General features: G+C 46.6%; 6 protein-coding genes and 2 long non-coding RNA genes across 11 annotated transcripts; 6 read left to right on the top strand and 2 right to left on the bottom strand.

Annotated features, from left to right (window-relative positions):
* Nucleotides 1-26114: 26114 nt before the first annotated feature.
* LOC100833423 (putative F-box/FBD/LRR-repeat protein At5g56810) lies at nucleotides 26115-30840 on the top strand. The gene is made up of 3 exons (XM_003576239.1): nucleotides 26115-27215; nucleotides 30157-30300; nucleotides 30433-30840. Exons 1-3 carry the CDS (start codon nucleotides 26115-26117, stop codon nucleotides 30838-30840), a joined length of 1653 nt encoding a protein of 550 aa, XP_003576287.1.
* A 2104-nt stretch (nucleotides 30841-32944) lies between these two features.
* LOC112272336 lies at nucleotides 32945-36493 on the bottom strand. Its single transcript, XR_002965994.1, has 3 exons — nucleotides 36357-36493; nucleotides 35335-35420; nucleotides 32945-33045 (listed from the first exon to the last, which is right to left on the bottom strand). It is a non-coding gene; the product is annotated as an uncharacterized LOC112272336 (long non-coding RNA).
* A 2240-nt stretch (nucleotides 36494-38733) lies between these two features.
* Nucleotides 38734-40265, top strand: LOC104584638 (proline-rich protein HaeIII subfamily 1). The gene has a single exon (XM_010239617.3). It carries the CDS (start codon nucleotides 39099-39101, stop codon nucleotides 39975-39977), a length of 879 nt encoding a protein of 292 aa, XP_010237919.1. The 5' UTR covers nucleotides 38734-39098; the 3' UTR covers nucleotides 39978-40265.
* Nucleotides 40266-41735: 1470 nt separating this feature from the next.
* On the top strand, nucleotides 41736-46629 carry LOC100841983 (transcription factor VIP1). The gene is made up of 4 exons (XM_003577756.4): nucleotides 41736-42427; nucleotides 42636-42768; nucleotides 45864-45948; nucleotides 46100-46629. Exons 1-4 carry the CDS (start codon nucleotides 41898-41900, stop codon nucleotides 46372-46374), a joined length of 1023 nt encoding a protein of 340 aa, XP_003577804.1. The 5' UTR covers nucleotides 41736-41897; the 3' UTR covers nucleotides 46375-46629.
* Nucleotides 46630-55601: 8972 nt separating this feature from the next.
* On the top strand, nucleotides 55602-57090 carry LOC104585060 (disease resistance protein RGA2-like). Its single transcript, XM_024454613.1, has 2 exons — nucleotides 55602-56204; nucleotides 56290-57090. Exons 1-2 carry the CDS (start codon nucleotides 55602-55604, stop codon nucleotides 57088-57090), a joined length of 1404 nt encoding a protein of 467 aa, XP_024310381.1.
* A 708-nt stretch (nucleotides 57091-57798) lies between these two features.
* LOC100846149 (macrophage migration inhibitory factor homolog) lies at nucleotides 57799-58650 on the top strand. The gene is made up of 3 exons (XM_003577769.4): nucleotides 57799-57989; nucleotides 58109-58309; nucleotides 58428-58650. The coding sequence occupies exons 1-3, from the start codon at nucleotides 57879-57881 to the stop codon at nucleotides 58461-58463; spliced, it is 348 nt and encodes a 115-aa protein (XP_003577817.1). The 5' UTR covers nucleotides 57799-57878; the 3' UTR covers nucleotides 58464-58650.
* Nucleotides 58651-58960: 310 nt separating this feature from the next.
* On the bottom strand, nucleotides 58961-69439 carry LOC100833110 (mitogen-activated protein kinase 4). Of its 4 annotated transcripts, XM_003576238.4 has the most exons (12): nucleotides 69028-69439; nucleotides 68091-68929; nucleotides 64972-67035; nucleotides 64651-64706; nucleotides 64137-64297; nucleotides 63759-64011; nucleotides 63307-63526; nucleotides 63089-63218; nucleotides 62055-62282; nucleotides 61869-61934; nucleotides 60166-60594; nucleotides 58961-60009 (listed from the first exon to the last, which is right to left on the bottom strand). In XM_003576238.4, exons 2-12 carry the CDS (start codon nucleotides 68921-68923, stop codon nucleotides 59323-59325), a joined length of 5127 nt encoding a protein of 1708 aa, XP_003576286.1. In that variant the 5' UTR covers nucleotides 68924-68929; nucleotides 69028-69439; the 3' UTR covers nucleotides 58961-59322. The 4 variants fall into 4 exon arrangements, with proteins under 4 accessions (XP_003576286.1, XP_014758256.1, XP_014758257.1 ...); XM_014902770.2 differs by having other exon boundaries at nucleotides 68091-69439; XM_014902771.1 differs by lacking the exons at nucleotides 64651-64706; nucleotides 64972-67035; nucleotides 68091-68929; nucleotides 69028-69439 and having other exon boundaries at nucleotides 64156-64297.
* On the top strand, nucleotides 60559-61211 carry LOC112272347. Its single transcript, XR_002966013.1, has 2 exons — nucleotides 60559-60701; nucleotides 60792-61211. It is a non-coding gene; the product is annotated as an uncharacterized LOC112272347 (long non-coding RNA).
* Nucleotides 69440-69899: the final 460 nt, after the last annotated feature.

Below are 69899 nucleotides of genomic sequence, written 5' to 3'. Positions count from 1 at the left end.
TGTTGAATTGGTTCAATTAGATCAATTTGCTGATGTTTAGTGGTAAAATATGGTTCAATTTGATTAATTTGCTGCTAAATGGGTTCAATTTGATGAAATTGCTGCTGCTTAGTGTCAAATTATGGTTTAATTTGATTAATTTGCTGCTAGTTATGGATTTATTTGATGAAATATGATTGAATTTGATCCTGACCATCGTGTCGGTTGATATGAGGAATGTGCACCCGGCCATCGTGCCGGGTCGTTGAGAAGGGTCCGGCCATCGTGCCGAGGGGGTATATGTTGGTGGGAGTTTTTTTTATGCAGGTATAAAATTCGGGTAGACTCATTTGTTGTTTTATAGCAATGGTCATGCCAAAATTTTCTTGTTTTACAGCATAGGTCATACCGAATTTTTCCGTTTTTTTAAATTACTTTTATAAGTGTTGGATAGGAACCTCAGGCTCGCGTTGAAGAGGTGCCTGAGCAGCCACCGGTTGTGGAGGGAGAAGTCGAAGAAGAAGCGGGAGCATCTTCCTCGGGCTCGGTAATTGCCATGAGCGAAGGAGCCGAGGAGCAGCTATTCCTTGAAGGAGCCGAGGAGCAGCTGCTCCTTGAAGGAGCAGCTGACGAGGAAGAAGCCCAGGGTGCGACGTCTCAGGTTACGAGGCGGCATGGAAGCGGTTCATGCCTGCCAATGATGAGATCAGGAGACGGTTGGAGTGGCGGGTGCACCAAGTCATGAGGAAGGGCCAGAGCACGTGGCACCAAGTCATCGGCAAAGACTAGAAGACAGAGGTTAACAAGCACTGGAAGGGGATCTCAGAGGAGGACTGGGAGAGGTTCAAGGTGTGGGTCAGGTCAGATGAATTCAAGGCCAGCCAAAAATGGTACAAGGAGCTTCGTGAGAAAAGGCCCTTCGACCACCACCTCGGCAGTCGTGGACGCCCCGGAAAAGAGAATGTGTGGGCGAAGGAGGACGCCGCATTGGACCAAGCCGGTATACAGCCGAGGGTCCCAACTTTGCTTCGCAGTGAGCACTCCAGCAAATGGCTGCGATCGTCCATGACCGCAAATCAGTGGGCGGGCCTGGAGCCTATGTCAGAGAAGCAAGAGGCTGCACTCGTAAGGCCTCGTCCTGACATCTTCTTGTATCGGTTGGGATTCTTATACTCACATATAAGATTAACACCGAGCATGTTGTTTTTTGTATACAGGGTGCAATGGCAGAGTGGGAGTCGGATGGCTCCCACTCGTCTATCAACCAACAGTGGGATGATGCCATCAGCTACGCTCTGCAACGAAATGAGCACGGGGGCCATATGCGAGGTGTCGGTTCCGGGCCCTTTCGCAGGCAGATGGCGAAAGAGCAAGGTTCCTGCAAACGCAGAAGGGCGTCCAGCAAAGAATATAGCTCAGAGGAATTAGATGAGAAGATCCAGGTGTTGGCGAGGGAGGAGCTCAGGAAGCTCATGCAGCATGCAAGGGACCAGCGTGACGTCGACAACTTCATTGATCATGGTATTTTCCCGCCGGTGCCCATCCAACCAACCCCAACCACACCGGATCCGTCCCCGCTACCCAATAAGAGCACCTCATGCTCCGGCACCGAGTGCCAGCTTGACCCGCTTGGGCCACCCGACGAGAACCTCACGGTAAGCGTCTTCCCGCGCTACGAAAAATAGTGAAATACACTATCATGCTCCAATCTACTAATGATGTTCCCATGTTTGTCATGCGCAGAAGGGCGTCAAATGCCGGCTACACATGCCGACGGTGGGGATTCCTCTAGGCACGTGCGAGTTGCTGATGCCGCGTATGGCCGTGATGCACCACGTGACCCTGCGAGACGACATGGTCAGGGTGCAGGTGGACTCCGTGCTCAAGGGCTTCGAGGACGAACCGGTCCCTTATCCTCCACACGAAGAGGCGACAACCCTAAGGGATTGCGTCAACTCCTGCCTCATCTTGCCTACGAGGTTGGTGGTCCTCGCTACGGAGCCGGCTCCATCTCCGTCGCCCTGCCTCGGTCCGTCTCCACCCGCCCGGCGCCTGACGTCTCCGTCGCCGCTTGGCGCCTCACCCGGTCCTTTGGACTATGAGCCCGCAGAACGAGACTTCTCACCTGCGGCGGAGTGCAGCAACGACAATGCAGGCCAAAATCCTCCGTCGCTGCCCAAACCCGAAGCCCCGAAGCCATCCGCACCAAGACCCGTCCCTCGGAGAGCCGCAGCACAATCAGCCCCGTTGGAGCGCCGTCCATGTGCCCCTGCTGGGATGCAGGTCCCCTAGAAACCGGACAGTTCTGATTTCCTGGGACGCAGGAAAAACATAAGGGGGACAGGTGGCAAGGCAAGCAAGGGCTCCTCCAAGGAGGGGAAATAGTCGTCTTTTACGGGAAGAAAACCAAAGACCGCGCCGCAGATATAAGGGATTTGGGAAGAGCGACCAGACATTTTGAAGATGCCCACCCACCCCCGTGTTGGAGATAGATTGCCTGATGGGTCTTATTTCGTGGACAGGCGATTCTCCCAATTTTTGTTGTTCCACCCCGGACAACCGATGGTGTCCCAGGATGACCGGTATCGCCTGCCACGGGAGATGCAAGAGCTCCATGAAAAATACATGAATGTGGCATCATCAGGCGCAGACCTAACAAATCTAGAAATTAAGGTTCGTGTGCCAAAGCATTATGGCTTCTTCGACTCCAATATGGGGGAGATCCAGAAGGAAAATGACGTTACCTTCGGCATTGACTTCCTCGACTTATTTCATCCCTTCAACTGCAAGTGCCTTGACAACGCCATATTAAGACTGTGGTGTGTACACTACACGAGGGTGAAGAAATATGGGATGGCCGTCACCGACCCCCTTCTCTTCAATGCCAGTTTGCTTGGTCCAGACCCATTGTTGGCCGAAAGTAGAAGGTTGGTGATTGAATACCTCACTTAATTCATGTTGAAGCACAACCGCCGTTTTGTATTGATATTGTACCATCTACACTAAGTTGTCTTCAATTCGCGTGAATACATAAATCTTTTTCCGTCGGAAGACTTTCTTGTTATATTATTTGGCTAATACAATGTGCGTCCTTTTGTGAAACAACGGCCATTGGGTGACAATCGCCATCTGCCTCGATATGGGAGGGGTCACATATTTTGATCCACTGCGACGCAAGGGGAATGAACCACAACGCGACTTTGAGCCAATCAAATATGTCATCGACGCAGCCTATCGTGACGCGGTGAAATGGTACGGGATGACTGGCTTCAGCCACAATCCTAACGCTCCCCCCAGTCACACTTTCAACTTCCCCTGCGAGCAACAGCCTGAAGGATCCGTCTACTGTGGTTACTACTGCGTGCACACTATTCAGCAGATGATCAACGACTTCCAGCCGAAGGGGAAGAAGACCTTCGAAGAAGTGAGGAATTGGTTTCTGGCCAACGCCAAGTTAGGGCACAACTCAGAAATTATCGTGTACGAGATCCAGAAGGACATCGGCGAAATCCTCAACAAGGAGGTCCTCAAATCGAGCGGGGATTACTACGGCGGCAGGATTGTCGCCAAAAGTGGCTAAATTGTGTGGAACACTTCTATTTGTGGCTCATTCTTTCAAACACTTTGTATACATGCATGTGACTTGAATGTTTAACGTTGTGTGGAACTTTGTAATATATTTGCTGCTATTCTGTTTCTTTGGTGTTGTATACTGTGCTGCCGTATTCCTGCTATTTCTGTGCTACAGGAATATTTATTTTTATAAATAATTCATTTTTTTGGGGAAAAAACAATACTAGTGACGGTTATACACCATCGCCACTGGAAAAGGTTCCAGTGGCAGTGGAAAAAGACCGCCACTGGAAATGTCCAGTGGCGGGTAATTTGCCCGCCACTGATGTACTCCACGCATTTTTCGGGTGGTGCCGGAGGGATTTACAGTGGCGGTTTGTAGGTCTTCGGTGGCGGGTATTTTACCCGCCATTGGTGATATCGGTGCAGCAGTGGCGGGTATTTTACCCGCCACCAGTGCTAAAACCTCCAGTGACGCAGAGTTGGTGGCGGGCGTGATCACCGCCACCAACCCCATTTTTTGACCGCCACTGGAGGGGTTTTCTGGAGTAGTGGGAACAAGAAGCTGAAACCTCTTGTTGTTGTTCTCGACAACAGTTAGAGTAGGGGGTGCCAATGATCGATGGCACAAGTGCGGGTATAAAAGTAGGGCGTGTATGCCGGCCTTATAGCGAAGGTCACCGTACACTTGGACAAGTTGACACGTCGATATTTTTTGAATAGGTTCGGTCGACCCTGCGGGTGCGACTTAGTCCTATGTTAGGAAAGGCTTCGAGGGGGTTGTTAGCCTAGGGCTTGGACCGAGCGGATCTTCCCAAGACACCTTTCGGCGAGAGGTTCGTCGGGGCCACCTTGTACTTGGACCGAACGCGTCTTTCCAAGTATCGAGGTTAAGCTACCCTCGGAACTCTAACCCAACCCCTCCTCCTTCGAGTCCGGGCCGAACGCGTCTTCCCGGATCTCGAAACTAGAGCTCTTTGCAAGAGGCTCTAGCCCTCTCCCCTTGAGTTTATTCAAGTGAGAGTGAATGATACATGCCCCCATGGGGGGTATTTATAGCCTAGGGGTCTATGACAAATGACCATGGCTACCCTTGAGGGAGAGAGAAAAGTGGGGGCAAAATGGTAAAAGTAGCTCCTTTGGTCCATAACTTTTGTGTGCACCATGTGAGAAAAGTAGGGCTTGGTCCATGGTCCACCATGGACTAAGGGCTCCCTCCTCTCACCTTTCTTGCCCCCACTCTAGCTCATTTGACCCTTTGACCATGGCATGAGAAGTTTGACTCGTTGACTAGTCTTCCTCTGCCACGTAGGATTGACCGTGCCACGTAGGCGTCTTGACTTCTGCTTGCGATATGTTGACTTGGTCGTCGCCACGTAGGATTTATGGCCCGGCCCATATAAGGGTTTTATTTTACTACAACACCTCTGTTTGCTAGAAGATGGGCCAATAAAGACCGTTCACTGGTGCCCGTCGAGAGTGCAGTTAAAGACAACAGGTTTTTGCTGAACATTGAAAGTGCGTTTGAGTTTTCTTCAAATGACCCTTTTGTGAGGCATCCTTCTCTTGGATTGGAAAACAGGAGGTTACGTAACTTGGAAGGAATCTAATTTTCTTAGGAGGCCCCCTAGAGCTTTTGATTTCATCAGGGCAGCTTAATTTCATCGAGTAAGCATAATTGCTATGGAAACCGTTGTTCTCTTTTGTGTTATGTACCTGGAATGCACTCTCTTGGGATCGCTGGCTCGCGTTATTATGGACAGAGTTTGGTTGTTTTAGCATGAAAACTTTGGGACGTTGATCCTCAGTTAAATCATGTTAAGTGTGTGTTCTGATGCTGGTACGAAACAGAACGGAGATACTTGAGATATTTCATGCTTTGCTTCCTATCTTGAAAATTATCTTCAGCATATTTCATGAAATATGATCTTGCATGTCTACAAAGTCAAATTGTCAATAGAGTCTACAGCTATCATGTGTGGTCTTTGCGGTTAATTATTGCGAACTGCAAATCCTTAATTTGTATCATATGCAAAAGAGTAGGACAAGAATTAATTCCACATGACACATTTTAGTAAGATCTGAATCCTGCCTATTCACGATGGGAAACAAGATTTGCCGTGTGCCCACGTGAGCCTTTGCCGTGACCTTCCCATTGGGCACACAACAAAGAGCTCCCTTTGTCGTGGATCAAAGGATAAGCTCACGGCAAAGAAAAAGCCTACTGAAAATTGGTAGAAGGACCAGGACAAAGTTACGAGAAGGCCCATGCATATTCTTCCCAAGACAAATTCCTAGTGTGGCCATACTCCTCTCAAGCTGCAATTCCCTAGATTGTTTGAGATATCCAATGATGAAGGCTGCAGTGTCTATTAGCTGGCCAATCAAACATTTTGCATGACGTGCATAGCATTGCCAGATGGCCGCGGAGGCAAAAATCTGAAACTCCTCCAAAATAAGATATTTCAGTTTCAAGTTACAGCTACAGAAGCTTCTAGTTTTCAGTTTCAGATTCAAAGTTACAGATACAAGTGATAGTCCAAATGGAGATACTATGTGGTACTTCAGCTTTTCCTTCCAAGTTCTGCTTATCGTTGAGAGCTCGAGATAAAGAACTAGTTAAGTCATTGGAAGATTATTTCTAACTCTTTGCATACTAATACCTCTCGACTTTCTTTTTTTCAACCCAGGATCTCTCCCCTTTCCATTAATTTTCATATAGCAGAACTAGAAGTGTCACGGTACCGAACAGAGCAGCAAAATATCGAGGTAAAAAAGGGGGAGAGACAACCAGGGAACACTACGGAGGGCATGAAATCCACTTACCAGATCCTGTAGTCAAGACCTGACTATGGAACAACCTGCCCCTAAATCCACTGACCAGATCCTGCAGTCAAGACCTGACTATGGAACAACCTGCCCCTAAATCCACTGACCAGATCCTGCAGTCAAGACCTGACTATGGAACAACCTGCCCCTAACCTACCCCTAACAGCAAAGCACAATAACAAGACATTACAGTTCCACAAAGTTTCACAGCCAGCACATCCTAGCGAGTTTCAGCACCAAAGCAGAACGAACATGAGACAGAGTAAGCATTCATACACTTGGCAGGCGAACATGGTCCAGCGGAATGGTGGTGACAGGAACCGTGCCCTCGCCCATGCGCCGCATCATGTCTTGAGCAGTGGCAACCAGAGACCTGTCACCTTCCTTCAGTAGTTCCACATCAGCTGGCTTCTGGAGACCTGCCCAGGAGAGAAGAAAAGCGCAGCTAGCAAATATGATTTCGGAAGGGGACCGCAGGATATTATCCGACCATCCACAACAATAAGCAGTAACGAACATATATATATTTTGGTTACCAAACTGCTAATTTCCATCTTCTAGTTATTATCTGATCATTCTAGCTAGTTCTGGATCGATCTTGATCTGACAAACATTATTGTGTGTTATATATGTAAACTACCGAAGATTATCTCCCCTGGATTCTAGGCACTGTTGCTTATCCTAGATACACTTAGCATATCCGGCAACAGGAGTTTGTTGTGTTTGTTGTAATCCTAACCTCTTGTAAATCCCTAACTTGTTGAGTATAAATACAAGCACCGGCTGGGCTGTGTTCCCCACGCCAAACCATATTTCTATCTTGGTATCAGAGCCACGATCCATCTACACCATGACGTCCTCTGCGTCCTCCGGATCCGAGCTCGTCGGATCAACATCTTCCACCATCGGTGCCACCGTATCCGTGGCATCTCTCGGCAGCCTCATCAGCGTCAAGCTGAACCGCGACAATTTCCTCCTGTGGCGTGCGCAGGTCGAACCTGCCCTCAGCGGCCAGAGCCTGTTAAGCTACCTCGACGGCTCCATCCGCGCCCCTGCTGACATGATCACTGAGGGGACCGACGACAACGCACGACGCGTCGTCAATCCAGCGTACCTACGCTGGTTCCAGCAGGACAAGACCGTCCTCAGCATCTTGCTCTCCTCCATGACGGAGGGGATCCTCACGCAGGTCGCTCAGATCAAGACATCGGCAGGTGTCTGGTCTTCTCTTCTCGCCATGTTCTCCTCGCAGAACAGGGCCCGTTTCGCCCAGATACGATACCAACTATCTAATCTGAAGAAGAAGGGCATGTCGGCGACCGAATTCTTCCACAAGATGAAGGCACATGCTGATGCTATGGCATCCATCGGCAAGGTGCTGGACGACGAGGAGATCGTCGGATACATGCTCGCTGGCCTCGGGCCCGAGTATGAATCCCTGGTCACGTCTATGACCACGCGTGTCGAACCCGTGTCGCTCAATGACTTTTACTCTTTTCTTTTGAGTCATGAAACCTGTCTTGAGCAGATCAATCTGACCTCAGATTTCCAGTCCTCCGGCAACAGCGTGACCAGGCAAGGTGGCGGCGGCAACAACAGCTACAATCGCTCCCGCTCCTCCAACCGTGGTGACCGCGGCGAGGCGAACCCCGGCAACCAGCAGCAGAACCGGGCTCTGCAAAACTACGGTGGAGGCAATGGCAATGGACGTCCAAAGTCCACATGGCAGATCTGCCACAAGTACGGGCCTGATGCACCGTGCTGCCACAACCTCTTCAACCTCGCCTATTCCGTGGAGAGCTCTCGCGCCAGCAACAACTCATCTTCACCAACCGGCTACCACGTCGACACCAATTGGTATGCGGACACCGGAGCGACCGATCATCTCACCAGCGACCTCGATCGACTGACCATGCATGAGTGCTACACCAGCAAAGATCAAGTTCAGGTCGCTAACGGACCAGGTTTGAAAATTTCGCATATAGGTCATTGTGCTTTGCCCGGCTCATCCTCTTCCTTGCACCTTCGTAATGTCCTACGCGTACCTCATATCCACAAGAATCTTCTTTCTATTTACAAACTTGTCACGGATAATGATGTCTTTGCTGAATTCCACTCTAAATTTTTCTGTGTCAAGGACAAGGTCACGAATAAGGTGCTTCTTCTCGGTAGGAGCAAGGGCGGCCTCTACCCAATCCTGTTGCATCGTAGCTCCTCCTCCTCCTTTGATCGGCAAGGCCTCTCCAGTGTCACCGCTCGTCAATGGCACCAGCGGCTTGGACATCCTTCGTCGTCCGTAGCCGAGTCCATTCTTAGGTCAAATAAAATTTTGTGTGCTTTAGATTCATCCGTGTGTGATGCTTGTCAACAGGCAAAGAGTCATAAATTACCTTTCCCAGATTCTATCATGTGTCTACTTTTCCACTCGAACTTGTGCACTCCGATGTGTGAGGGCCTGCTATTACATCTGTTGGTGGTTTTAAATACTATGTCAGTTTTGTGGATGATTTTAGTCGTTTCACCTGGATCTATCTACTTAAACGTAAATCTGATGTTGAAGCTGCTTTTCATCACTTTCAAGCTCTTGCAGAAAACACTCTCAACTCCAAAATCCGGGCGTTCCAATCTGACTGGGGCGGCAAGTACCACCGTCTTCATCGCCACTTTGAGGAACTTGGCATTGCCCACCGCGTCTCCTGCCCACACACATCTGAACAAAATGGCATCGCCGAGCGTAAGCACCGTCACATTGTCGAGACAGGGCTAGCCCTTCTTGCCCATGCTTCTCTCCCTCTCTGTTTTTGGGATGAGGCCTTTCTCACCGCCTGTTATTTGATAAATCGCATGCCCACTAAAGTCTTGAGCAACGATAGCCCAATCTCCCATTTACTTAACATCACACCCGATTATTCCTTTCTTTGCATTTTTGTCTGTGCTTGTTGGCCCTATCTTCGTCCTTATAACAACCGAAAATTGGAGTTTCGTTCCCGGCAATGTGTTTTCCTAGGTTGCAGCAGCATGCACAAGGGCTACAAGTGTCTGGATCGCACCACCGGTCGCATCTACATCTCTCGTCATGTGGTGTTTGATGAGCATGTGTTTCCTTTTGCCTCTTCTACACCTAGCTCTTCCTCATCAAATCCTAATGCTTTTCCTGTGTCCGAGCCGGTCATTCACTTTGATTTTATGCGATCTTATCATGCCTTGGAAACAAACCCTGATGCAGATCGGACTCCGCCTCCGGGCTCCTCGATGCCCCCAGCACCTGGCTCGGAAGCTCCTCGCTCGCCAGGTGCCCCTACTCCTTCCGCGGCAGCCGCCCCTGCCGCGACTCCTGCCGCGGCAGCCGCCCCTGCCGCGACCCCTGCCGCGACTTCTGCCGCGGCAGCCGCTCCTGCCGCGACCCCTGCCGCGACTTCTGCCGCGACCCCTGCCGCGACTCCTGCCGCGGCAGACTTGTTCAGCGACCCGTCACCCCCAGCCTCGCCACTGGCCGTGACGCCTCCGTCACCACCACGCCCCACGGTGGTCACCCGGCTTCGCAACAACATCCGCAATCCTCTCAAGCCCACTGATGGGACGATCCAGATCCATCACGCCGGGCATTCTTTGCGGTGCCGTCGTCTCACCGCAGTGCACTCGCTGAGCCGGGTTGGCGCGCGGCTATGGAGGCCCAATTCTCTGCTCTTCAGCAGAATGGCACGTGGAGCCTCATGCCTCGCCCCCCCGGGCAGCACGTTGTTAGCTGCAAATGGATCTTCAAGGTCAAGGAGCGCCCTGACGGCTCCGTCGACAAATACAAGGCGCGGCTTGTTGCCCGTGGCTTCACGCAGCGACCCGGCATCGACTACCTCAACACCTTCAGCCCGGTTGTCAAGCCAGCCACAGTACGCCTCGTGCTGTCCATCGCCATCTCCAAGCGGTGGCATCTTCGGCAGATCGATGTCAACAATGCCTTCCTTCATGGCGTGCTCACAGAGGAAGTCTATATGCAGCAGCCACCTAGTTTCGAGGAACCCTCGGCACCTCATCATGTATGTCGGCTCCACAAGTCTCTCTATGGGCTGAAGCAATCTCCTCGCGCGTGGCATGCCCGCTTGAGTGACCCCGCCTGCAGCAGCTTGGCTTCGCCCCCTCCAAAGCTGACATGTCCCTGTTCATCTTTGCCCACGGAGGTGTGACCATCTACATGCTCGTCTACGTCGATGATATCGTTATTGCCAGCTCGTGTTCTCGGGTTGCTGATCATCTTCTACAGCAGCTCCAATCGTCCTTCCCGACCAAGGATCTCGGTTCACTCCGGTATTTTCTTGGCATTGAGGCTACTTCTACTTCAGGGGGAATGCACTTGTGTCAGCAGAAGTATGCTTTGGATCTTCTTCATCGTGCGCACATGGATAATTGTCGGCCCGTGTCCACTCCAATGGCAGTGCAGGAGCCCCTTGCTCGTGACATTGGCACTCCTCTTAATGAATACAACGCATTCCGCTACAGGAGCATGGTGGGCGGCCTCCAATATCTGACCATGACTCGTCCCGACATCTCGTTCGTGGTAAATAAAGTCTGTCAGTATCTTGCTGCTCCAATCGAAGCACATTGGGATGCTGTGAAACGGATCCTCCGTTATGTCAAGGGAACCGTGGCGACCGGCGTCCATATTCGACGCTCAGGTTCCGATCTTCTCAGTGTGTTCACCGATGCGGATTGGGCAGGCTGCGTTGATGACCGCCGCTCTACAGGTGGTTTCACAGTGTTCTTTGGTCCAATCTAATTTCATGGAGTGCTCGCAAGCAGCCGACTGTTTCACGGTCAAGTACAGAGGCGGAATATAAAGCTCTAGCGAATGGTGCAGCTGAAGTTTCCTGGGTTCAATCCTTGCTTCGTGAGTTGCACATTCCACAGCCTCGGCCTCCCATTCCTTGGTGTGATAATCTTGGTGCAACATACTTAACTGCTAATCCGGTGTTTCATGCCCGCACCAAGCACATCGAAGTGGACTTCCATTTTGTGCGAGAGAAGGTGGCTCTCGGGTGCCTGGAAGTCCGGTTCGTTTCATCCGAAGATCAAGTTGCTGATGCCTTCACAAAGCCAGCTACGAAGCTAATGATAGAAAGGATGAAGCGCAATCTTAACCTCGGTGCCTCCGGTTAAGATTGAGGGGGAATGTAAACTACCGAAGATTATCTCCCCTAGATTCTAGGCACTGTTGCTTATCCTAGATACACTGTAGCATATCCGGCAACAAGAGTTTGTTGTGTTTGTTGTAATCCTAACCTCTTGTAAATCCCTAACTTGTTGAGTATAAATGCAAGCACCGGCTGGGCTGTGTTCCCCATGCCAAACCATATTTCTATCTATATATAGTCCTTACAGTTATTCGTGCAAGAATCCCTCTACATTAATCTGATTACAAACTTAATTTCGTTTAGTTTCCGTTTTAATGAATTTTCTCTTAGCTCACAGTTTAACTCAGACTGAAACTGCGTCGGCGACAACAGATTCTCTCGTCCCAAAGCAGAATTAGATAATCTAGAAGTAAGAGAATAAGAAGGCTGTCTGACAGATGGGCCTTCCAGCAAAGCACCGAAAAACTAGGGCCCAAATCCCAAACCCCAAAGCAATCATCAGCCTGTGTCACGCGTTAACTTTTTATGTTACTCGATCGCCGAGCCACCGCGCGCGTGTTAACTATTGTAGAAAAAAGATAGCTCTGCCCTCTGCTGCAGCCCTGGTCTAGGTCTTCTCATTTCTTCTCCCCTTACCTCACTTCCGCGCCGCTGACAGGAGAGGATTCGTGCCTCAACGAGATGGTACGCTCCAATCTCTCTCTCTCTCTCGGCAATTTTTGGAATAAAAATACAAAATAAGTTCAGCACTACACAACACAACTAAATTTACACAATGTTTCACGTGCACACTGATCCAACAGTAATTATCGTCTCTAACATCTATTCATAAAGGTATTTTTCAGCGATTACCATATGTTCTCATAAATGTATTTTTCTATTATATTCATGTATCATGCATAATGATGTCTAGGGTTAAGTGCTATCGCCTACTAGTAATTATATATCAAAATGAGATTTATCTTTTACATAACATGTTTTGTGGTTCTGTAGATATTGCTTTAATAAGGTGATTTTTGATCCCGTGCGAGAGTGGTTGTGCAATGCCTGCCAGCCACGCATTCCGATACTCCTGGAACTGCCTTTTCTCACGCCTGCTTCTGGACCCCAGGAGAACACCGTGACGCCAGAGGCCCAGCCCGTGCTGGAGGAGAGGCCCAAGCAGATCCACAAGCCTAGTACCCGCTTGGACCCCAAGACTTGGTAGCTGTGATCGAGCGCCTGCGGCGGCTAGCTACTTGAAGGGAAGAGTTAGCAACATAGCATGATTCTCAGTTGTCAGTGATTTATTTTTAAATTCTGGAACTTCTTGAACCTCCATGCTTCTTCCCCTATATGTCGAGTGATTAGCTCGATCTCCCTTGTTTGCCGCCAATTCTAGATATTGAAACATTCAATTCCGATGTCGGGGCGTATAACACATTGCCCCCTTGTTTCCCTCCGTGTCTTCTCCTATTGGGTTTCTCCTGTTACTAGGTTTTTGGAGGGAAACAGGGTTCTTGTAATAAACATATATATGATACTCATGCACTGGGAAGGTGTTACGATCTCTTTTTGGAGGGAAAATATGTTCTAATTTTGTCATAAGTCAAACTTTTAAAGTTTGATCAAATTTATAGAAAGAATTATCAACATGCATGCATCTACAACTGTAATTTAGTTTTATTAAAATTGTCATGATATATATCTTCGTACTATATATGCTAATTTGATACCGTAGAAATTGATATATTTTTCTAACTATGGTCAGACTTCTAAAAAATTGGCTAGCAACAGAACTAAAACTTCTTATAAAAAGGAATGAAGGGAGTACACGTCCCATTCCCTCTGAGAATACGTGCAAACTCATTGGCTTTGATGGAAACGACTAATTTCCTGCTTTAAAATAGGGGGCTCTTTGTGTCCGTATGGTCTCTAACCGCACAAATCTCAATAGAGACAATTTTCCAAATTGGATTCTAAAATCAAAGTCAGCATTTCGTACATTCGTGTGATTCAGTTTGAGCAACAGAACGCATGGAATCACACCCAATATTGCACACGTTTTTTGTTCAAGTTCAAATTTCAGGACGTGCAATTCACTCAACTTTGAAACAAATAATTAATGAAACTGGTATTAATTAGATGATTCATCTAAATTCCTAATGTGGAATTATTCTCCTTTCTCTCTTGCATATGATGCAAACGAATTTGACTTTCCAAACATGCATAATCAACCAGGTGCAAGATCAGATTTCATGGAATATATACGATTGCAAGGAAATTTGCAAGATATAGCAACAAAGCATGAAATGGACGGTCCTAATTAATTTCGGGGTACTGTAGAAAAGCTCTTATAGTTAGGTTTTATGTATTCATACTGCTAGGTTATCTAAGTTTTTCATGCTTTCTTGGCAATTTTTGGAATCAAAGTATAAAATAAGTTCAGCACTACACAACATAACTAGATTTACACAATGTTTCACACTGATCCAACATTAATTATGGTCTCTAACATCTGTTCATAAAGGTATTTTTCAGCTACTAACATATGTTCTCATAAATGTATTTTCTGTTATATGCATGTAGCATAACGATGTCTAGGGTTAAGTGCTATCGCCTACTAATAATATTATATATCAAGATGAGATTTATCTTTTACTTAACACGTTTTGTGGTTTTGTAGATATTGCTTTGATAAGGTGATTTTTGATCCTGTGCGAGAGTGGTTGTGCAATGCCTGCCAGCCACGCATTCTGATACTCCTGGAACTGCCTTTTGTCACGCCTGCTTCTGGACCCCAGGAGAACACCGTGATGCCAGAGGCCCAGCCCGTGCTGGAGGAGAGGCCCAAGCGGATCCGCAAGCCTAGTATCCGCTTGGACCCCAAGACTTGGGAGCTGTGATCGAGCGCGTGCGGCGGCTACTTAAAGGGAAGAGTTAGCAACATAGCATGATTCAGTTGTCAGTGATTTGTTTTTAAATTCTGGAACTTCTTGAACCTCCATGCTTCTTCCCCTATCTGTCGAGTGATTAGCTCGATCTCCCTTGTTTGCCGCCAATTCTAGACATTGAAACATTCCATTCTGATGTCGGGGCGTATAGCACTTTGCCCCCCTTGTTTCCCTCCGTGTCTTCTCCTATTGGGTTTCTCCTGTTACTAGGTTTTTCGAGGGAAACAGGGTTCTTGTAATACACATATGATACTAATGCACTGGGCAGGTGTTACAATCTCTTTTTGGAGGGAAAATATGTTCTATTTGTCATAAGTCAAACTTTTAAAGTTTGATCAAATTTATAGAAAGAATTATCAACACACATGCATCTACAACTGTAATTTAGTTTTATTAAATTTGTCATGATATATATCTTTGTACTATATATGCTAATTTGATACCGTAGAAATTGGTATATTTTTCTACAAAACTATGGTCAGACTTCTAAAAAATTGGCTAGCAACAAAACTAAAACTTCTTATAAAAAGGAACGAAGGGAGTACGTCCCATTCCCTCAGAGAATGTGTGTAAAGTCATTGGCATATCCCGCGTTATTCAAACCCCGAGAATGGCTTGTATGGAAACGACTAATTTCCTGCTTTAAAATAGGGGACTCTTTGTGTCCGTGTGGTCTCTAACCGCACAAATCTGATCAGTAGAGACCATTTTCCAAATTGGATTCTAAAATCAAAGTCAGCATTTGGTACATTCGCGTGATTCAGTTTGAGCAACAGAACGCATGGAATCACACCCAATATTGCACACGTTTTTTGTTCAAGTTCAAATTTCAGGACGTGCAATTCACTCAACTTTGAAACAACTAAATTAATGAAACCGGTATTAATTAGATGATTCATCTAAATTCCTAATGTGGAATTATTCTCCTTCTCTCTTGCATATGATGCAAACGAATTTGACTTCCTAGACAAGCATAATCAACCAGGTGCAAGATCAGATTTCATGAAATATATACGATTGCAAGGAAATTTGCAAGATATAGCAAGCAAAGCCTGAAACAGCTCAAGCATCTCTGTTTTCTAGCAGCATTAGAGCACACGTTTACATGATCAAAGTCAGGCCAAAGCTACATAAATAGACCATATGGAAACCGCATTGGACCCGCGCTTTTCCTTTGAATCAACATCTGAAAGGTTTCGAAAGGTTTCATGCTAATCTAATGAAACCACATAAACTCTGCCCAAATTAGAAAAAAACAAACAATGATCAGAGACAGTGCTTTGAAAGCTAGACAATGCAACAGAGCATTAATAATTTATGTAGAAATTATGTTTGCCCAATAGAATTAACAGGGGCACTCGTATAGGAAAATCAGATCCGGCAATTTTACTTATTTACACATGAATTCTCTTATATCATATGCCGGTACTTCTAGCCTGTTGATCTTCTTTGCAGGAAAAGCGAGAACTAGTAACCAGAAACACTATGATATGTTGCCACTCACCCCCTTCACATGGACAGGAATTTGCATAAAGATCTCCAATATGCGGGATTCAGAATTTCAGATCTTACTAAAATGTGTCATGTAGAATCCTAGACCTACCCTTTTGCAGTGCACAATGACCACAAATTAGCACACAAGACAGCTCTAGTGATAATTTGAATATATGTAGACATGCAAGACCATATTTCATGGAATACGCGCTGAAGATAATTTTCAAGATAGCAAGCAAAGCATGAAATATCTCAAGTATCTACGTTATGTTTCCTACCGGCATCAGAACACACATTTAACAGTCATAAAGAGAGGATCAACGTCTCAAAGTTGTCATGCTTGAAATCAAAAGCTCTAGGGGACTCCAAGGAAAATCAGACCGCTTCCAAGTTCAGTGACCTCCTGATTTCCAATCCAAAAGCAGGATGCCTCACAAAAGGATCCTTTATAGAAAAATCAGACCCGCTTCCAGAGTTCAGCCAAAACCTGTCGTCTCCTTCTTCAACTGCATGCTCGACGTGTACCAGTGAACAGTCTTGATTGGCCCATTTTCCAGCAAACAAAGGTTTAATTTTTTTGTTCGCCTTGGCCTTTGAAGTGAAACTTCCCTTGCGGAACACAACAACCAGCTTTCAGCATCCGTGCACTCTCCAGGATGTACTGGAGGAAGGAAACCTCGTTGGGTGCCCCTTGGAAGCCACAGAAGATCATCACCTCCATGTGTGACTACACACATTCGATGGCACCACCTTCTTGCCAGAAATTGACGCTGAGCTTGCAACTCGGCTCAACGGTTTTATGATCCGACTGTAAAATGGTTAAATCAGTTGACACTTCAGTTCTAGATGGAGGCATCACCCAGATATATGGACAAATATATACGCAAGAGTGCAAAGTTGGGAATTTATGCCAACTTAAAGCGAGGCAGGTGTCACCTCCAGATGCAGCCTCTTGACGTTTGGGAAGCATCTCAGGAAGCTCGATAGCGTCTTAGCATTGCTGTGGAATCCAAAGTTCACTCTTAAAGCAAGGATGTTTACACTTGGGACCATGGTGCTCCGACTCACCCTTGTCCCATCCTGCAGTCGCACCCAATTTTGTGAGACAATCACATTCACTGACAAATCACATTACCGAATCTATATACACTAAAAGCATATGACGCTGTTAACCAGAAAAATATAGACTGCAAGAAAACCGTAAAAAATACCTAACATCTGATCATTCATATGGTGGGCCAGTTTTTACTTAGAAGTCGTGACCGATGAACCTTCATTACTGCACCTAATTGTGGACCTTTTTTAAATAATGAATAACAGCTGATGATGTTTTTTCAAATCACCGCACGTAAATATACTTATTAATGTATTTTTTTTGGTCCATGGTAGTTTTTCTCTTTGGTAACAAAAGTAATGGTGCATTAGTAATAATTCACATTATATTCTACTGTGCTAAGAAGATCGCCTACCACAAATGAAATTACTCGGCTGGACTGAAGACAACTATAGGTGAATCTAAGTTGGAATTTGATTGCTTCCGTGTCGCAGGAAACCTGGGGATTTAATTGGAAATTACTACAGTACCCTCCATACTATCATTTACTGGTGAACGAATGTACTTGCAAGGCTAGAAAATTAACCCGTCAGGAATACGGTGATCCTTTATTATTATTGTAGTAGTAATTTATTACACTTTCTATATAAACAACACCCGACCAGTTTGCCGGACCTTCATTATTAATAAACACAACCGGTCGTTTTTATATATATTTACATGTGTACATGTACATTAGCCAGGAACATATTTGGTGGACTCAATTATTAAATGACCCACAATTGACAGCATCTAGGAGGAACATCATGATCTAGCTCACAATCCATACCTATCTGGTGAGGACAATAAAGCATTAATAGTGATAATAGCTTGAATTAATATTCCAATTTGAGTTAGCCACTACTAACAGTCGGCACGTATAATATTTCCATTCCTATTATTATTTTCATACGACATTGCGCGATATGAAATATCTATGAAATATTTCAAAATTCATATTAAAAGCATCATAATATCATTGATAGGTGATCTAAATCTTAAATCCACGTGCAGATCCAATAGCAACATATATAAAAATTGATTTAGTTTTAGAATATAAAATGTAAAAAGACACATGACATATTAAATGAAAACATGGTGTTAATTAGGAAATGTAGTATAATATATAAGATATACTCCCTAAGATGGAAACCATAGGGAGTATGTGGTGTGACTGACAGAAACCATCAATCAATATATTGTGACCATATGTACCATAGATGTATATCTGCTAGATAGAGATCAACCACGTCAAGGGATCATTGAGGGCAAATATCATTTTATATATCGCATTATCCAATATGATCGCGTAAATATACTTACTAATTAATGTCAAAGAAAAGTTGTCATGGAAGTTTTTCTCTTTGCTAATAAAAGTAAACAGTGTATTTATTCACATTGTACTATGAGAACAAGATCGCCTACCACAATTCAGATTGCTCAGATTTAAGACAAAACCACATCGACGGCCTATCGCAAATCAGATTACTCAAATTTAAGACAACCACATAGATCGCCTACCACAAATCAGATTACTCAGATTTAAGACAACCACACCCGAATCTAAGATGGAATCTGATTGCTTCCGTGTCGCAGGAAACCTGGTTTTATTAATTGGAAACTACTACAATACAATTTATACATACTACCAATTACCATTCGCTAGAAAATTAACTGTTCAGGAATCCAGTGATACTTTATTATTATTGGACTAGTAAATTATGACACTTTCTATATAAACAACACCCAACCAATTTTCAAGGCCTTCATTATTAATAAAGGCAAACAGTCGTTTTTTTACAAGTGTACATGTACATTAGCCAGGAACCAATTTGGTGGACTCAATTATTATACATCATCTAGATCACAATACATACTCCCTCCGATCCATAAAGGTTGCGGGACCAAACAAGACCACTCTAGAACGCGAAATTATGCGAAAAGGACAGTGTGGCCTAATTAGGCTCAAAATCGTCAATTTGGACTAAAATGAACCCACGTGCCATGTTTAAGGGGCCGTCTTTCAAAGAGTAAATTGCACAGAACCACAGGTTTTGAGGCAGCTTCTCAACAAGCACTGATAGATGCTAATTTGTCCGCAAAACCACACGTTTTGTGTCCAACTGTGTCACTCCACCCAAAACACTAGTTTAAGCGCATTTGACGGTATTTCTTATAGGTGGGGCCCGCATGGCAGGCGTCACGTCCTTTCATTGAGCCCCTCACCTTTTTCTTTTTTTCCTCGTCCCTCTTCTTCTTCTAGGAAGTCCAAGACCACCCACGGCACGCACCCCACCCGCCTCGATCTGCCCGACCACCGCGCTGATGCTGAGTGGACCCAACGCAACCATCTCTTCCGTGGCCTTCCCGCCGGCCGCGCCGCTCTCAGCCCGCATGCCCCTGCTATAATTATCATTTCTCTAGATCGATAACTTCCTCATTCTTTTTCACGATGTCGTCCAGACTCCGCACTTCCTTCTCCACGACGGCAGAACAAGTACTCACCAGCTATCATTTTCCTCCGGAAGACCGGAAGGGGAAGCATGACTTCCCGAGCCGGCAGCAGACACCCTCGCGACCACCTCCCAGCTTCTGCCCTGCCGGCTGCGTGCCGTGCGCTCGCCCGTGCCGCCCGCTGCCCTGCTGCCCCGCCGGCCGCGTGCGCCCTCCCGCGCCGCCTCCACCACTGGTCTCCTCCTCCTCAGTCCTCACCCGTGGCTCCGCCTCTGGTTCTCCGCCGCCGGCCGCATCATGTTTTCTACCTAATCGGCTTCTCCAGGGAGCTCCTTTGCCCGCTCGGCCGTCATCCCCTGCTCGGGGAGTTCCAAGGTATAGCTTCTCACCTCTACCTCTCGTCCTCCTCTCCCTCTCATTCTCTGATAGTTAGCCAACACATGTGCCGACTCTTTGACTCCGTGCCCTCCATGCTCTGTCTGTTTTATCGGATTATTAATCCATTTCTAGCTTTTCACGTTTACTGATTGCTAGCTCTTTTGATCCGTTGCTGCAAGTTGCAAATTAACTCAAAGTCAGTTTCGAGCCCTTCCCTATCTTGCTCGCACGGATAGACGCCCAGATTCGGGCCGAGCTTCGTGAGCAGGACGGCCGGCTGGCTCCGGAACCAGGTAGAAAGATGAGGGGATGAGAAAAAAACGAAAAAGACAAGGGGTGTAATGAAAAAGACGTGGCACCTGACATGCGGGCCCCATCTGTAAGAAATACCGTCAACAACGCTTAAACCAGTGTTTTGGGTGGAGTGAGACAGTTGGACATAAAATGTGTGGTTTTGCGGACAAATTAGCATCTATCAGTGCTTCTTGAGAAGCCTGCTTCAAAACCTGTGGTGCTGTGAAATTTACTCTTTTTCAAATTCGCGAGTTTATGGACGAAAGCTAGTGAACACTGATGCCAAGTTTAAGGATCCCCATGCAATTTCCTCCAATTTGATCCAGCTACTACTAACAGTCAGCACGTATAATATTTGCACTCCTCTTATTTTTTCCGACATTGCGTGATATGAAATATCTATGTGAGATATTTCAAAATAGCTTCAGCACATTAAAAGCACCGTAATATCATTGATAGGTGATCTAAACCTTAACTCCACGTGCAGATCCAATAGCAACATAAAAATTGATTTATTTCTAGAAGATAAAATTTAAAAATACACATGACATATTAAATGAAAACATGGTTAGCAAAAATAGTATAAAATACAAGAAATACATATTAAGACAACTAAATGAAAAGTTGAGAGCAATGCATATCTATATGCTCACCTTGATGAGGGTTTTGCCGACCTCCAACGCGTGCAGTGCCGGCTCCAGATAGCCAAGCACAATCAGCGCGGGGGCACAGCCAATCTTAATGACCTTCCTCTGGGAGCCGTTCCGGACCAACGTTGACCACATGATGAGCCTCTCCAGCCTCGGGGCGTCTTCCATGAGCACATCCAGCTCGGTGCCCCCAATGATGTGCAGGCACCGAAGGCTGCGGCTGACAATACTAAGGCGCGTCATCAAGAAGTTCATCTGGATACAAAGCGTCTTCAGCACCGGGGTCCTGGCCAGGACGAACTCCATGTCCCTGTTCTGAATGTACACGCACAGGAGGCCTAGCTCCTCCAGGTGCGGGAACTGTACGGCGGGCGGGAGCGCCGCCGTGTCGGGGAAGGCGAATGCGCCGAGGTACAGCCGGGTCACCGTGGCGATGCCGAAGAAGCCCACGGGGAGGATCATGTTGAGCGGCCATGGCCTGTTCACGAGGAACAGCTCCCTGACGCCGTTGATGGCGAGCAGATGCAGCCAGCGAGCGAGCAGCCCGGGGATTAGCTGCTTGATGCAGCAGGACACGATGTGCGCGCAGCGGATTGGGCCCTGGTGGGCCGCGAGGATGCGCGTCACGGCGTCGGCGACGGCCCTGGATTCCGCGGGGGTGACCTCGAGCATGGTGCGGCAGGGCCTGCCGGCGGCGGCGGCGGGGAGCAGGTCGGAGTCGGCGAGGACCAGCGGCGCGGCGCGCCAGACCCCGCGCCAGCGGCGGGAGAGCGCGGCGGTGCGCGGGCCGTCCTTGATTGGGAGGAGAGAGACGACGCGCCTGAGGAAGGAGTCGGGCAGGCCTGAGATGCGGTCGACAGCGCCTTGGGGTTGTTGGGGCGGCGGCGGAGGAACATCGGGAAGCGCGGCAGGGGCGGCGGTGGCGCCGGGGCTGGAGAGGAAGGACGGAGGGCTGGGGAGGACGTAGTAGTAGAGGCAGGTGAAGGCGCGGATGAGGTGGAGCTGGAGGCTCTGGAGGTCCACGCCGCGGCTCCCGTAGAAGGCCTTCGTCTCGGCGTCCATGGGGAAGGTCTCCTGCGAGTGGGATTGGGAGCCGATGTGGTTGTCCATGGCGATGGGGAGCAGAGAAGCCGCCGGAATGGGAGGAGGAAGACGGCTAGGGTTTCGGGATTTGGGAAATGGGTAGGCGGTTGTGTAATGTACTGTCTGTGCTCTGTGGAGGCTTTGGGTTTGGGGATTCGGGCCCATGCATGTTTTCCGTGGGTTTGCTGGAAAGAAGGCCCATCTGTCAGAAAAAGGACCTTTTTAATTATTCTCTTATTCGCTTTCATCTCGTCCGGCCGCCGTGCATCATCTCAAGCACGAGCACGTAATGACGTGCAGTGCATTGGGGATCGATATCATTCTCAAGCATTTTATCCAGTCGAGCTGGTGCTCGTGCAGTCTGTTCTCACGGCTATGGCGGTATATCACATGCTTAATTGCCTTGCATCGGACCTCCCGGTCCTTCAGAGCAGCGACAAACTACGTCGTGGGTTTCTGCGGTCTGGTTTTGCTGCCGTCCGCAACCTCTTCCTCCTCAACTCTGATAATAGTATGCACTTGTGGCCATGATTTTGTGCGCTGGTTGTTAGCATAAATCCCAGCCTTGCCGCATTAGCTGTTTTACTGCTCAAATAATGGGCACGTTCTCATGCATGTATGGGCCGTGCCCTAGTTAGCGTTGAGGTGGGCTTCACCTGCCGCGTCTTAGTCGCGCTGCATGCGTATTGGCCTAATCCTCAGCTTCGTACGTGGGTTGCTTCCGGGCATATGAGATGGCATGCGCTGTTAACGGATCGCTGCATGTAACGGCCGAGGCCGATGAATAAAAGGAATGAAAAACGGAAAAGCCGTAAGACTTTTACACGGCGCAAGATACTTGGTCTCTCTAGCCTGCCTAACTCACACGAGAGGACGAGAGCAGAGAGAATGAGAGTGAGAGATTTGCTATCACTGGTCTGGTTCGAATTGAAGCAAAATGCTGACAATTTTTTTAATTAAATAAATGTCCAAATAGGCACAAAATTACTGACCGAAACAACCATCCCAAGCAAAAAAAAAACGTCATGAGCAGCCCAAAAAGCTAACTTTCCGTTTTTGGACCGGCGGTGTGTTTCAGCAAATGGCAAGATGTCTGACATGAATTCAACGGGCCAATCGCTCCTCGGCCACACCTTTTAAGGCTAGTCGCCTGAGAAAACCTGATTCGTATGCAGTGGATTCTATACACCACCTTTTCTCTTCGTAATGGTCTACGAGCACTTTATGGACCTAGAAGTCGTAAGACACTCGTTTTTAATTTCAAGGGTGTAAGTGCAAAAAAGATTCAACTAACACGTGGTCAAGTTTTTAACTTCATCTTCAGGCTGAAGTGTTTACCTTAGAAACGTGGGGCCCGCCATCTTCTTCCTCCTCCGGCCTCGCGCTGCTCCTCCCGCGCACGTGCTCGCCCCTCGCTGCCTCCTCGTGCAGGCACTCGCCCACGCGCCGCTGACCGCCTGGACCCGCGCGCCCTGCTGGCCCGTGCACGGGAGCCGCAGCGCACGACGTTGCCGATGCTCCCAGCAATTCGGTTGTCGTAGTTGGGCGCGAACGCGCGCGAGGCAGCCATCGAGCAGGACCTCCGGAGTCCGGACGAGTGGTGCTCTACGGGGGCGCTCGGTCCTTGGAATACCAGCGTGATCTTGGGCAGTTTGAGGCGCGCGGCGACCCAGGTGCATGCCTCCAAGGACAGGGAAATGTTGGTCCATACTTCATTGCTAGCTCGCTGCTCTCTCGTAGTCGTACCCTCCATCCACTATGTTGCACATGCAAGTTCCAGCACGCATAGTCACTCTTTCGAGCTCACCGAGAACAACGTCCTCGGCGTTGGGTTTTGTTGGGTTTTCCTAAAGATCAATCACATGAAGACGTACACGCACAAACGATAACACGATTATTTGGCCAATGGCGCGTATCGTGCCTTCTATTTTTCTCTTCATTTTTTTCTCAAAACCCACACACGACCTTGACTCCTAATCCTACTTGGACTAGCACTTTCAAACTCACCTAATCCTAGTAGAACTCAAACTCAAGATTAATTTTAACAATCTTCCCCTACTCTTGAAGTTGCCGTCTTCCACGCTCCTCCTACTCTTGGCTCTCTTTAGCTTCACGACTCGTCGACTCAACCCGACGCATGATCCGGACTACCAGCCCACGGACACATCTCGCGTGCTACGTGCAGATTAGACACACCATTAATCTCACACAAGAACTCAACTAAACTGGTCATGGTCCGACTACACGCCAAGCTTGATCTTTTCGTCGAGACAGTAGATGACCACATGTCACCTTGTCTGCACGCACATCGATCTCTTGCTCTGAGACACACCATACCGGACAACCCTCGACCGTGACGCACTTTCGTTGCAATATAGCCTCACACCGACGAGCACTTGGACATAACCACGACTCACAGACGCTGACCTGGACACACATAACTTCTCAACGAGCTTGCCGACGACAGTTTTCCCTGATGCCGAGTACTTTTCGGCGATCAGTACTATGATCTCCCGTTGCTAGAAGATCAGCCCACCGTGATGACAAATCGATCCAAATCCGCCACACGCTACTCCGCAACCGCCACCGTTTGCTTGCTTATCTGCGGATGCCGCTCCGCCGCCGTTGCCCGCCCTTATTCACGAACACCGCTCCACGTCGTTGCCCGCCCTGAGGCGCTAGCACATCGCCTCCCCCGGACAAACGCGTTTCCAAATCTTCGACCTCGCTCTGATATCAAATGTTGGGTTTGCCCAAAGATCAATCACATGAAGACGCATGCACACAAACGATCACACGATTATTTGGCCAATGGCGCGTGCCGTGCCCTCTATTTTTCTCTTGCACCCACATCGTCGTCGAGGCTTGCCGCCGCGCCGACCCGGGCGTCGTCCGCCGCTTCGTCCAAGTCAGCATCGACGAGGTCTACGTTGAGATGGACAAGAACGCCGCCGTGGGGAACCACGAGGCCTCGCAGCTGCTCCCCTCCAACCCGTACTCCGCCAGCAAGGACTCCGCCGTGATGCTCGTCATGGCGTACACGCACTCGCACGGCCTCCCGGCCATCACCACAGGGGCAACAATGTCTACGACCCGCACCAGTTCTCGGAGAAGCACGTCCCCAAGTTCATCCTCCTCGCCATGCACGGCGGCCCGCTCCCCGTGCACGGCGATGGCTCCCATGTCCGGGGCTACCGCTACCGTGAGGACGTATAGCTGAGGCATTCGACGTTTTGCTCCACCGGGGCGAAGTCGGCAGCGTCTAACACATCGGCACCACGAGGGAGCACCGCGTCGTCGACGTCGCTCACCCCATCTGCGGGATGTTCGGCCTGAACCCTAGGGAGGCAATCTGGAACGGCCACGCGCACTGCCCGGGATCGGGGCACTGCGTCGCCACGTTGCCCACCCACGCATACGCCGCGCCGGTGCCGGCAGAGACTAACCCGTGCCGCGCGCACCAGCTCGAGCAGAACCCCTCCACGGCCACTAATTAAGCCGCCTACGTGGCAACTAAAACAACCCATAACCTGCTACGTGGGGTCAAAACCGAGTTTGACCACCCTAGGCTGACACATGAACGAGATTAGCCTGACAGTGAAAGTTGCAGTGCGAAGGTCACACCGAAAATTAGTTGAGAGATGAAGTTAGAATGCACACAATAATTGTGGACGAAAAAGATACTTATCTCTTTTCTATAAATACTGCACAAGCTGCAATTCGACTCCGACCTTAGTTCGGTCTTGGGATTACTTCGTAAGTGTGTCTAGTAAAGTACTCCCTCCGATCCTAAATTGTTGTCGTAATATTAAATGTATCTAGAAACTTTTTAAGAATAGATACATCCATATTTGGGCAAATTTGAGTCAAGAATTTAGGATCAGAGAGAGTAGCATAAAAGAGTTAGGCTTCAGTAATTCAACAAGTGCCTCATTCATAGCCGTGAGAACAGACTGCACAAGGACCAGATCGACTGAATAAACTGCTTGAGATCATGTCGATCCCCAGTGCACACGTTATTATGTGCTAGCTTGTGCTTGAGATGATAGAGAATAATTAAAAAGGTCTTTTTTCTGACAGATGGGCCCTCTTTCCAGCAAAGCCCCGGAAAACATGGGCCCGAATCCCCAAACCCAAAACAGACAACCGCCTCCCCATTTCCACACATCCCCGAAACCCTAGCCGTCTTCCTCCTCCCATTCCGGCGGCTTCTCTGCTCCCCATCGCCATGGACAACCACGTCGGCTCCCAGTCCCACTCGCAGGAGACCTTCCCCATGGACGACGAGACGCAGGCCTTCTACGGGAGCCGCGGCGTCGACCTCCAGAGCCTCCAGCTCAACCTCATCCGCGCCTTCACCTGCCTCTACTACTACGTCCTCCCCAGCCCTCCGTCCTTCCTCTCCAGCCCCGGCGCCGCCCCCGATGTTCCTCCGCCGCCGCCGCCGCCCCAACAACCCCAAGCCGCCGTCGACCGCATCTCGACCCTGCCAGACTCCTTCCTCAGGCGCGTCGTCTCTCTTCTCCCGATCGAGGACGGCGCGCGCACCGCCGCGCTCTCCCGCCGCTGGCGCGGGGTCTGGCGCGCCGCGCCGCTGGTCCTCGCCGATTCCGACCTGCTCCCCGCCGCCGCCGCCACCGCCGGCAGGCCCTGCCGCACCATGCTCGAGGTTTCCCCCGCGGAATCCATGGCCGTCGCCGACGCCGTGACGCGCATCCTCGCGGCCCACCAGGGCCCAATCCGCTATGCCCACATCGTGTCCTGCTACATCAAGCAGCTAATCCCCGGGCTGCTCGCGCGCTGGCTGCATCTGCTCGCCATCAACGGCGTCCGGGAGCTGTTCCTCGTGAACCGGCCATGGCCGCTCAACATGATCCTCCCCGTGGGCTTCTTCGGCATCGCCACGCTGACCCGGCTCTACCTCGGTGCATTCGCCTTCCCCGACACAGCGGCGCTCCCGCCCACCGTACAATTCCCGCACCTGGAAGAGCTGGGCCTCCTGTGCGTGTACATTCAGAACCGGGACATGGAGTTCGTACTGGCCAGGACCCCGGTGCTGAAGACGCTTTGTATCCAGATGAACATCTTGATGACGCGCCTTAGGATTGTCAGCCGCAGCCTTCGGTGCCTGCACATCATCGGGGGCACCGAGCTGGATGTGCTCATGGAAGACGCCCCGATGCTGGAGAGGGTCATCATGTGGTCAACATTGGTCCGGAATGGCTCGCAGAGGAAGGTGATTAAGATTGGCTGTGCCCCCGCGCTGACTGTGCTTGGCTATCTGGAGCCGGCGCTGCACGTGTTGGAGATCGGCAACACCCTCATCAAGGTGAGCATATATGTATTTCTTACAAACTTTGTTTACTGGTCTTAATATGTATTGCTTATATATTATGCTATATTTTCTAATTATATTAACACCCTGTTTTCATTTAATATGTCATCTGCATTTTTACCTTTTATCTTCTAGAACTAAATCAATTTTTATGTTGCTATTGGATCTGCACGTGAGGTGATCAATGATATTACGGTGCTTTTAATGTGCTGAAGCTATTTTGAAATATTTCACATAGATATTTCATATCACGCAATGTCATCGAAAAACATAAGAGGAGTGAAAATTTTATAAGTGCTGACTATTAGTAGTAGCTAAATCAAATTGGAGGAAATTGCACGGGGATCCTTAAACTTGGCATCAATGTTCACTAGCTTTCGTCCATAAACTTGCGAATTTGAAAATCGGCCCCTTAAACTTGGCACGTGGGTTCGTTTTAGTCCAAATTGATGATTTTGGGCCTAATTAGGCCACACTGGCGGCTGATGTGGCTCAGGAAGGGGTCCTTTTCGCATAATTTCGTGTTTTAAAATCTTGCATTCAAACCATTGGAATAAATTTGCTTCTAACCCGCGGTCCAGCTTAAATTCCTAACCCTAGCCTGAAAAAAATCCCTCCCTTAGTTATACATGCCGACTGTTAGTAGTAGCAAAATTGGGATGTAAATTCAATCTATTATCACTGTAATGTCAAATTGTCCTTGCAAATAGGTTCGTTGTAAACTACTCCCTCCGTTGCATAAAGCTTGGCACGGATTTGAGCTAGAGCTAGGTCAAAGCCGTGCCAACCTTTATGGATCGGTGGGAGTATGTACTGTGATCTAGATGATGTTTCTCATAGATGGTTGTCAATTGTGGGTCTCAGCACAAATAATTAGGTCCACCAAATTGGTTCCTGGCTGATGTACATGTACACTTGTAAAAAACGACCGTTTGCCTTTATTAATAATGAAGGCCTGACAAACTGGATGGTTGTTTGTTTATATAGAATGTGTCATAATTTACTAGTCCAATAATAATAAAGTATCACCGGATACCTGACCGGTTAATTTTCTAGCGAATGGTAATTGGTAGTATGTAGAAATTGTGTTGTAGTAGTTTCCAATTAATAAATCCAGGTTTCCTGCGACACGGAAGCAATCAGATTCCATCTTAGATTCGGCTGTGGTTGTCTTAAATCTGAGTAATCTGATTTGTGGTAGGCGATCGATGTGGTTGTCTTAAATCTGAGCAATCTGAATTGTGGTAGGCGATCTTCTTATCATAGTACAATGTGAATAAATACACCGTTTACTTTTATTAGCAAAGAGAAAAACTTCCATGACTACTTTTCTTTGACATTAATAATAATATTTACGTGATCATATTGGATGATGTGATATACAAAATGATATATATTTACCCTCAATGACCTCTTGACGTGGTTGATCTCTATCTAGCATATATACAGCCATGGTACATATGGTCACAATATATTGATTGATGGTTTCTGTCAGTCACACCACAGCAAAAGAAAGGCTACATAGTCCCTATGGTTTCCATCTTAGGGACTATATCTTATATATTATACTACATTTCCTAATTAACACCATGTTTTCATTTAATATGTCATGTGTCTTTTTACATTTTATATTCTAAAACTAAATCAATTTTTATATATGTTGCTATTGGATCTGCACGTGGATTTAAGATTTAGATCACCTATCAATGATATTATGATGCTTTTAATATGAATTTTGAAATATTTCACACAGATATTTCATATCACGCAATGTCGTATGAAAAAAAAAGAGGAATGAAAATATTATACGTGCCGACTGTTAGTAGTGGCTAAATCAAATTGGAATGTTAATTCAAGCTATTATCATCACTATCAATGCTTTATTGTCCTCACCAGATAGGTATGGATTGTGAGCTAGATCATGATGTTCCTCCTAGATGCTTGTCAATTGTGGGTCATTTGAGTCCACCAAATATGTTCCTGGTTAATTTACATGTACACATGTAAATATATATAAAAACGACCGGTTGTGTTTATTAATAATGAAGGTCCGGCAAACTGGTCGGGTGTTGTTTATATAGAAAGTGTCATAAATTACTATTACAATAACAATAAAGGATCACCGTATTCCTGACAGGTTAATTTTCTAGCTTTGCAAGTACGTGTGGTCACCAGTAAATAGCAGTATGTAGTGTACTGTAGTAATTTCCAATTAAATCCAGGTTTCCTGCAACACGTAAGCAATCAAATTCCAACTTAGATTCACCTATAGTTGTCTTAAATCCGGCCGAGTAATCTGATTTGTGGTAGGCGATCTTCTTAGCACAGTAGAATATAATGTGAATTATTAATACACCATTAATTTTGTTACCAAAGAGAAAAACTACCATTGACAAAAAAAACATTAATAAGTATATTTACGTGCTCATATTGGATGACTGGATATAGAAAAAGATATTTGCCCTCAATGACCCCTCGACGTGGTTGATCTCTATATAGCAGATATGTATCCATGGTATATATGGTCACAATTGATCGATGTTTAATTTTCTATCAGTTACACAAAAGAAAGGGTACATAGTCCCCATGGTTTCTATGCACCTTGCAAATTTTAAGATGTTGATCAGTGGTTGTAGTCAGGTGATTTGAAAAAACATCATCAGCTGTTATTAATTATTTAAAAAAGGTCCACAATTAGGTGCAGTAATGAAGGTTCATCGGTCACGACTTCTAAGTAAAAACTGCCCCACCATATGAATGATCAGATGTTAGGTATTTTTTACGGTTTTCTTACACTATATTTTTCTTTTTATTTTTGCGGGGAACACTCTATATTTTTCTGGTTAACCGCATCATATACTTTTAGTGTATATAGATTCGGTAATGTGATATGTCAGTGAATGTGATTGTCTCACAAAATTGGGTGCGACTGCAGGATGGTACAAGGGCGAGTCGGAGCACCATGGTCCCAAGTGTAAACATCCTCGCTTTAAGAGTGTACTTTGGAGTCCACAACAATGCTACGATGCTATCAAGCTTCCTGAGATGCTTTCCGAACGTCAAGAGGCTGCATCTGGAGGTGACACCTGCCTCACTTTAAGTTTGCATAAATTCCAAGCTTAATTTGCACTCTTGCATATATATTTGTCCATATATCTGGGTGATGCCTCCATCTAGAACTGAAGTTTCAACTGATTTAACCATTTTACAGTCGGATCATAAAACCGTTGAGCCGACTTGCAAGCTCAGCGTCAATTTCTGGCAAGAAGGTGGTGCCATTGAATGTGTGCAGTCACACATGGAGGTGATGATCTTCTATGGCTTCCAAGGGGCACCCAACGAGCTTTCCTTCCTCCAGTACATCCTGGAGAGTGCGCGGATGCTGAAGAACCTGGTTGTTGTGTTCAGCAAGGGAAGTTTCACTTCAAAGGCCAAGGCGAACAAAAAACTGAAACCTCTGTTTGCTGGAAAATGGGCCAATCAAGACTGTTCACTGGTACATGTCGAGAGTGCAGTTAAAGAAGGAGACGACAGGTTTTGGCTGAACTCCGAAAGCGGGTCGGATTTTTCTATAAAGGATCCTTTTGTGAGGCATCCTGCTCTTGGATTGGAAATCTGATTTTTCTATAAAGGATCCTTTTGTGAGGCATCCTGCTCTTGGATTGGAAATCAGGAGGTCACTGAACTTGGAAGCAATCTGATTTTCAAGCATGACAACTTTGAGACATTGATCCTCTCTTTATGACTGTTAAATGTGTGTTCTGATGCCGGGAGGAAACATAACGGAGATACTTGAGATATTTCATGCTTTGCTTGCTATCTTGATTATTATCTTCAGTGCGTATTCCATGAAATATGGTCTTGCATGTCTACATATAGTCAAATTATCAGTAGAGCTGTCTTGTGTTGTCTAATTTTTGGTTATTGTGCACTACAAATCCTTTGCATCATATGCAAAAGGGTAGGTCTAGAATTCTACATATGACAAATTTCAGTAAGATCTGAAATTCTGAATCCCGCATGCATATTGAAGATCTTTATGCAAATTCCTGTCCATGCGAAGGGGGTGAGTCACAACATATCTTTATTGTTTCTGGTTAGTAGTTCTCTCTTTTCCTGCAAAAAAGATCAACAGGCTAGGAGTACCGGCATATGATATAAGAGAATTCATGTGTAAATCTGTAAAATTGCCGGATCTGATTTTCCTATACGAGTGCCCCTGTTAATTTGATTGGGCAAACGTAATTTCTACAGAAATTATTAATGCTATGTTGCATTGTCTAGCTTTCAAAGCACTGTCTCTGATCATTGTTTGTTTTTTTCTAATTTGGGCAGAGTTTATGTGGTTTCATTAGATTAGCATGAAACCTTTCGAAACCTTTCAGATGTTGATTCAAAGGAAAAGCGCGGCTCCAATTCGGTTTCCGTATGGTCTATTTATGTAGCTTTGGCCTGACTTTGATCATGTAAACGTGTGCTCTAATGCTGCTAGAAAACAGAGATGCTTGAGCTGTTTCAGGCTTTGCTTGCTATATCTTGCAAATTTCCTTGCAATCGTATATATTCCATGAAATCTGATCTTGCACCTGGTTGATTATGCTTGTCTAGGAAGTCAAATTCGTTTGCATCATATGCAAGAGAGAAGGAGAATAATTCCACATTAGGAATTTAGATGAACCATCTAATTAATAGCGGTTTCATTAATTTAGTTGTTTCAAAGTTGAGTGAATTGCACGTCCTGAAATTTGAACTTCAACAAAAAACGTGTGCAATATTGGGTGTGATTCCATGCGTTCTGTTGCTCAAACTGAATCACGCGAATGTACCATATGCTGACTTTGATTTTAGAATCCAATTTGGAAAATTGTCTCTATTGATCAGATTTGTGCGGTTAGAGACCACACGGACACAAAGAGTCCCCTATTTTAAAGCAGGAAATTAGTCGTTTCCATACAAGCCATTCTTGAGGTTTGAATAACGCGGGATATGCCAATGACTTTGCACGCATTCTCTGAGGGAATGGGACGTACTCCCTTCATTCCTTTTTATAAGAAGTTTTAGTTTTGTTGCTAGCCAATTTTTTAGAAGTCTGACCATAGTTTTGTAGAAAAATATACCAATTTCTACGGTATCAAATTAGCATATATAGTACAAAGATATATATCATGACAAATTTAATAAAACTAGATGCATGTGTGTTGATAATTCTTTCTATAAATTTGATCAAACTTTAAAAGTTTGACTTACGACAAATAGAACATATTTTCCCTCCAAAAAGAGATCGTAACACCTGCCCAGTGCATTAGTATCATATGTGTATTACAAGAACCCTGTTTCCCTCGAAAAACCTAGTAACAGGAGAAACCCAATAGGAGAAGACACGGAGGGAAACAAGGGGGCAAAGTGCTATACGCCCCGACATCAGAATGGAATGTTTCAATGTCTAGAATTGGCAGCAAACAAGGGAGATCGAGCTAATCACTCGACAGATAGGGGAAGAAGCATGGAGGTTCAAGAAGTTCCAGAATTTAAAAACAAATCACTGACAACTGAATCATGCTATGTTGCTAACTCTTCCCTTTAAGTTGCCGCCGCACGCTCTCGATCACAGCTCCCAAGTCTTGGGGTCCAAGCGGATACTAGGCTTGCGGATCCGATTGGGCCTCTCCTCCAGCACGGGCTGGGCCTCTGGCATCACGGTGTTCTCCTGGGTCCAGAAGCAGGCGTGACAAAAGGCAGTTCCATGAGTATCGGAATGCGTGGCTGGCAGGCATTGCACAACCACTCTCGCACAGGATCAAAAATCACCTTATCAAAGCAATATCTACAAAACCACAAAACGTGTTAAGTAAAAGATAAATCTCATCTTGATATATAATATTATTAGTAGGCGATAGCACTTAACCCTAGACATCGTTATGCATGATACATGCATATAACAGAAAATACATTTATGAGAACATATGTTAGTAGCTGAAAAATACCTTTATGAACAGATGTTAGAGACCATAATTAATGTTGGATCAGTGTGAAACATTGTGTAAATCTAGTTGTGTTGTGTAGTGCTGAACTTATTTTATATTTTGATTCCAAAAATTGCCAAGAAAGCAGGAAAAACTTGGATAACCTAGCAGTATGAATACATAAAACCTAACTATAAGAGATTTTCTACGGTAACCCGAAATTAATTAGGACCGTCCGTTTCATTTGATCTAATGGTTCAGATAAGTTGCTACTCCCTGATACTATCATTTGGGTCTGTGGAGCATTACGACGGAGTATTCTCGAACAGGGGTAAAAACGTAAACAAAAAAGTTCCCCTTTCCTGTCGCTCTCCTTCCCCAATCCCCATTCCCCAGTTCTCTCCCTGTCGATTCACTTCGCTGCCGCACACCACCTCCATTGCCTCCGTCAACACTGCGTCAGACCGACTCCCGAGCGCCCTCCGCCGCCGCAGCGCGCCTCCCGCCCTTCTCTCCCCGTCGATTCCCTTCCGCTGACCTCAGGCAATCCCGTTGATGACCCCCGCGCCTGCAGACATCGCCATGTGCATGTTGTAGCCCCGTGGTGTGCAGGGAACAGAGGTGGCGGGGGGAAACATTGGCGTGTGGTGCGGTCCAGCGGTGTGGACGTCAGGCAGGGTGTACTCGCAGCAGCCGTCGGAGGCGTAGGTGCCCATCTTCGCCGCGTCATTCCTCAGGGCGCAGGCACTCCGTGTACACCTCCCGCGCCTGCTCCTGCTCCATTAATTCTTCTCTTTTTCCTCTCCCCGGCTCCTGCAGCAGCTGTGCGATGCATGCTACATGGAAGGTTGAGAGGTGGCAATGGGAGCTGAAACTTGGTGCTAAACTTGGATTCGCTTGTGCTTGCAGAGCACAAGGAGGTATGGTAGCACCGCTGGCACTGAAGCACTCTAATGTGGGGATCCGATGAACTGTTGTTGTGGTGGCTTGGTAGTTCAGTGCACGTCGAGATGGTTTGATTTTTGTCAGGTTTGGATTTGGTTCTTGCAATTTCTTGCGATTCTAAAATTTGGGACTAGGGGAGGAGACCTAGGAGTATGATACAGACAGAGAAACAAGGAACTATTTGACTTCCAATCCTCTGTCGGAGAATAGCTGCAGGTGCTCAATCGGAGACGAGAGCGAGGCAGCAGATGAAGGCGACGTGTGCTGGGAGGAGGGCGGCCGCTGGCGCGTGCTAGGAGCAGGGCGGTCGCCGGCGCGTGCTGGGAGCAGGCGGCTGGACGACCGGATCGGGAACGTACTCTAATTCTTCTGATTTATTTTTCTACTAATGTGAAAAGTCAAGTATGACCTTCCCTAATACTCCATTTAATCCGTGCGGAGTATTGGGTACTGTAGAATCTGTCAACTATAAAAGCTAGATTATCATAGTCTACCTCAACACAAAACACTAGATGCAACCTAAACCTAATATTACCCAGACAAAAATTGAGGAATATGGAGGGTCGTTGAATTGGTGCCGTCCTAAACATACTTTATAATTTTGTGTAAAAATAGTCACAAAATCAGGGAGAGAAGTCCTTAGCCCAACAAAATGCTATAAAATAGATAAATCTGGTAGAAGACGAAGCTATATTATCACAATCCACTTCAAACAGAACATGCAACATACCTAATACAAAGAAAAGTTAACATTTGGATGGAGATCCAATGGTTCCCTAGACCGGCAAAGGATTTGAGCATTATAAACTTTTACAAAATGCTACTCTAGCTAAATCGATCCATATGTGTCTTTTTAAAAAAGGGTAAATGCATGGTTTGCCATTTCATTAATAAAGAAAGAACGGTATTTACAAAACAGGTGAGAGGCCAAGATCCTCTCACTACTGCCACGAAAGAGCTACATTATTCCGGGCAGAAGCCCAACAAAAATCCATACATTTGTTTTTTTTTCAGGTGAAAAGGGATGTATTAAGAAGTAAAAGCATTACAATTTAGGAGAACCACGTCCATCACAGGCGATGGACCGAAAATCCATATATGTCTTGTTGCTGAACTAATTAAAAACAAGTATTTTGCTTTATATAAAAATACAAATAGACAAACATGGGACATAATGAACCCAACAGAATAAACATGGGACTTACCGGTGCCTGGCGGTGTTCTTGCAGTTGCGGCAGAGCAGCAGAGTGCTTGTGAAGCCTGAGTCTCCACACACGTCGCACACCAAATCCTGCGCGTAGATATAAAAAGAATCGGATCAACTAGCTAGCCAATATTTCAAGCAAAAAACCTTTAGCTAAAATATTGACTAGCTCAATGTTTGTTGAGGTAGGGCTGGTAGGCTTTGGCTAAAACAAAACACAGCCCAAGTGTGTACTGGTCTTCTATCCTCCTAAACTCGCGCACTCGCGCCATCAGAAAGCTCTTGATCTCTCGCCCATCGTGGAGCTCGATCTGTTTGTCAGCTTGCATTGCAGTACCCATCCTGGGCAAGGTCATATCAGCGGTTCCATTCCCCACTGCCATCAGGCAGTGAGCTGCATACCATTGCCAGCATGAACAAGCTATCTATCTATGTGCTTCGGTGCTTCCTCCTTGATTTTTTAGGTAATCACCGCGGGGCGACGATCCCCGGCCGCCTGTACTAATTACTTGAAGGAGAATACAACAAGTAGAGCTTAAGCTAAATGTGAAGATTGACACAGCCCTGCCCTGTCGTCATGACTCATGACAGCAGCATATATAAGTAATCATATAATTAGGTTACTGACGAAAAGAATTCCCCTCCATTGGCAAGCTTGATTCTTTAATTTGCGAGGTCTTGGGAGAGACCGGCCGATAGATCGAAACCGTTTAATTAACTGAGACGGTTGATTAAATCCCTGGCGAAACGCCCAAATCTTCCTTCCAGCAGATGAGCAGGAGCATCCGAGGCCAAAACATTCGGCGGGAGCTAGCAGCGGAGTGGAAGAACGGGGTGATCGGTGGGAATAGGTTTAAGCTAAGCCTGCACCACCTACACCTAACCTAACTAGCAGAGCGGAAGAACAAGTGAATAATCGTATCTTCGCTCTTCAGTAGCAGCCGAGCAGGCGAGCACCGATCCAGCTAGATCTGAGCGTTCCACTCCAATTAGAGAGAGAGAGAGAGAGAGATTGGAGCTTACCATTTCGATGGGGCACGAATCCTCTCCTGTGTGCGGCGGAGGAAGCGAGGTGGGTGGGGAGAAGAAATGAGAAGACCTAGACAGAGAGTACGTTCCGCCGCCCTGTAGTCTAGCTGTCTACTCCTACGTGACCAGATTAGTTGCTGTCAAGAAAAAAAATTGTACTACTCCGTAGCTAGATTAGTTGTCAAATGGTTTCACTTGCAGCCCTGTTAAGTTAGTAATCTTTTTTTTTCTCGCGCGGTTGCCGGTCACATGGTCAATGCATGCAGGAGCAGGCGCGGGGCCATGTAGGACCTAGGACGGCGTATTAGCGCCTGGCAGACGCATTTTAGGCGGGATCAGGTGATGAGGGCGTGGGCCGAAGGCCTGAGCACGCGTGACGCACACATCGGCGCAAATACGCGTAGAGCATCCTGGGGGAGGCGTGCTTCCCGGGGCGCAGGGCGGCCCAAAATGGAACAACGGCTGAGAATGACCACGGCGGCCATGGCAGTCATTCGTCCTTGATTTTTGTTCCATTGTCTACTACCTGTCACACCCTAATTTTCTAATTTTCAAAAAAATCTATATTAACAAAGTGAAAATTTGCCTTCTTTCCAAAATCTTACTCACTCCGTCCAAATAAATATGTCTCAAGTTTGTCAAAATTTGGATGTATCTACACATGACTTAGTGTATAGATGCATTCAAATTTAGTCAAAGTTGCGACCTCCTTAATTTAGTCAAAATTTGGAAGTATTAGATTTCAATTGGAATCATTCAGATTTAAGCCATTGCTGGATTTTATTTGAAGTTTTTGAATTAGAGGCTTTTGTTTGGAGTTTGAAAATCTTTTAAAATGAAAACATTTCTTTATCTCTGTTTTACCGTGTCTTGATAAACAATACCAAACTACACATTTGAAAAAACTCTAAATCCCTAATAATCAACACCCCAATTTCCACACCTTCCTAATCCCTTAATCAATATTCAATACAAATAGAATGTAAAACCAATTAAACAAATTCTGAGTGAAAGCACGGTCGAGCATATTTATAGTACTCTGCATTTCGGATCAAAACAATATTTAAATAATTTATCTAAATAGTTTGCTGCTTTTATATAATCAGAGAAAAATGTTTCATGATTGTATGCAAAGTTTTTGCTTTGAAAAATTCCCTTAGAATATTTGGACCATTCATGACAACTTTATAGATAAATATTTTCCACTTTGGTTCAAAAGTTTAGAGAAGTTTCAGATTCAAAATTCAGCCAGATTGGTTCAAATGCTTTCAAACTTTCTTAAAATACATAAAAGTATGAGACCACAACCATTTGAACCATCTCAACACTCTGAATCCAAATGTACAAAAACATGATGCGCTGCCAAGTACAAAATTTGAGCACATGGCCAAATGAGTTTCTGACAGATTTACAAACTTGATCAAATTCAAAGCTATAAATCTCAACAACCTGAAACTTTGCACCTAAATGACTTATCACCTTGCCCACAGACTAAACCAAAACCATGGGCATGAACAGTACAAGTTTTGAGGGTATGCACAAGTGGAAATTCTGGACACCATACTTAATTAGGATACCACTTGATGCAATTCCTTACATTTACAATTTGTCCTTCTCTTGTTGGTATTCTCCGCGGCGTACTCCGCGGCCAGGAATGAGCCAGCGCGGCAGCCATGCATGGCGGTTATTCACCCATGATTTATTTTGTTCGATCGTCTACTACCCCGGCCAGGAAGATGTACCGCCGAGATGTTGCTTTGATATTTGTGTTGAGTTACACTATTGGTGTTTTCGCTAAATTAATAGACACACATATCATGTACAGAGTATTAAGTCACGTCATGTCGAGACCCCATCCTTCTGTATATATCCTTGCCAGGCACAACAGCTACCATCTCCTGGTTACTCACGGTGCAGTGTGTGGTTGGTAGTGCACTAGCTAGTATGTATAGGCCAAAAGTTGCACCACAAACACAACCCGATCGGACACAGCCGCCCCAACAACCCCTATGCTTGCAACGCGAGCCGCGCAATACCGCACGACGCCAACGCCTCACAACCCTGGCCACCAAGACGACCGCCCGCAGACCACAGGCACAACCGTCACGCAATTTTACCATTTAATTTCTTTCTCCCCACTCCACCATTATATATATTGTGGTAGACTTTATAGTGCATGCCAACCACTCATCTCAAATTAATCAACATGCTAGTGCGCGCACTCGTGAAGAATTACTGTGGCCACAACACAAGATTTTGGAAAGAGAGAGAGACAATATGATCTCTTTGACATATCCACACGACCACACCGGCCATATATGCATAAGATCAGTGAATTTTTTTTTGACTCACGCGCCTCAAGTCTTCAAATCTTTGCAAATGCATGTCACCTTCACGCCCACCAACAACCCATTGGTCGATCACTAACGCCGTGCGTCTAAATTCAACAAAGTAAAACAGGCCAATATCTAGAAGATCACAATAACGTGTTAGTACCAAATTCAATTACCACACGGTAAAACTAACTTTTCCTCTTCTTCATCTCACCGAAGCCAAATCAGTCCCAATGCGTACTTGTATATAAATGCAACTCTATATCATGCATGATGGCATGCACCAGAAGATAATTAAGTTGCTGTAGATTAATATAGCCAATGCAACACATGCATGGTGGCATCAAGAAGCTATAGAGCTTAGCTAGAGCGGCGTCGAGTAGTCGCGTATAGGAGATTGCATATGAAGAATAATATGGCATATCTGTCGGCCTTAATCTTCTTCCTCGCCGTCGGGTTGTTGCTCACGCTCTCGCCGTGCCGCGTCGCCGCCGCGAGGCCACTCTCGGACTCGCACGCCGTCTCCTCCTCCGGCCATGGCGACGGCGCCGCACCGAGAAGCAGCCATCGCGTTGCCGAGGTGGCACCAGCACCGAAGGAGAAGGAGGAGGAGGACGTCGTTCTAAAGAAGAAGAAGGAGAAGGACCACCCTAAGAAGGCGCCGCCCACGCCGAAGCACAGTGGCGGCGGCGGCCATGGCCACCACCACGGCGACCTCTCGCCGCCGGCACCGGAGAGCCCGGACCCGGACAACCGGTGGCCGCCGTTCCCGGCGTGGGGCCCGCGTCCCGAAGACGGGGACAACAAGTGGCCCCCGCTGCCGCCGTTCAACCCGCCGCCGGTCCCCGCATGGCCACAGCCAGAACCTGGAAACAAGTGCCCGCCCTTCAACCCGCCGCCTATCCCGGCTTGGCCGCAGCCCGAACCGGGCAACAAGTGGCCGCCGTTCCCGACATGGCCGCAGCCGGAGCCGGGCAAGCAGTGGCCGCCGGTCCCGGCATGGCCAGAGCCAGAGCCAGGCAACAACCACTGGCCGCCGTTCCCGGCATGGCCGCAGCCGGACCACTGGCCGCCGCTGCCGCCGTTCCCGTTCCACCCGCCTCCGATGCCGTCGTGGGCGCACCCAGCGCCTGGCGGCAGCGATCAGTGGCCTCCTACACTGGCGTCCTTCCCGGGCGACGCCGTCGCGACGGCGAAGCCTGAGGACGACGAACGGCGGCGCTCGTCGTCGCCTGAGCTCCCGATCCTGCCTCCGCCGGTCCCAGTCCCAGGGCACAACTGATGCATGTGCTGCCCTCGACGAAGGAGGTTAATTTCTAGATGTTGTAGTGGTATGCATAAATCCTGCACCGATCATTTCGATCTCCAAGTTCGTTGTTTTGGTAGTATACAAAAATGTGTGCGCCCCATACATGAGAGATCGTACACTTATCTAATAGAGCAAAATTGCTACTGTACTGTGAGTCTGTGATTGCATTTTAGCTACACCTACGGCTACGTACGTGCACGTATTCGGACTCTATTGCGTGTTTGTACTTAACTACTTATATGCACAAAAACGTTTTTTTAAGGGTCGAGATATTACTGTACAAGTGAGGGTGGACGGATGCACGGGCCGAGCCCAATGCAAACCCGAGCTGGCGGCGGCTGGACCGCTCGAGAGCCCAGGAGCGAACCATCCAAAAGCCACGCTTCATCGTCATCGGGCCGAGCCTAGCTCGACTTGGTCCAGCCCATCAGCTGTCTCGGTCCAATACACAGATTTCCATTTCCAGCCTTCCCGTCGGCCTTGGGCCTCTGCCTTTGACAAGCAGAGAAAGGATGGGCTTTTGGCCTCTCTTCGGCGGTGACTTGCTGCTGCTCTGCAGGCTGCAGCCTCTTTCTGCCCTGTCAAAGCGGCAAAGGGTAATTCTCAAAAAAAAAAAAAGCGGCAAAGGGGAAGCAAAACATGCTGCAAGTTGGTGTATTACTGGACCAGAAGTTAGACCGAAGTGATATGATCACTATGAATGGTTTAATTAATGAACCTCCGTAGGATTTTCAATGGTGAGAATCTCCGCGGTTGGGAGACCTTTCTTTTTCTCCTCTCCTTTCCAACGTCAATCGATTTTCAAATCAGAAAAAGGGAACGGGCTTTGAATATGACTGCCTGATATATATAATTAAACAGTACAAGTCGTGGAGACATCACCACAATTATTAATTAAGTAGCAACAAATAACCTCATCACAACCTATATTACTCCTATTACTCAACAAACATAATCGCTGTCTTTGTCAGCGTCATCTTTTCTTAACCAAAATTGACAACTTTCCTACAGAACGAGTAATTTACAGATCCTCAAAAAATTGCAGCTAAAATTTTGCAGGCACAAGGAGATGGGCCTCAAGTCCTCAACCAGTTTGTGGGTCCCGCTGTCATTGACAAGACGGACCTCAACCAGCCGCTGGGCCCCGCTGTCACTGAGAAGGCGGCCCCACAAAAACGTGCTGTTGACTCGGTGTTGAACTGTCGCTGCCTCCCGGGGCCCCCCGCACGCTCCCGCGGAGACCAACAAGCCAGCAAGCAACAGCGTAGACGCACTGTCCACCCGCCACGTACCACTGTTCCCTAGGCCCCACGTAGCACCGACCCCACACGTCAGTATCTCCTGACCGCATCGACAACGATGCCCAAACAGCGACCCCGCAGCGACAGCCAACAGCGCCGCTGCTGCTCTTTTTTTTCTTCTCGGAACCACGCGCCATATGAACACAAAAATTACGGTCCCGCCCCTTTCCGTAAGCCACGCCCACGCGCCGCAGCAGCATCTGGCTGTAAAATTCGTGCGCCCAGTAAGTGGGTCCATAGACCAGGTCCACTCAGATTCTCCACGGCCATTTCCTCCTCCATGGACCGGCCGCATACACCGTATACCATCACGACCGTCCGATCACACATTCACACCTCGTATCCGTGCTCGTGGTGTAAAGTGTGTGCGCCGGGTCCATAGCCGCAGCGCGTAGAACCGGGGCTTCCTCCTTCTTGACTCTTGAGTCTTGACTCAGCTCTTGCTTTTACTCCTCTTCTCTTCTTCCCCAACCAACCTCACGAGCTCAAGCTCAAGCTCACCGCAGCAGCTACCCGACGCCCTCGCTCACCTACCTTCTTCCCCATCGAGGCATCGAACCCAGAGCACAAGCCCTCGCCTGTGAGCGGCAGCATGGACCCGCGGTTCCCGCCGCCGGCGCCGGCTGGAGGAGGAGGAGAGCGGGGGCACCACCGGCGGGCACAGTCGGAGACGTTCATCCGGTTCCCGGACGCGGCTGACCTGCTTCTGGACCCGGACAGCGACGACTTCTCCTTCTCCGACCTCGACTTCCCCTCCCTCTCCGACGACTCCGCCCCCGCGGCCTCCTCCGCCGCCCCGCCGCAGGGGCTTCCTCCGACGCATGGAGGGACTGTTTCCTCCTCATCGTACGCGCCGCGGCCGCCTGGGGTGTGTGGGGGCGGCGCGCACGTGCGGAGCCTCTCGCTCGACGCCGCCTTCTTCGACGGGTTGCAGCTGCAGGGGGGAGGGGGAGGAGGGGGGTTGGCTGGGCATAAGAGGAGCGGGTCCATGGACGGGGCCAGCTCGCCGTCCGAGGGCGAGTCCGCGCTCTCCGGAGGTGCCCTGCCGGACTACGCCAAGAAGGCCATTCCCGCCGAGCGGCTCGCCGAGCTCGCGCTCCTCGACCCCAGGCGCGCCAAGAGGTGACGCCCCTCTTCCCCAACTTCACTTCATAGATCCGAAGTGACGCCCCTCTTCCCCCATAGGCTCTGCTTCCTTGCGTTTCTTCGATCTGTCCGTCTCCTTGCTCTGCTGTGCTGCGTGATTTCGAGTTTCTAGGGTTTGCTGTGGATCAATCGAATTAGTACAATTTTGGTTGTTTCATGGTGGTGGTGATCTCTGGCGGTGCAGGATTCTGGCCAACAGGCAGTCGGCGGCGAGGTCCAAGGAGAGGAAGATCAAGTACACCGGCGAGCTGGAGAGGAAGGTGCAGACGCTGCAGACAGAGGCGACTACGCTCTCAGCCCAGCTCACGCTTCTTCAGGTGTGTATAATTGCTTGCTTTTTGTATTTGATAAGTGAATGGTAGTATGGTTGCTTGAAACCAAACCTTATCGTTTGACTCAAGCTTGTCCCGTCCTACAAAGACTGCAATAAAGGTGAAGCTGATGTTCTGTCCGATTAGTCTATACAACAGTTAGTTAGTACATTGCTTTATTGTGTTGGACAAGTGTGGCAACTGTGCTGGTAGTTTGCAGTACAGCCTGAGTAACTCAGAGATTGTGTCCTCACATAAGCAACCAGGATAAACAAATGAGTGCCTTTACTTATAACTTCTTGTGATTAGTTATAGTAATAGTTAGGCATCCTATACCTCTAAAAACAGAGTTCATTATCTTAACTTATCCATTTTGCTTGCGTAACTTGGCTTTCCAAGCCGTTCTCATTGCTAGAGCTGTTGACATAGGTTTCCTTAGAAGTCGGTAACCATTTTCTCTAGACTTGGATGTTTTTTCTAAACTGAACCTAAATGTGAGTCATTTTCATTAGAAGAAGCGCCAAGATGGCGAAAGGTCCTTGAACTGATCCAAATCCAAACAGAAACAAGGTCGAAAACAGAAAACAAAACACAAAAGAACTGTACAGACGGCTAAGGCAATTAATAAAAACATTCTCTTTGCTGATTCTATCAAGAGAACTGTGTAAACTTACACTATAGTACTGTCCACTTGCATTTTCTGATATTTAGAGGTCACAAAACATCATGGTTTCTGTACCTTTTGGTGAGAGATGATTTACTGCCTTCTGTTTTATGATTCTTATCTGGCATTCCGTCGTAATTGCGTTCTATGTTTCACGCCAATTAGCTCTTCCAAGCATCGAGTTGCTGTTGCTTTTGATTGTTCAAGCATACTGGATGATATGAACTTAACGGGCTTAATTCTCTGTTTGGCAGAAGTTAGTTTTCACATATTGCTGTTTGTCATTTGAAATTGTAAATTTCAGTTCATCGGGACCACCATTTTGTTTGCTCGTCTTACTTTTGCTCATTGCAGTGAATTGTTTTTCGGATGCATCCACCCACCCTCAATGTATTTGTAGTGGATCAAATTTTACCTTAACTTATGTTCTAAAACTCCCTAGCTATGCTGAAGCTACATTATCACCGAAAAAACCTAATTGGATTAGGTTAGCTTTCAAAGATTTATTTTTTGCTTAATGACAATTTATAAACATATCTTGCATCATTTAGCTCTCTACCTGTTTATACCATGTAAAAGTACATGAGCGTGTACCGGATCTCTTGTATTGCCCCTGTATAGATAAACTCATCTTCTTATCTCAGAGCCTGCAAATTCCTAGTTATACAAAGATAGAAGTTCATTGTATTAAGGGGAAACTTAGAACAGTCATACATACAACATGCTCTGATCTTATAGTTTTTTTAGGTAACTCTGATCTTCTACTTGGTGTGACTGCTAGATGATTTATTGGACCCAAAAGTAGGTGTGACAATGCAGGCGCCTCTGTACTTGATTGGTCTGTCATGTCAAAAACAGAGGAAGTGATACTCTATTTCAAAGCTGATTTGATTGAAGATGTTGGAACCAAATGGGTGGTGTTAGGTTGAAGCTTTCTAGTGGTGGGCGGGGATTGTAACATAAGATTTTTTTTTTCTCTCAATAAAGCTTGGCGAGTACTGAATGTTATATTTATGAGGGAAAAGAAATAAGGAAGTGAAGAGATAATCAAGATTCATGATAGAGTTTTCTAGGGAAGTTTGCGATTTTTTTACTTCTTATTATGCTATTTTCTGGGTAGGGTGAATTTAAATTTATAATCCACTGACAATTGTGTTTATGATTGCTCATGGGATTGTTTGCTGGTTTTACCTTCTTTTTAAAAAACTTTTGAGTGCCATATCCTATGTTTTATTGCATTTATTCTTAGGGGCTTTTTACGGTAGGGACGGATGGATATAAGCCCTCCATTGAGCAGATCTAAAGGCTGAAATCTATCCATGCTAGGAGACCAAAAGAGTAGTATTCGCTGTTAAAAGGGCAAAACAGGTAGAAAAGCCAAACAAATCCTGAGAGATTGATTTTTTTTTTATCGAAGCAGGGGGATTCATCTTGCTCCTAAACAGGATCAGGCTTCTGAGTTGTCTTCCCAAAATTTCCATCACTTTCCTGTACCGCCTCCCCCCATCGGCGGCCAGTCACCTCTCGCCAGCCCCACTGCCCGCCTCGCCTCTCTCCCTCCCCCATTCCCCGCCACAATCCACCCCGGCGATGATGGCGGCCGTGCTGCTCGTGGCGGAACACCTCGCTCAGGAGGAAGAGCACCATGAACACCTGAACTACACGGTGGTGACTGGACTGCGGCGAGCCCGTGGTCTCCTTGTGCTGATGCAGGTTGTGTTACAAAATCCGGCGGATGCACGATCAAGGATGACACCGAGGCACGATATTTGTTAACGAGGTTCGGCCGAAGCCTACATCCCCGGGGCATGACTACGGACGCTCCTCGCCCCAAAATACCGCAATACCGGCCACCCTGGGCGCTGGCGCAAGCCGCCGGCTCCCCCTGCGAGCCTATTGCTATTATGTTGTCATAGTCTCCTTGGCTACCCCGCGGTGCCTTTATATATTAGGCCCGGGTTACACGTGTTCGACTCCAACACCTAGCTCGCCGCTAATCCAAGTCCAATTGTAACCCTAGTCGTACACATATTCGACCCATATCTCAACAGGTTGGGGATGGGCGGTGCAGAGCGCAGTGGGGTTGGGGATTAAGGAGAGGGATGAAGTCGACTAGAGTAGAGTAGAGCTACGGGGCATGGAGGACAACAACCAGTGCTAGAGCAGAATATCCAAAGGGCCATGGAAGAGGAGACATGGAGGGTGCTGGAGGAAGGAAAGTGGAAGAAAGAGTTTGGGAAGAAGACGATTTAATTACTAATTAGGAGCAGTTCCCGCACGTGTAATTAGATCTTCCAAATAAATAATTAAAATAGCCTAATGTGAAATGACTAAAATACCCATGTCAATACTACTTCCACCAACTGCTATTAAATTGTACCGTAAAAAGCCTCTATTCTTAATAGTTTCTGGTTTGGGTTTCCTTTTTGTAATCCAGAGGGACACTTCTAGTTTAACTGTTGAGAACAGGGAGCTCAAACTCCGATTGCAGTCCATGGAAGAACAAGCTAAACTTCGAGATGGTATGTCCTACCCACATTTTGAAAGCTCGTTAGTCGTTATAATATGGGCGTGGCCAAGTTCTCCTGTTTGAAAACATTTGAGGCATGTGAGGTCGACCAATGACCAACCAGTCATCTTATGACCATATATATGTATGTCCGTTTCTTGCAGCTCTGAATGATGCCCTGAGAGAAGAAGTCCAGCGGCTCAAGATAGCGGCAGGTCAAGCTCCAAACATGCACGGGAACCCCTTCAACGGAGGACAACAACAGATGCAGCAGCAGCAGATGCCAAACTATTTCTCGCAGCAGCAGCAGATGCAGATGCACTACTTGGGCGGCCACCAAGGTCAGCATCAGAACCACCAGAACCATCAGCAGAGTTCTTCGAATGGAGGCCAGTCGCTGAGCGGGCAGTCCCTAAGTGACTCCATGGATTTCATGTGAGGAGGAAAGCCTGGGCAACCTAGCTGTAAAGATAACTGATGTATACCGTTTGCACATGAATCATTCCTAGGGTAGCTAGTTGTTATTTGTACCATTAATCCAAACAGAAAAAGAATCATCCGTGTATCCAGTTGGCGACCTCTTTGGTCGTGCATGCCTGAACTCTGAATGAAAGCATGCTTAACATGTTGCCTGTAGCTTTTACCCTGTGAAGATGTTACGGTGAATGGAATTGCCTGTTGGAGTTCTTTCTTCTGGGAGGTAACATGTTTGCCTGTTGGTGAATGCATATGCAAAGTTGTTGAGCTCTCAGTCAATTGACGCAGGAAGCAACATGTTTTTTAAAAAAAAGAAGGAAGCAGCATGTTGATGTGATGCATGATGTGCATCTACTGCTGAATATTGGATGATCCTTTTCCCTGTCTGTTTGTCGAAGCAGCAACTTACAGCTCCTTCCTCACGCAACAAACCTTTTCTTTTCATCTATTCTCTTGATTAATTAAACATGATTACGATGCCTTAAATAACTAGTAATTCCCTCGGCCAACTCCCATGCAACCTTTTGATCATCAACACTTGCACGCAGCACGCGCTACCCTGCCGTAGTCGGCATCTCGCCATGCATGCTGCGTGGCACGGCGCCACAGACATCACTGTAAGCCATCTTGAAAGCAGTCCTGAGAACCAACCCACAGAAGCCCAAAAGCAGCCTTCTGATTGCTTTTGCTTCCACTCCCTCCGTACATATTAGTACATATTAAGTGAATCAAAATTGCTCAAATATGAATGTATCTATGTTTAATAAAGTCTAGATATATGTAATAGAAAGTCACTTAATATGAGACTTCTACTCCCTCCGTACATATTAGTACATATTAAGTGAATCAAAATTGCTCAAATATGAATGTATCTATGTCTAATAAAGTCTAGATATATGTAATAAAAAGTCACTTAATATGAGACGGAGGAAGTATGTACAAACCTCAGAATGGCTTCTGAAAAGGCATACAAAAGCTTAAGCCCAAACAAGCTGGGCTTAACTTCGAAACAAGACAAAGTAAAACTAAATATAACTTTTGGCTTATCTGTAAGCCCTTGCCACATGTGCCATCTCATGTGGCTCGTGCATCGGTTATATTGTTGGCTCTGCACGACACTTGACCTCTCACATCATTAAACTGGTGTTAGAGAATTAAAACATTGCAAGTTGATTTTCTCAATGAGTTTTCCACGATGAAACGGTAGTCCCTAAGAAAACGGATTTATTAGCAAGAGTGCATCTAATTGGACAATGATTATATATCATGCGTATAGGTGGCCATCGGGCCGGGCTTTTTTAAAAAACCCGGTAGCCCGGCGGGCTTGGCCCGTTTGTGCCCTGCCCGGCACATACATAATCGGGCGGGCCGGACACCGCTCGAGGCCCCTGTCCGTGCCGCGCCTGGGCTTCAGCCTCGGGCCCTCAGGCCGGTCCGTTTATATATATATAGAAACTCTATTATATCCCTAGGTATAAAATAACTTATTCTGCACCCTGACCGGTCGACTGAGCCGGACCAGGTTTCCATCAGCGTCCGACTCTCGCCGCAGTTGACGTAATCTTCTTTTCTTTTTTTACAACAATTATCTGACCATCCACAACAATAAGCAGTAACGAACATATATATATTTTGGTTACCAAACTGCTAATTTCCATCTTCTAGTTATTATCTGATCATTCTAGCTAGCTCTGGATCGATCTCGATCTGACAAACATTATTGTGTGTTATATATGTAAACTACCGAATATTATCTCCCCTAGATTCTAGGCACTGTTGCTTATCCTAGATACACTTAGCATATCCGGCAACAGGAGTTTGTTGTGTTTGTTGTAATCCTAACCTCTTGTAAATCCCTAACTTGTTGAGTATAAATACAAGCACCGGCTGGGCGGTGTTCCCCACGCCAAACCATATTTCTAGCTTGGTATCAGAGCCACGATCCATCTACACCATGACGTCCTCTGCGTCCTCCGGATCCGAGCTCGTCGGATCAACATCTTCCACCATCGGTGCCACCGTATCCGTGGCATCTCTCGGCAGCCTCATCAGCGTCAAGCTGAACCGCGACAATTTCCTCCTGTGGCGTGCGCAGGTCGAACCTGCCCTCAGCGGCCAGAGCCTGTTCGGCTACCTCGACGGCTCCATCCGCGCCCCTGCTGACATGGTCACTGAGGGGACCGACGACAACGCACAACGCGTCGTCAATCCAGCGTACCTACGCTGGTTCCAGCAGGACAAGACCGTCCTCAGCATCTTGCTCTCCTCCATGACGGAGGGGATCCTCGCGCAGGTCGTGCAGATCAAGACATCGGCAGGTGTTTGGTCTTCTCTTCTCGCCATGTTCTCCTCACAGAACAGGGCCCGTTTCGCCCAGATACGATACCAACTATCTAATCTGAAGAAGAAGGGCATGTCGGCGACCGAATTCTTCCACAAGATGAAGGCACATGCTGATGCTATGGCATCCATCGGCAAGGTGCTGGACGACGAGGCGATCGTCGGATACATGCTCGCTGGCCTCGGGCCCGAGTATGAATCCCTGGTCACGTCTATGACCACGCGTGTCGAACCCGTGTCGCTCAATGACTTTTACTCTTTTCTTTTGAGTCATGAAACTTGTCTTGAGCAGATCAATCTGACCTCAGATTTCCAGTCCTCCGGCAACAGCGTGACCAGGCAAGGTGGCGGCGGCAACAACAGCTACAATCGCTCCCGCTCCTCCAACCGTGGTGACCGCGGTGACCGCGGCTCGGCGAACCCCGGCAACCCGCAACAGAACCGGGCTCTGCAAAACTACGGTGGAGGCAATGGCAATGGACGTCCAAAGTCCACATGGCAGATCTGCCACAAGTACGGGCATGATGCACCGCGCTGCCACAACCTCTTCAACCACGCCTATTCCGTGGAGAGCTCTCGCGCCGGCAACAACTCATCTTCACCAACCGGCTACCACGTCGACACCAATTGGTATGCGGACACCGGAGCGACCGATCATCTCACCAGCGATCTCGATTGACTGACCACGCACGAGTGCTACACCGGCAAAGATCAAGTTCAGGTCGCTAATGGACCAGGTTTGAAAATTTCGCATATAGGTCATTATGCTTTGCCCGGCTCATCCTCTTCCTTGCACCTTCGTAATGTCCTACGCGTACCTCATATCCACAAGAATCTTCTTTCTATTTACAAACTTGTCACAGATAATGATGTCTTTGCTGAATTCCACTCTAAATTTTTCTGTGTCAAGGACAAGGTCACGAATAAGGTGCTTCTTCTCGGTAGGAGCAAGGGCGGCCTCTACCCAATCCCGTTGCATCGTAGCTCCTCCTCCTCCTTTGATCGGCAAGGCCTCTCCAGTGTCACCGCTCGTCAATGGCACCAGCGGCTTGGACATCCTTCGTCGTCCGTAGCCGAGTCCATTCTTAGGTCAAATAAAATTTCGTGTGCTTTAGATTCATCCGTGTGTGATGCTTGTCAACAGGCAAAGAGTCATAAATTACCTTTCCCAGATTCTACTCATGTGTCTACTTTTCCACTCGAACTTGTGCACTCCGATGTGTGAGGGCCTGCTATTACATCTGTTGGTGGTTTTAAATACTATGTCAGTTTTGTGGATGATTTTAGTCGTTTCACCTGGATCTATCTACTTAAACGTAAATCTGATGTTGAAACTGCTTTTCATCACTTTCAAGCTCTTGCAGAACACACTCTCGACTCCAAAATCCGGGCGTTCCAATCTGACTGGGGCGGCGAGTACCACCGTCTTCATCGCCACTTTGAGGAACTTGGCATTGCCCACCGCGTCTCCTGCCACGCACATCTGAACAAAATGGCATCGCCGAGCGTAAGCACCGTCACATTGTCGAGACAGGGCTCGCCCTTCTTGCCCATGCTTCTCTCCCTCTCCGTTTTTGGGATGAGGCCTTTCTCACCGCCTGTTATTTGATAAATCGCATGCCCACTAAAGTCTTGAGCAACAATAGCCCAATCTCCCATTTACTTAACATCACACCCGATTATTCCTTTCTTCACATTTTTGTCTGTGCTTGTTGGCCCTATCTTCGTCCTTATAACAACCGAAAATTGGAGTTTCGGCAATGTGTTTTCCTAGGTTACAGCAGCATGCACAAGGGCTACAAGTGTCTGGATCGCATTTGTCATTTGAAATTGTAAATTTCAGTTCATCGGGACCACCATTTTGTTTGCTCGTCGTACTTTTGCTCATTGCAGTGAATTGTTTTTCGGATGCATCCACCCACCCTCAATGTATTTGTAGTGGATCAAATTTTACCTTAACTTATGTTCTAAAACTCCCTAGCTATGCTGAAGCTACATTATCAACGAAAAAACCTAATTGGATTAGGTTAGCTTTCAAAGATTTATTTTTTGCTTAATGACAATTCATAAACATATCTTGCATCATTTAGCTCTCTACCTGTTTATACCGTGTAAAAGTACATGAGCGTGTACCGGATCTCTTGTATTGCCCCTAAATAGATAAATTCATCTTCTTATCTCAGAGCCTGCAAATTCCTAGTTATACAAAGACAGAAGTTCATTGACAATGCAGGCGCCTCTGTACTTGATTGGTCTGTCATGTCAAAAACAGAGGAAGTGATACTCTATTTCAAAGCTGATTTGATTGAAGATGTTGGAACCAAATGGTGGTGTTAGGTTGAAGCTTTCTAGTGGTGGGCGGGGATTGTAACATAAGATTTTTTTTTTCTCTCAATAAAGCTTGGCGAGTACTGAATGTTATATTTATGAGGGAAAAGAAATAAGGAAGTGAAGAGATAATCAAGATTCATGATAGAGTTTTCTAGGGAAGTTTTACTTCTTATTATGCTATTTTCCGGGTAGGGTGAATTTAAATTTATAATCCACTGACAATTGTGTTTATGATTGCTCATGGGCTTGTTTGCTGGTTTTACCTTCTTTTTAAAAAACTTTTGAGTGCCATATCCTATGTTCTATTGCATTTATTCTTAGGGGCTTTTTACGGTAAGGACGGATGGATATAAGTCCTTCATTGAACAGATCTAAAGGCTGAAATCTATCCATGCTAGGAGACCAAAAGAGCAGTATTTGCTGTTAAAAGGGCAAAACGGGTAGAAAAGCCAAACAAATCCTGAGAGATTGATTTTTTTTTATCGAAGCAGGGGATTCATCTTGCTCCTAAACAGGATCAGGCTTCTGAGTCGTCTTCCCAAAATTTCCATCACTTTCCTGTACCGCCTCCCCCCACCGGCGGCCAGTCACCTCTCGCCAGCCCCATTGCCCGCCTCGCCTCTCTCCCTCCCCCAATCCCCGCCACAATCCACCGCGGCGATGACGGCGGCCGTGCTGCTCGTGCCGCTTCAAGAACAGAGCAAGCAAAGCAGGTCGGGCGGGCAAGGCGGAGATATCAACAACAGAGCATAACACAGGACGCAGACTAGCAGCTGGTATCGATCGGTCGATTGGGGCCAATATACGTCGGTTAACAGCTCGCCGGCCAATCAATCTTGAGCCGGCCGGCCGGCAGCGGCGAGGTTTAGTTGTGGGGTTGGGCAGATAGAGGAAGGGGAGGGGAGGAGGTGGAGCCAGAGGAAGAGACAGACGAAGCTCGCTTTCAGCTGTTCCGGCAACCGCAAGCAGCCGCCCACTCTTCTTCCTCGTGCGGACCCCGCTGCCCGGCACCCATCTCTCGTTGGTAACAGGGCCCACACTGAGGGAGAAAGCTAGCTCACGTGTCCCCTGCATCTTTCGGTTCGTGCAACTGCAACGCTTGCTGGCTCGGGGGCTAGTACACGTGTGGGATCAACCGGACGGACGATCCAGCGGTTCAGAGCTCTCTGATTTGATAGCAGCAAATAGGCATTTTTTATTTGCTCGCCGGCTGTCGCACTCGCTCGGTATGATTATGACCGCAGAGCAGCAGCAAACTGCCCGTTCTGTGCATTTCTTTCGTTTTTCTTTGAAGCTTGAACGACGGATCGGTGAAACAGTAAATCGTAAAATATAAAACAACACGGGCTACGGAACCCTTTTTTTTTTAAGAAAATGTACCTGCATGTTTACGGCCTATTCGGTTTGGATGATGTCGAAATCATGTGAATAGAAAAGGTAAAGGATTGAGACGTGATGTCCAATTCAATCCTTACCAAAAATTTTAAACGAGATCTCGCATAATGTGTGGAATACTTAGAAATTAGAGCAATTTGGGACCAATCATTCAGAGTCTGGCACCTCAAATTTCTATGAAACAAATGCTACACGTAGGACAAAATCATAAGGTTTGAAATCTTGTAAAAATCCTCTAAAATTCATGCAAACCGAATGAGGCCTGAAGTGTGATCTACCGTAGGCAATCGGATACAATGAAACACATCGTTGACAACTTGAGATGAAATTGAAGAGACCAGGAAGCAACATAATAGACACCTCGATCTGCAAAACAAATCCTTCCCAAATAGACTTTTCTGTAGGGACAAGGATTCACCGCGATAGGCTATAGCGGGAGCAGAAAACCGATGGCCGACCATCGCACAGCGTATGAAGATCGTATGATACTCACCGTCCATTCATTCATTGGTATTCCAGACCAGCGTCTGTGCTCCTTAAAATGGAGAAAATGGCTAACCTTAAAAACCTAAGACCTTTGCATTATGTCACGAATGCACAATGCTAAAGCGTCACTTCATCGTCAGATCATGGGAAGAGAAGACAACACAAAAACACATTTACTCACTGCCACCACCAAAGTCACTGGCCAATATGAGTACGTTTTTAAGCCAGAGTAAACACACAAAGAATTAGAACAAAACCTAAAAATACACTTATTTGTGAATGGAAAGAGACTTCAAAGCCAGATCAAAACACAACATGAAAACATACTCCGGCAACGACATACTCCCTCCATTTTTTTAAATGTCATATTGCTTTCGTTAACACAAGATTTTAATCATAAATTATTATGTCAAAGTATGATTTATATGACATGAACCACAAGTATCATGAAGTATTTTTGATAACGAATCTAGCGATACTAATTTTATGTCATATAAATTACACCTTGACATGATAATTTATGATCAAAATCTTGTACTAATAAAAGCTAATACTCCGCATGACATAACGGAGTGAGTACACACAAGTCTAGAACCATGAGATTTGTTTTTATTTTTAGGGCAGAACCAGGAGATTTCGCCACTACCAGACACAGCCTACCACAACCAAAGTGCTCGCTTGATGTTGGCCCTTTCACCTGGGCCGGGTGGACAAAATTACAAAGGCCCAGCTCGCCACCTCCTAAGTCCTGAATGAGAGCAGCCCAATGTCTGAAAAGAAAAAAAAAAGAAAATTCAAAGCTCGTCTGTACACGATACAGTTGCAGTACGATAATAACAAACCAAGTAGTACGACTCCGTACAAAAAGGTTGAACGCTACGCAATTCGTATTTATAACTCTTCTTCTTTCAAACCTTAACCGCGAACAGCGACATGATTCCGTACTTTACCAGCGGCCGTACGTTGTCGGCTTGCCGTCGTCATATACGTGTTACGTAGAGTAAAGCTACCGCCATTGACAAACGCAATGCACGGTCCTTAGGTTGAAGAACTCTTCTACGCTTCGCTGGAATGCATGGAGGTAGTCTCTAGTGTTTCTCTTAGGTTGATTTATCTTCTCTCTCTCTTTTTGTTTTGTTTCATTATCCACGTGTGTTCCCATTCGATCCAAGCCTTGTGTGTGCTTCCGTTCCAGGATGCAGTTTTTTCATGTTCATCTAATTAACTAGTACTCCAATTTGGAGTACAATTGTATTAAGGAGTGGTCGTGGTTTCGGAACTCGCGAACGGAAGCTCGTTACTCGGTTTGAACTTGCGTTATAACAAGTCGAGTTTTGAAACCAATATAGAAATAATTGTTTCATTATATTTTATATTTACAATGATATTTAGGTAAGCATATATCTTGTACCGTACGTTTGTTATCGTTCACTCAATTGTACATGTACGTGCTCTTTATACCCAACGTAACGAGTCACTTCCTCCGATTCATAATGTCGGTGATTTAGTATGAAATTGTACTGACTCTGTACTAAATGACTGACATGCCGGGGCGGAGCCAGCCCCAGGCAACAAGGGTCATGGCTTGGGGCTTGGAAGTAATTTTCCCTTATGTTTTAGTATAAAGAGTGGTTATGGTTTGGGGCTTAGGCTAAACAACACATGATATCAAGTTGGCCCGGGGTTTAGTAGAATTCTGGCTCCGCCACTGCTAACATGGATAGGAGGGAGCTCGCAAGTTTACCAAATCGAACCCAACCCATCAAGTCCATATCTTGTTGAGTTAAGTAGCCAAATGAATCTAACTCGTATCGAGTGACTCGAGCAGAATCAAATTGAGCTCACCCTGTATCTGTCCTATGATCGGTGTCACCTTCATCTCAAAATTGTTGTCATCTTAGAAATAAAAGAAGTTGCTCAAGATCTACGCAGATACGTAGATAATAATGAGTTAATATCCAGTCGAGCTAACTCGTTATCGTTATCATCCTGGTATAGGTTATCTCGAGATTGTAGTCATCGTTTAGAAAAGTAAAACAAATCGTCACATACCTAATTAGACGACTCGCAGCAATGTATACAAAAAGATGAGCGATGCTTTTGTCCTGAACTTCAGTTTGTCTCCAAAACAGAGTCCTATTTACATTCTTCTGTAGAAAAAAACAGGGATCGCTCTCAGCCTCTCTCAGGCTCCGTTTCATCCTTGTCAGGGCAAAAATCTAGTCGTAATTCCAGATTTCGCCATCTCGTTGTCGTTGATGGTACTCCGCGTGTCACCTTCGGCCTTGAGACGAGGGTGGTTCTCTCTTTCACCCTACTGAGTCAGCTACTCAGCCAGGTTTGGTGGATACGGCCATGAATATTGATCAAGGAAATAATTATGAGCAACATAACACTCACGGGTTTAATTGTAGCCGCTGAAAGTTGTTGACGACGTCATGACCCCGGATTTGGTCGCTAGCAGCCTATACGTCATTTACACTATCTTTAAAAAAAACAGAAGGTTAGCTCACTATAAATAGGTTGTATTTCAGTTTGTAGTAAGCCAAACTAATGCTCTTGTAATGAGAAGTACTGGTATCAGTGAACTGAAGTACGTAGTGATCAGTGAGTCAGTGAAGATCAGGTCGAAAAACGATGGACTTCATCAATCAAGTCGTTGTTCCGGCAGCGCTGTCCGAGATTCTTGGGCGCGTGTTCTCCTTCCTGGCAGACAAGTTCCCTCTGCCTGCTGCTGCCGCTGCCGGCGGCGGCGGCGCCAGGGACGTGCACCATCGGCGGCAGCTGGAACGGCTGCTGGGCAGCATCGGCAGCGTCGTCGAGGAGGCCGAGGGGCGGCACATCACCAACCACCAGCTGCTCTGCAGCCTCAAGGCGCTCACCGAGGCCATGTACCGCGGCCGCTTCGCCCTCGAGGCGGCCGACCTCGACGACGCCATCAAGAACAACGCCGACGGTGACGACCGGCGCTCGTCGTCATCCGCGCCGCTCCACAGAGCGAAGCGCTCCCGCGTCGCGAGCTTCGTCTTCCGCGCTGGCGACGACGGCGGCGCCGGGTTAACGTCGGCGTCGGCGCGGAGGCTGGCGGACGCGAACCAGGAGCTGGAGAGCTTGACGCGGGACTGCATGAGGGGGTTCATCCTGCTCGTGCAGGGCTACCCGCGGAACGTGCACCGCGCGGTGGCGACGACGCTGTACATGGACCGGCGCGTGTTCGGGCGGCACGTCGAGAAGGAGCGCGTCGTCGACTTCCTCCTCCGCCCGCCGCCGCCGCCGCCGTACGAGCTGAGCTAAGCCTGTTCTCGCGGTGGTCGGCGCCAAGAAGGTCGGCAAGACGACGCTCGTGAAGCACGCCTGCGCCGACGAGCGCGTGCGCGGCCACTTCGCGCGCGTCGAGTGGTTCGAGACGCCGGACGTGGTGAAGGAGGGCGGTCTGCCGGGGCAGACCGTGTGGGAGAGCGACGGGCCGGAGTACCTGGCCGGCGTGCGCCGCATCATCAGCAGGCCCCGGCCTGGGATGACGAAGCCGCTGCTCCTCGTGTTCGAGGACGCTTGGCCCATGGACGAGTCGGCCTGGCGCGAGCTCGCAGGCGCGTCCACCGGAGCCGGAGAGGGCAGGATGAAGCTTCTCTTCACGTGCCGCGACGCCGACGCCGCCCGGGTACTCGGTACGGTGGAGCCGGTGGTGCTGAGCAAGCCGACGCCGGAGGAGTACTGGTACTACTTCAAGGCGTTCGCGTTCCGGGGCACGGACCCCCGGGAGCACCCGCGGGCGGCGGCGGTGGGCCGCGAGATCTGCGAGCACATGGACCGGACCTACCTCGAGGCGAGGGTGCTCGGCGGGGTTCTCGGCGCCAACCTCGACGCCCGGTTCTGGCGCCGCGTGCTCGCGGCCACCGTGCGGTGCGACCGGCGGCCGCTGCACGTCGGCGTCCTGGTCAAGCTCCTGCCCATCAACGGCAGGCTCCTTCAGTCGTACGGCTACTGCCGGAGCCCGCCGGAGCTCACCGTGCGGGACGTGCTCGGCGGGAGCGTTGCGGGATCCTTGGATGGCTTCACCGTCCATCTTTGCAGGGAGACGCTGTACATGGATCACTGGTACAGCATCACTTTCAACAGCGTATGAGATGAGGCAATCCCGACCGTTGCTTGCACATACGATAAGATCATGGTGATTCCAACTTCGATTTGAAAAGTCCAACCATACAGGCATACATGATCTCGATTTTCTGTTGGATACTAGTAGATCTAGAGTGTTTGCATTAGTGTTTCGTTGCTGTAGTTGGTGATCCCTTATTCTTTTTGTAAAGCATTTCTCATGTTCGCATGCGTAAGTGAGATCAATTCGTTCTCTTGGACCCCCCGAGCTTGTTGCTGTTTTTGGTCGTTGTTAATGAAAATCAAAATCAGCCAACTTAGATATAGCTAGACCTTACCCACACTAAGCAGAGTTTCTTCCAACCAAATATACGCTCCTATAGTTAATGAATTTTTTTTTTAAAATACTTCTTCCGTCTCATATTAATATTAAGTGTTAAAATATTACATGTATTTAGCAATAACAAACAGCTCAAAAGCTAGGCGGGCCAACAGTAACAAACAGTGTGTAAACAGTGCCTAAACATTATCAATATCGTGTAGAAATCATAAAAAGCCTGGACGGGCCATGGCCTGGTTTGGCCCCAAGATAGCTCCGTCACTAATATTTAAACATATTTTAATATATAGATATCTCACAGATTTGAATCACTTTGGGACTGAAGAAGTAGTCAAAGAAAAGTTCGAAAAGAAAACCAGCCACTCTACCTGGCTATCCTCTATTTGTCCCTTCCTGCTCGGCTTAGCATTATCATCTCGTTCCCTGTCTGCCTGTCCATAGATTCCCACGCCACGCAGAGGCGCAGCGAGCGAGCGATGCCGCAGCTGAGCATTAGCACGAACGTGCCGGTGGACGCCATTGTCGCCGCCGACATCCTCAAGGACTGCTCCAGGGCGCTCGCCAAGATCATCGGCAAGCCAGAATCCGTAATCTACTAACCCATCCCCTCCAGGGGCGCAGTCCATCTGTTCGACGAAATGCGATGCCGCATCTTGTTCATGTTCTGAGCTCTTACTCGTGTGGCCGTTACCTTTGCCTGGCGCAGTACGTCATGGTTTCGATAAACGGGTGCGTGCCGACGTCGTTCGCTGGGAGCGAGGAGCCCGCGGCTTACGGCGAGATCATGTCCATCGGCGGGCTCGGCCCCGGCGTGAACGGGAAGCTCAGCGCCGCACTCGCCGAGATCCTGGAGACCAAGCTCTCGATCAGCCGCAGCAGATTCTACGTCAAATTCGATGACGTGCAGGTACCCACTCTGATCCTCTCGCTATCTTGTACCATCTCCTTTTTTCTGTTGCAACTTGCAAGCAAATCTGTAGCTGAAACAAGAAATGTGCTTGTGTCCCTTCGTTTTGGCGCTGCAGGGATACAATTTGGGCTTCAACGGATCGACGTTCTGACAAGTACATCAGTAGGTCACCAGATGATGTCGGGATATTATCGCCATAGTTTCCCTCAAAAACGGAAAATACCCCACCGTGTATCACTTGCTTCTTCGATCTTTGCCAGTTAATGTTCCGCACATATCTGAACCGTGCTTTGATTCAGCCGAATGAAGGATCTGCTTGCTTGATTGCTTCAGAGTTATTCTGTTTATGTGTTCTGGCAAGTTGTGACATGCAATACGTCCAAAACAGAGTGAAAGAAACTTAAAGTAGCTGAGAGCTTGAGAGTTCAGAACTCTTTTGAGGTTAGGTTTGATAGGTTCTTTTCCCAGGGAAACATTCCCAGGAAATAGAACTAAAACTTTCACCACCATGTATTAGCACAATCACTGAGTATACCAGTTTAGTACTGCACTGGACATTGCAGGGAGCTTCAGAATCTATACATTTTGAGCCAAACATAAGAACACCATACAAACTGCAATTTCTACTGCTCTGCAAGGACCAAGACAGATTTAAAGGCAAATCACCATGAAGCAAATAGATGGGATCAATGCCACTTAATAGTTCAGACCTCCATACATGTAGAGCAGCGTCTAAGATTACAACTTACACCGGCCTTCATAACTGAACTCATAATACCCGAATTCCGCTTCTACAACACAGTACACAGTTACAACATATATACTACAAGTAGTCATGGCAGGAAAATTCCACATACTACCTTATTGTACACATATATTTACGAAACAGATCACTGGACATGCATTGCAACAACTTGATAGGTGCGATAATCGCAGTAAGCTTTATCCAAAAGCCGAACATGTCAAGACCCTGGTGTGGCACGCTGCTTTCACATGTTCATTACTGCTTGTCACATATTCACCATTCTGGCAGCCTCAGGGTGGTACTGTAGCATCTCCTGCCACAACATTTCTCTGATCATCTCCACGCCGAGGTTTTCGTCTATATCAAGATCGATGGGCACCTGAGCAGGAGGGTTCGCACTTGGGTCATACAGAGGAGACATGTAGGGGTGCTCCAGAGCCTCAGTGACACTAATCCTTTTGGAAGGATCGAAGACAAGCATCTTCTGCAACAGATCAATGGCAAGAGGATGTGCTTGTGGGTACATACTAGTGAGGGGAGTGCCTGGGGTGTATGGAAGGGATTTGATGTACTTGCGAGCTTTCGGGTTGTCAATGAACTCAAGGTCATTCTCACTCATGGTGCCAAGGACATTAACTATAAGCTTAAGCTGATCGAGGCACTGGGTTCTTGGGAAAATCGGCTTGCGGCCAAGTAGCTCAGCAAAGATGCAGCCAACAGACCAGACATCTATGGACGTGCCATAGTTGTCGCAACAGAGCAGCAGCTCAGGAGCTCTGTACAAGCAGGTTACAACATATTCAGTCATAAACTGACCTTTGGTGTTATTTGTGCGAGCCAGACCAAAATCACAGATTTTCAGATCACAGTTTGCATTAACCAGAAGGTTCCCTGGCTTCAGGTCTCTATGGAGTATCCCTGCTGAATGAAGGTACTTCAGACCTCGGAGTAGCTACAGTCAAGAGAAATGGCAGCATCTTAGAATATTGATTGGTTGGCAGAGACAAGAGAAATCACAAAACTATGAGCCGAATGGTGAATAAAAGAAGCATTACGTGGAGAGGCCGGTAAGCAAAAAGTAAGAATGGAAAACATAGCACGCATGTACCTGAAAAAGGAAATATTGGCAGTGGTCATTGGAAAGCGGTTGAGATGACTTGATTATCTGATGCAGATCAGTATCCATAAGTTCAAAGACCAAGTAAACATCCTTGAAGCTCCTCCTATGTACAGGCATCATTATGTCCTTCAAAGCAATAACATTCTCATGACGCAAGTGCCGAAGGAGTTTCAACTCCCGCAGCGTCCTCAGTGCATCCACGCGGTTGTCAAAGACATTGTTTATCTTTTTTATCGCAACCTTCTCGTTGTTCTCCTGATTTGTAGAGGAGCAAACTATCCCATAAGCTCCTCTTCCGATGGGCTTGATCGGCATGTACTTGGTGTCGATCTCAAACATGGTTTGCCACATCGTGTAGTAGTGCTTCCCATGGTTTCCCGTGCCATTAGGAGGATCCACCATCATCGCCATTTTCAACTGAGGAAAGGGAAGATACAGTTAGCATTCTAGAAGAGGAGATAACCCAAGTCCAACAACAGGAAAAAGTTACTATTTTCTACTCTGAACTTGACACTTCTACCATGGTAGGCAAAATTCCCACGCTTTTATCCTCCTCAGTCCTCACGCTTAACACAACAATCAACAAGTGTCTAACATTTGTTTGGCTGGCCCAGTGCTCTGTTGTGTACCGGAGGCACACGGCACACGGCACACACCCCTTCCCCCAATCCCAGCGTTGGAGCAACAATTCACCGCCGAATCGGACTCAATTCCCCGCATTCCGACGCAAATCCTCCTGCCCTGCCATGCTACCTAACGCGAGCATCCTAGCGGCTGCCGGAAGCAGCCCAATTCGCCGGAAAATACAGCAAGTGGACCGCTTTTACTACGCATCGCAAAAAGAAGAAGGGGCTTTCGTCCCCTTGAGCTCCCGAAGGGGATCGATCGACTCACCAGTACGCGGGCACGCGGCGCCGACTGGCCTCGCCTTGGCAGCAGCAGCAGCAGATCTGAAGAGGCCGAACCGGAGAGCAAGCGGATGAAGCAGCCCGGGGAAAGGAAGGGGAAGCGCGAGGGCATAGAGAGAGTGCGACCGCGCGGAGGGGGAGCACCCGCTATATTTTATTGCCGGGGGGGGGGGGAGGGAAGAGGCGCACCAGTGCCACTGCTGGCTCGAGAGATGGCGATGGGTTTTTGCCGCTGAGGAGAGAGTCAGAGACGACAGCGAGGAAAGGAACACGCGGCAGCACAGGGAACCACGGCAGCGAGCCGCACCCATAGATACCCGGGCGCACCGGCCCAGCAGCTCACATGGCCACGCGACACATGGTGCACGCCGCCGCCCTGACTCGAGAGTCGAGACTCCCACTCCAGGACTCCAGGCCCTCTCCTCGGGATCAGTTTTTTTTTATCGAAGCAGGGGGATTCATCTTGCTCCTAAACAGGATCAGGGGGATTGACATGACCTTTTAATATGAGATCTTTTTGTTATGTAATTGAAATATTCTTGCACATTTCGTGAAATAGATTGTGTTAAAACTTAAAACTACTTACAATTAATCTCTGATCTCCTTTTTAAAAAACTTTTTTTCGGTAGGGGGCATTTTATTGATTCTCATCATCGCATCAAGCAAATACAACTCACGGTTTCAAGCATAACAGGATGCACACAGCTGATTCTTTTTTGAAATCTAACTAAGTAGTACTTGGAAAAATCATTAAGGCTTTGCTGCTTGTTTGAGGGAACTCACCTTACAAGACACTGATGGGGGAGCTGGTAATGCTTTTGGTTCTTCAACTTTAGAACAGACCAACATCTGCATATAAGCCATCAACTTAGAGAAAGTGCTTATTGCAGCAAAACACAAATTCTGAAACATGTTCTCACTTGACATTAAATTAAGGAGTGCAAGTATCTATGCCACCAGTGATCATACCTGTTCTAGAGATGAATTACCTACGTCATGTTTAACTAAACATTCCATAATTTCCAATGTATCAAGGCTATCGATGATATCCCGTGTATTGGGTCTTTTTCCCGGGTCATGCTCTATGCATCTTATCCCTATCAGATAGCATAAATTTACTTGAAGGTAACATGTTTCCAGTGATGTGTGCCCCTGCGATCCATCTGATTCCAACCTACTTCTCCAACTTTCAAGTACCTATAATTGGCAAAACAGAGTTTGAATCAAACATCAGGTATTATTATTATAAACCACGGACCATAACTATTCAGACATGAATAAAATTTGTGAAATAAAACAATCTGCATACAGTTGCACTCACTATAAGTAAAAACAAACTGCATGCAGTTGCACTCACTATGACTATCAATAAGAAAAAGTTTTGCTACGAATGCAGATTTTATCTTTACTAGCTGAGTGCCATCATGTTGCTGCATAATTCATTGTACTACTCCCTCCGTCCAACAAAGGATATCTCAACTTTGACCAAATTTGAATGCATCTATATACTAAGTCATGTCTAGATACATCCAAATTTTAACAAACTTGAGACATCTTTTGTTGGACGGAGGGAGTATGTTAATTTTTAATCTAACAAATGTTTTTACACAAGGAATATGTCCTCCTTCTGGATTTTTTCTCTTTATTTGCCCCTAACTTTTGGAAAACCTGGTGCTAATTGTATATACATAAGGAACATGTTAATTATATTAGATTTGAGGGTCCTAATTTTGGAATCAGGATGTTTAGATTAGATTTGCTGGGGCCTAATCTTCTTTTTGGAATGCGGGAGGACGTACCATCACTGCCAACTATAAATTAGTAGATAATAATAAAGATTATACTATCTATCTCTTCTTTCCATCACCATTTTACTGCATTAAATACAAGTGTACCAGATATGCTCTTAAGGATGATAATATGCAACTTTGTAATGTAATTGTAACCTGATCATTCCAAAAATGATAACTTTATACTAAGTGGTTAGATAAAATTAGTCTTACACTTTGTATGCTTGGGAAGTCCTTTTTATTTTCTCCAGTCACTATCTGCATAATTATAACCCCCAAACTGTATATGTCAGACTTGGATGTGATTTCTCCAAAACCGAAGTATTCTGGTGCCATGTATGCCCTACATAAAGTTGATATCAGGCACAATGGAATTCCAATCCTGTTAATGTCTGACAAAACAACGAATTCACAACATAGGTTTGGCTTACAATGAGTCGCCGATATTTGTAAGGACAGGACTTGTGGCTTCACCCAAGAATCTTGTATAAGCATAATGCACTATTTTTGGTACCATTTTGTCATCAAACATTATATTGGCTGGATTGAGGTCTAAAGGAGTAATACTTTTGTTATGAAGATAATGCACACCCTGACAAATTCCTTCAATTATTTGATACCACATTTGCCAGTCAAATCCACAAGATTCATCTGTGAAGTAAACATAGAACATTAGGAAACTCTTAAAAAAAAAGAACATCAGGAAACATGAAAAAACTTGGAAATTTTGACAATCATATAACAAGCACCATTACTATTCTGTTTCGTTTGTCATATTAGATAATGAGACATGCTGAACAAAAAGAAGATTTGTAGACAAGTGGTCGTCAATAAATGTTTAAAATACATGCAGGAATCAACTGGGTCTCATCACCTTACATACCAGTAAGATGCATCTGAAGATTTCCATTGCGTAGATACTCGAAGCAGCACAACCTCTCTTGCGTCACTACAGACACACTTTTGCTTCCTTCCTTTGCCGCATTCTCTTGTGAGTTAGCACAGTAACCTAGAAATCGCACTATGTTGTTGTGCTTAACACTCATCAGGCAGTCAACCGCATCGAGAAATAGGTTGTAATCAATTGCAATTGTAAACCTCTTGACAACAACAACACTCCCATTTTGAAGCTCTCCCTGTTTAAATTCTCGTGTTAGGATGGGCATGAACATTCAAAATATTATATATTCACAGCATTCAGGTTAAGTATGCCTGAGATTTTCAAAATCTGTATGATTGCTCAATTAAGAAGCAGGTATACCTTGTAAACTACTACGAACCTATTTTTACTGATCTCTTGATCATCAGAGAAATTGTTCGTGATGTCCTCCAAGACTGATACCTCAAGACTTTCTGGCTGGGCGCTTTCATCACATAACATGCTCTCCAGGACATGATGTTTACTAGCTTGAGCTATGTTTTCTAATAACACAACAAACAAGTTCAAATAAGAGCAGGTATTTTATTTCATTCAAAAAATGTTTCTAGATAATCCAGAACACTATGAAACGATAATTTGACCTGTAAATACCCACAACCATGAGAAAGATTTTGCAATGGAAAGTGGGTTAAAATATTTGTGGGGCATGTTTTGAGTGTATCATGTCTGCCTCGTAATAATTGCAAAATAGAAACAAAAATCACATTCCATTTACTGCCCGCCCAGAAAGATATCACTGATCGGATGATTTTACATTTTACCAAGCTACCCAAATCCAGAAAGAGGCTAATATTGAAGCAAGACCTGATTCTAGGTAGGAAAGAAACCAAACTACCTGACTTCAGGCGACTTGAAGAAACAGTTGATGGAAGATCGGGAAGTTGAGACACCCTGATGAGAACACATATTTTTTGTCAAATATTATAAGTCAAGAAAATAAAATGAATAATATAATACAGTAAGCTTTGGTTTGGCAAATACTTCATCATGCTATGTTTTACAGTACGGGGAAATGATCAAGAGAGATTTGTAATAGCGATTGATCTTTTTGGTTAATAGTCTTTTTGTTTTGAAAGATAATTGCAATATTGGAGGAAAATGAATAAATAAAGGCGAGGTTGAAAAGAATTGCTGCTAGAATAAGAAAGATCTGTACCCGCTATCAGCATGTTTCTTCGTATCTTTAGCTTTCTCTAAAACCGCGTGGTTTTCACCTGATAAGCCTTTTTCTTGCCTCCCATGCTGTTTCTCTGAAGCATGATATTCTTCCTCAACCAGATCCACCCATTGTACGTTAAGCATAGGACTCTGTGGATGCTTGCTAATGGCGCCCTTGATCGCAGACTCTGCAGCCTTCCTGTCAGATTCGGTGGCAACCCCAATTTTTCCAGCAATGTCCTGGAGATTTAAAAGGTGCTCAATTCCGGCAAGCATATTGCCGTACTTCTCCCCGACGTGGGTGTTGAAACCTAACTTGAGCCTACGAAGATTGGGCATGGCCCCAGCCATGAAAGACATGGAAAGGACACCACACCTAAACTTGAAATACTTGAGAACTGGGAAAGCCCCGTCGTTGAAGACGATCCTTTGGCCAGGAGCTGTATGGACACATAATGAGAGAACTGTGAGGGATGGTAATCCTGTGATGCTATCAATATCATTCGCCAGCAGTTCTCTAACAGCAACTTTCAAAATGCAGAGTTTTTGGAACTGAAAGATCCACTTGGGCAGTCTGGAAAAGATGCAAATGGATGGTAACAACTCAAGTCTCTCGAGAAAGGCGGGAGTAGAAGACATGCTAATAGAGCCATCAAAGGGAACAACTGTGGCAGCAGTTTCAGAAGCCAAAGTGAGAGATTTGAGGTTACAAAGTTTCCCAAGTGAAGAGGCCAGAGCTATCAGATTTCTCTTCAAATGTTCACTAGGCAGGGATGATGAATATGTGAGATGGAGATCCCGCAGGTTTGCTAGCTCGCCAAGGCCCCGTAAATTGTCTACAGACTTATTGACGAGGTCAAAATACTTGAGTGTACGTAGAGATCTCATGCACCCAATCCCATTAGGTATTGTCCCGCCTCGAAGATGGAGATGTGACAAGCTCGAAAGTCGAACAATGTCCAGTGGAACAGCATATACTTTTGCCTTTATTTCCAGTGTTTCCAAGTGTCCCATCGATTCAATCTGATCTGGTAGCTTTACGGTGACATTACATGAGACCTGCAGATATCTCAACCAAACCAGTTCACAAATTCCTGTAAGGTTGAAACTCGTATTTCCAGGATCACCCCAAAAATTAAGGATTAAAACCCGGAGAAGCTTAAACACCATGAATGAGGGCATGCAGTTAAACAGTCCAAAATAGAAGAGTGATCGAACATTCGATAATCTGGCACTTGCTGGTGTAGTTGCATGTGTTGCACTGCCAAAGTGAAGCGACAATCGACGAACTTTATCAGTAAGCGGTGTTGTTGTTTCAGAATAATCCACTACAGTGATGAAGTTCTCTTCAATGGACTTGCATGTAATGAAATCAAGTACCATGTGGTGCACTGAATAAGATGGCAACTTATAATTATAGTTGATATCCATAACTTGTATCAGACCCACATTGACAAGCTCATCAAAATAGCGCCCGGCGAGATCCTCCATGTCTTCCCATTCTTTTGCATGTATAAAACCCTCAGCTACCCATAGCTTCACCAAATCATCTTTCAAGAATAGGCATCCCTCTGGATATGAACTAAGATAAAGCAGGCAGGTCTTCAGATAATATGGAAGACTATTGAAGCTAATGCTCAATATTTGTCTGATAAACCCTTCCATGGTAGGATTTGTCCCAAAAATAGAACCAAAAGAATTCTGTGTGTGGCCCCATTGCTCCAATTTCTCAGGTTGGCTTACTAAAAGGCTGGCTACAATGATGATTGCTAGTGGCAAGCCACCACAATTTCTCATAATCTGTGGTAAAACATCATCGAGCTGTTGAGGAATTTGATTTCCTGAGACAACAATTCTTTCCAGCAATAATTTTTCAGAGTCATCGTCACTAAGAGTTTCCAACTTACAGATATGCTTAGGGCAATAATCACAGCATGCCAGAGCCACTTCCATAATTTCAGTTGTAGTCACTATTCTGCTACAACAATTGCCCTCTGGAAAAGCACGACTAACAACATCCCATACTGATGCAGCCCACAAGTCATCAATTATAACAAAGTACCTGAAAAATATTATATACATAATAAACATGCTTGTTAGCCGAACACCAAAAGACAATATAAAATGGGCAAATATTTTTTCAAGAGCATTGGTTTCTTTTGGGATATACAAGGATTCAGAGTTCTGACATACAGCACACACCATGATATATTGTCGTCCCTAACAAAAGCAATATACTCCATTTTAAATTAGTTGTACATATGCGCCTTGCAAGTTTCTCAAAATACTTGTACATTTAGATTTCCAAAGCCTATTTAAGCATTGTGCTCTTAATTTTCCTAGGAAAAGAATTTTAATGCTATCATCCTATTGGATGAAGGGAGGTGGGGCTAAAAAGAGATTAGAGAAGATCGAATACATGGTGCATTGCATGGGAATATGAAGAGGGAGATCAAGTGGTATTCTTTGCGCAAAAAAAAAGATCAAGTGGTATTTTGTCTCTAAAACGATGCATGTACAACTAATTCGAAACAGAGGGAGTAATCAATAAGAAACCGAGGAACTTAAGGTTTGAAAGTAAATCTTCCAAGGACATACTTGTTTGGGTTGGAGCTTTTTCAGAAGTAGCTGTCAGAAAGAAGTCCTGAGAACCAACCCACAGGAGCCCCAAAAAGGTGCCCTCTAATTGCTTTTGCTTTTATGTACAAACTTCAGACTAGGTACTGAAAAAGCAGCCAGAAGCTGAAGCCTAAACAAATAGAGCTTAACTTCAAAATAAGACAAACTAAAACTAAACAGAACTTGGCTTATCTGTAAGCCCTTGCCAAATCTGCCATCTCAGGTGGCTCGTGGCATCGGTTATACTGTTGGCTCTGCATGACACTTCCTCTCCCATTTTAAATGGGCGTTAAAGAATTGAAATACCGCAAGTCAATTTTCTCAATGACCTTTCCATGATGAGACGGTAATCCCTAAGAAAATTGATCTATGTTGCGAACCGAAGCGTGCATCTAATTGGACAATGATTGTATAACTTGTGCTTTATGAAGTGTAAATCCACAAATAGTTAGAGCTACTGATACAGAAGTAAAAGAAATGGCTACAGGGGACTCATACCTCTTGTCCTGTAGATATTCCCTGAGATCATGAATCAGGTGGTGCATCTCGCCACGGTTAGGGAGTTGGTGCGGACGAACTTGCAAGAGTATGTTCCTGAGAATACCTCTCATATCAGGCTTCTGAGCTGTCCGCACAAATGCTCTGCACAAGAATTGTCCTTTGAGTGTAGCCCACAATTTTTGGGCAAGTGTGGTCTTACCGACTCCTCCGAGACCAACAATGGAAATCACCTTCAGCTGCTCCTCTCCATCGGTCAACCACTGCTCAAGCTCATCCATAGGACCTTCTATGCCAACAAGATCGCCAGGCTGTGCATACACAGTTGCAAACTCATGGCCAACACTAGCGTATCCAGGATTGGAAGCACAATCATCAAACTTATATCTCCAGTAACGCTGAGTCGCGTCCTGCACTCGAGTCCTGAACTCCGCGACCTTGTCAGTCATCCATAAGCGCCACTTCCGCCTCTTCGGAAGGCGACTAATCTTTAACCGAGTAATAATAATCGTACGGATAGTAGCTCTATGGATCTTGGCTCTTCGCATCACTGCACGGTCATTAGCAATGACGAATTGGTCGGCACAGTCTTCCACATCATAGGACAGCTCGCGCACTTCCTTCATCCAGAACCTCACCGTCGGAGGAGGGTCATGCACATTTGAGAGCTTCAGAAGAAGGTTGCACAGTATGTGAAGATCGGCTGTGAGTTCCTCAATCTCATCCATCACAACCCCACTCAGAGCCCAGTGTCCGGTCGACAGGAGCTCGTCGAGCTTCTGTGGAAGAGATCCCATGGCACCAAACGAAGCACTAATCGGACTCAGCTTCATCTTTAGCTGTATCTCGCCCCCCAGTGCATAAAGATGCAGAGTTAAAGCATGTACGGAGTAAGAGATTTCCCCTAAAAAATGCATGCAAGAGAGAGTTCCCCTACCGAAGAATAGATCCTGGATTGGACTTGGGAAGTGGCAACTACAGCAGGGCCGCAGGGGTAAATCCTCCCTGGCGGTGGAGGGTATGGGGCGGGGGCGGCGCTCGAGCGCACCCTGCGCCGGCGCTCACCGCCGACGAGTTAGCGAGGGCAGAGCAAAGCAGAGCAGACGAGGAAGATGGAAGAAGGCAGGGCTGCTCGGGTCGAGGAAGCGCGAGGTGGATGATGGGCGCGGACTACGCGCAGGACTCGTCCGCCGCCGCAGATGCGACGGACGGGAGGACGGCGGCGAGATGCAGGTCTGGATGCTTCGCCGCCATGGCTCCGGTTGGACCTAGCGAAAGCTGGTCAACGATTGGTGGGCGTGACTTTTCGGCCTCTAACGCTTTCCCTTGTGCAAAAGCCCAAAGGGAAAGTGGTTATATCATAAGGGCATCTTCAATAAGTACTCAGGTCCCTTGTTCAATAAGCTGGTACTTTCCTTGCTAACAGGTGAGAGAGTGAGTATCATGCGCTACTCAAAGTAACGTGTTCTCCAACAGCTCGGTACTAGGCTTGTTATACTGAGATCCTATAAAGTTCACATGTGTGTTTGATTCAGGCTGATCCATGTTGCACTCCAACTTTGTTACCTATTTTGTGCATCCAAGCTTCTATGGGTACTAGACGTGTGGACAGGACGTGGGTGGAGTGCCATGCACAATCAATCTAGCACAAGTTTAGCGGGGCCACCAAAACTAGATTTTAAGTAACCACCGAGCTTCCAATAGAGAAAAGTGCCGATACTTGCTCCTTGGTTTTCGTAAGAACCGTTTCTTCTTCCATATACGGCTTACCTCGTTTTCTTCCCATTCCTTGTTCCACGTTGGAAAACT

The sequence above is a fragment of the Brachypodium distachyon genome, chromosome 4 (genome assembly GCF_000005505.3).
Source record: "Brachypodium distachyon strain Bd21 chromosome 4, Brachypodium_distachyon_v3.0, whole genome shotgun sequence".
In the NCBI taxonomy this organism is placed as follows: domain Eukaryota; kingdom Viridiplantae; phylum Streptophyta; class Magnoliopsida; order Poales; family Poaceae; genus Brachypodium; species Brachypodium distachyon.
This window is presented reverse-complemented; position numbering and strand designations above follow the sequence as displayed.

Excerpts from the sequence above, each read along its gene's own strand:
- LOC100833423 (XM_003576239.1), top strand. The coding sequence starts at position 26,115 with ATGGACAACCACGTCGGCTCCCAGTCCCACTCGCAGGAGACCTTCCCC. Across the intron at positions 27,216-30,156 it reads TCGGCAACACCCTCATCAAG|GATGGTACAAGGGCGAGTCG; the intron begins GTGAGCATATAT and ends GTGCGACTGCAG. Across the intron at positions 30,301-30,432 it reads TCAAGAGGCTGCATCTGGAG|TCGGATCATAAAACCGTTGA; the intron begins GTGACACCTGCC and ends ACCATTTTACAG.
- LOC100841983 (XM_003577756.4), top strand. The coding sequence starts at position 41,898 with ATGGACCCGCGGTTCCCGCCGCCGGCGCCGGCTGGAGGAGGAGGAGAG. Across the intron at positions 42,769-45,863 it reads CCCAGCTCACGCTTCTTCAG|AGGGACACTTCTAGTTTAAC; the intron begins GTGTGTATAATT and ends TTTGTAATCCAG. Across the intron at positions 45,949-46,099 it reads ACAAGCTAAACTTCGAGATG|CTCTGAATGATGCCCTGAGA; the intron begins GTATGTCCTACC and ends CGTTTCTTGCAG.
- LOC104584638 (XM_010239617.3), top strand. The coding sequence starts at position 39,099 with ATGAAGAATAATATGGCATATCTGTCGGCCTTAATCTTCTTCCTCGCC.
- LOC100846149 (XM_003577769.4), top strand. The coding sequence starts at position 57,879 with ATGCCGCAGCTGAGCATTAGCACGAACGTGCCGGTGGACGCCATTGTC. Across the intron at positions 57,990-58,108 it reads TCATCGGCAAGCCAGAATCC|TACGTCATGGTTTCGATAAA; the intron begins GTAATCTACTAA and ends TGCCTGGCGCAG. Across the intron at positions 58,310-58,427 it reads TCAAATTCGATGACGTGCAG|GGATACAATTTGGGCTTCAA; the intron begins GTACCCACTCTG and ends TTGGCGCTGCAG.
- LOC104585060 (XM_024454613.1), top strand. The coding sequence starts at position 55,602 with ATGGACTTCATCAATCAAGTCGTTGTTCCGGCAGCGCTGTCCGAGATT. Across the intron at positions 56,205-56,289 it reads GGCACGTCGAGAAGGAGCGC|GTCGGCAAGACGACGCTCGT; the intron begins GTCGTCGACTTC and ends GGCGCCAAGAAG.
- LOC100833110 (XM_014902770.2), bottom strand. The coding sequence starts at position 69,007 with ATGCATTTTTTAGGGGAAATCTCTTACTCCGTACATGCTTTAACTCTG. Across the intron at positions 67,036-68,090 it reads GAATATCTACAGGACAAGAG|GTACTTTGTTATAATTGATG; the intron begins GTATGAGTCCCC and ends AATATTTTTCAG. Across the intron at positions 64,012-64,136 it reads GGTTCGTAGTAGTTTACAAG|GGAGAGCTTCAAAATGGGAG; the intron begins GTATACCTGCTT and ends GAATTTAAACAG.